This window comes from Pygocentrus nattereri, chromosome 9 (genome assembly GCF_015220715.1).
Source record: "Pygocentrus nattereri isolate fPygNat1 chromosome 9, fPygNat1.pri, whole genome shotgun sequence".
NCBI lineage: Eukaryota > Metazoa > Chordata > Actinopteri > Characiformes > Serrasalmidae > Pygocentrus > Pygocentrus nattereri.
This window is the reverse complement of record NC_051219.1, coordinates 39682458-39753902: the sequence shown is the minus strand read 5'-3', so window position 1 is coordinate 39753902 and position 71445 is coordinate 39682458. Positions and strand designations below refer to the sequence as shown.

General features: G+C 39.9%; 4 protein-coding genes across 7 annotated transcripts; 1 reads left to right on the top strand and 3 right to left on the bottom strand.

The window, feature by feature from the left end:
• Window positions 1–15478: 15478 nt before the first annotated feature.
• On the bottom strand, window positions 15479–23953 carry mfsd4ab (major facilitator superfamily domain containing 4Ab). The gene is made up of 10 exons (XM_037541626.1): window positions 23616–23953; window positions 21763–21961; window positions 21196–21438; window positions 19769–19922; window positions 19571–19686; window positions 18647–18820; window positions 18152–18299; window positions 16566–16636; window positions 16029–16149; window positions 15479–15912 (listed from the first exon to the last, which is right to left on the bottom strand). Exons 1-10 carry the CDS (start codon window positions 23843–23845, stop codon window positions 15701–15703), a joined length of 1668 nt encoding a protein of 555 aa, XP_037397523.1. The 5' UTR covers window positions 23846–23953; the 3' UTR covers window positions 15479–15700.
• A 10828-nt stretch (window positions 23954–34781) lies between these two features.
• On the bottom strand, window positions 34782–40720 carry nucks1b (nuclear casein kinase and cyclin-dependent kinase substrate 1b). Its single transcript, XM_017710952.2, has 8 exons — window positions 40362–40720; window positions 38737–38786; window positions 38572–38623; window positions 38323–38351; window positions 38095–38223; window positions 37667–37834; window positions 37397–37540; window positions 34782–36788 (listed from the first exon to the last, which is right to left on the bottom strand). Exons 1-8 carry the CDS (start codon window positions 40376–40378, stop codon window positions 36487–36489), a joined length of 891 nt encoding a protein of 296 aa, XP_017566441.1. The 5' UTR covers window positions 40379–40720; the 3' UTR covers window positions 34782–36486.
• Window positions 40721–40848: 128 nt separating this feature from the next.
• LOC108435248 (NEDD8-activating enzyme E1 catalytic subunit) lies at window positions 40849–69552 on the top strand. Of its 4 annotated transcripts, none has more exons than XM_017710953.2 (18): window positions 54044–54116; window positions 54229–54267; window positions 56564–56678; window positions 56777–56857; window positions 60931–61013; window positions 61144–61224; window positions 61311–61354; window positions 61847–61911; window positions 62230–62385; window positions 62560–62662; window positions 64194–64307; window positions 64423–64476; window positions 64745–64781; window positions 64970–65051; window positions 65173–65273; window positions 65386–65449; window positions 65535–65589; window positions 68690–69552. In XM_017710953.2, exons 1-18 carry the CDS (start codon window positions 54097–54099, stop codon window positions 68776–68778), a joined length of 1383 nt encoding a protein of 460 aa, XP_017566442.1. In that variant the 5' UTR covers window positions 54044–54096; the 3' UTR covers window positions 68779–69552. The 4 variants fall into 4 exon arrangements, with proteins under 4 accessions (XP_037396916.1, XP_017566442.1, XP_017566444.1 ...); XM_017710954.2 differs by having other exon boundaries at window positions 54064–54116; window positions 54229–54299; XM_037541019.1 differs by lacking the exons at window positions 54044–54116; window positions 54229–54267 and adding an exon at window positions 40849–41176.
• Window positions 41054–46187, bottom strand: LOC108435216 (acidic mammalian chitinase-like). The gene is made up of 11 exons (XM_017710886.2): window positions 46163–46187; window positions 45980–46009; window positions 45675–45879; window positions 45134–45190; window positions 44866–45031; window positions 43637–43761; window positions 43334–43457; window positions 42973–43158; window positions 42418–42537; window positions 41731–41872; window positions 41054–41606 (listed from the first exon to the last, which is right to left on the bottom strand). The coding sequence occupies exons 1-11, from the start codon at window positions 46185–46187 to the stop codon at window positions 41308–41310; spliced, it is 1479 nt and encodes a 492-aa protein (XP_017566375.1). The 3' UTR covers window positions 41054–41307.
• Window positions 69553–71445: the final 1893 nt, after the last annotated feature.

The window sequence follows — 71445 nt, the reverse complement described above, 5'->3', positions numbered from 1 at the left end:
GGCAGGAAACACCATGGACGGGTCACCAGTCCATCGCAGGGCAGATACATTCACACACACACACACACACGCCTAGGGGCAATTTAGCATGTCCAATTGGCCTGACTGCATGTCTTTGGACTATGGGAGGAAACCCATGCAGACACGGAGGGAACGTAATCTGATCTCGGAAGGTACATAAATGCCAAACAAAATATTTGTAGTCTATTCCTTTTGTATTTTTATTTATTTTTATAAATACATTTAGATTTTATTTGATCAATTTACTTTATTTTTATAAATGGTATAATATGGTTGTTATACTATTTGAAATAAAGCTACACAAGCCTACTAATCACTAGCTAGCAAACTGATGAATAGATGTTTATTTTGAACCACCTCCATGGAGTGCATGAGAAATCATTAACATCATGTACAAATTTGACAGATATTGCATATTATGTTGCTATTGGTTATTGCTTTCCTACTAGCTTGCGAGATATCCTGCTCATCACACATTAGCTAGCCAATTATCTCCAAATATCTATCCCAAACAACGTTAACCTTAGAGAAAATCATAATTCCTGGATGAGGTCCATCCAAATAATGAAGTAAATCTAATAAAGCTTGCTATGATCAGGTGATTAGTAGGACAGCGCTGGTCCCTCTTTACTGTAGCATTTAATTTATTGCTGTATTTAATTCTAGTCCTGTTTTTTCTTTGTGAATTTGCCTGTTTGTTATTCAGTGTTAATATCTAAGCCCTATGTTTCAGCAAGGCTTGAGCTACCGTGTGCCTGGCCAGTCATTGTCAGGTCTTGAATGAAATAAATGAATGGTGAAGTCTGGCTTTTGCACAGTACTGTATCACCTAAAGGGGATTCTGTATGATTTAAGATCTAAATAAGTCAATCAGAGTGGTGTGATGTAAAATAAGCCATTCTGGATAACGAATGAATTCAGAAATGTTCATTGTGGTAGTGATAGGAACCAGACGTCTGAAGGGTTTAAATGCCACTAAAAGCTCCATCACACAAAGCTATTATATGAAAAGATTAAAAATACATTGTCTGATGCCTGAGACATTGTTTTCCAATAGCATTGAGGTACAATTGTGGCATAAATGGTATTTTGGTAAATGGTAAGTCATTTAATGGTAGAGGGTTACATATAATGTCAAAACAGTCCCCCTCAATAAACAGTCTTTTTCCTTTAATCACTATTTGATCTTAATTACATATAAAAACTGGGAAGACATGTGTAGACTCACTGTCCATTGTGGATAACAGTGGCTGTACATACACTTATCCTGGCTTCCTCTTACTATACCAGTAAAGAAAATAACGTTCATCTACAATGCTTAATATGTAACTACAATATTGCTGTTGTCGCATCTCTCGCATCTCCAAAATGGTAACTTTACAGGAGAAGGAAAAAACATGATTTACTTTTCATGTAAGTCAATGGAACCAGATTTTTTTCCCAAACCAGATTTTTTTTGGGTCATTTCTTTTAGTCCATTCATCATGATATTTACACACAATGTAAAGACCAATAGGTCACTTCAAATTATGCCAAAAACTGAAAAATGACAAAAATGGAGATGGGAGGTTTTCTTCCGACAGCTGCGATATTTTAAATGCTGCAGTAAATAAGCAGGAGCATATTATTTACTACAAATGTAAATGTGTGTAGTATGGAATACTGGATTTTGCTGGAATGGAATGGAACTTGGGCAATGGCAGCTGAGACAAGAGGGTCCACAAGAGTATTGACCAGGGCTGCACAATTAGGATGGCATTTGGTGCAGAAGCATAATGACTTAAGTGGAACTTGAAAAGCCCAAGTCAAGATCTGGCTCTAAATAAAGAGCAGATGTCAGAGTATGCTTTTGCTTCATTAAACATAAAAGCTTCCTGGCCAGTTTTCTACTCAAATTTCTTGTAGATAGAATTAGCCATAAAGGCAGTGGTCAGCAAGAGCAACAATTTTCAAATGAATAAATCCACCTGATCTCAAAACCTTCCAGAAGAGGCCTTAGAAGCAAATTATTATTATTATTATTATCATTGGGATAATTGCTAATGGCTTTAGGGCTCAAGCAGAGCCTTTGTTGGTGTGACTTGATAGTCTGAAATGGAGAGCCTGCTATGCTGTAAAATGCCACAGATAGTAAAGAACCTCTTCAGACACCCGATCAAAACAGCAGCCCTCCAAAGCTCTGTCACTGGGGGCTCATTCAAGCACTGGTGCATTGGTCACAATAAATCAAAAGAATAGGAATATTACTTCGGTTGTCCATGCATTCCTACATTAATCACATATATGTAGTGCCCTCACCAAAAAGCATTTCTCTGGAGTGAGATTGAGCAGAAGTAGCTTTGTTTTCCTCCTCAAAACAGCACTGATCTCATGTTTGTGTGAGTAATTTGGTCCCCAGGGACGGATTAAAGGGGTTGGCTTGCGCACAGCCTCAGTGACAAGTTGTTTTTGAACACTGGCCTTGACAATTTTATGGGAATGTGGAATCATTTGTAGGTTATATAGGCTCAGATCCAGAATCCAGTTTTGCTCAGGATCAGTTCTGACCCTTTATTATGCTTTAACTTTATTACATAGCTTTTTCTGGACATTATAATTAGAAAGACCAGATGGTGTTATGACGGTGTGTTAAATCTGTGAGTGTAAGGCATACATCCTTGACAATAAAGGTGCCAGAAAGAATTTCGGAAGAGTGATACAATAGAAAAATCACATTCAGTTCCCATAAGAACCTTTCAGTGCATGGCTCTTTAAAGAAATGTTTGTACATGAGTGTGAAGAATCTTGTCAAAGTTTAAAAGATCTCCATATAATAAGTTAAAATCCTTTGCTACACTTTTAAAAATGGGCTCTTTGGAAGGTCTACCGTAAAGGCAATGGTTGTATGTAGAACGATGACAACTCAAAGAACCATTTGAAATCGCAATGGTTCTTTGTATAGTTAAATGAATCTTCATTATAACAGGAAACCTGTTCTATATGGTTCCAAAAAGGGTTCTGCTATTGCTGCAGGTCAAAAAGAACTATTTTTGGCACAATAAATGACCCCTTTTTTCTTTTATTTGAAGAATATAGAACCATATATTAAATCCAAGAGTCATTCAGGAGCATTTAAATGTAAATGCAGTCCATCTATCATGTGGTATGAAATGCATTTCGTACACCACTGTGCAAAAGTCAGAGACCACCCATTTAATTGAATGACAAACAGCCATTAAGTACAAATTACTAATGTTTTATGTCCACATCTCCAAAGTTCAGTATGAGATGTTGGTTGGTTGCTTGCTTGCATTCTCTGCCTCTCACAATCCATGAAATCCAAATTAGAAATTTAGGCTCATCTGTCTATAAAACCTTACTCTACATCTCAGATGTCCTTTTTCAATGCTCTAGTGTAATTCATACTTTTTCGGGGGGTTTTGTCTATTTTCTCGGCAACAGCCTGCTGACAGCTACATGTCCTTTCAGATCTCCAAAGTTCAGTCTTAGAGGTTGGTTGCATTTTCTGCTGCTCATTATATGCAATCCCAATTGCACATTTAGACTCATCAGTCCATAAAATTTTACTTTACATCTCAGATGCCCAGTGTTGGTGTTCTACATTCTCAAAAAATGGTTCTTTAGTAAAGGGAATGGTTCTAGGAATCATTACACTTCATACAAATATTTCTTTGCATGGTGAAATGGTTCTTCAGATTGATGGACAAAAATCTTCTATATAGCTCCAAGAAGGGCTCTTCAATTGTTTCAATGGTGCTATATAGAACCATTTTTGTGAAACCATATACAACTCATTCTCCATCAATCTCAAGAACCATTTCACCCTCTAAAAAGAGCCTTTGAAGGATGAGATGGTTCAATAGAACTCATTCTAAAGTTTTTATGTTATATCTAATCTCATCAGAAATGAATAACTTGTACTTAGTGGCAGTTTTGACTGGAAAGTATTTTTTAAAGGTGCTCTCTGGCTTTTGCACAGTGAAATAGAGGCTAGTAGAACACAATGAAACTCTAACACACTTTCCTGTCCAACCCTTTATGAATTTTACTGCTATGATCATCATATGCCTGAACATGCTGAGAACCATGGCATGAAACACACATACCTGCAGTCCCACATCTTCTGTGTATGAACTTGTGTGTGAGAGAGAGACAGAGAGAGTGGTGGTCCCATCTTAGCCTGGTGGGTAGAAACAGGAATTCAGCTGAAGAGATCTGGTCAGATTCAACAATTGTAAAAATTCTTAATGCACATATAATTCACCTGCATGCGATCATGCACTTGCCAGCCCGTTCTCCTGGAAGAGTTCCAGTTTCCATTGACTTACCTTGTTGTGTCGAAGTTCTCCTCAATTTCTTTCTTTTCCTTTTTGCTGAAGCTAGCCAGCTAATGCTAAATTGATCAATAGGTGTTACTAATTATGTTCATCGTCAGAGTCAGTCCACTAGATTGATGTGTCTATTCAGATGAGAGCTGTTGCTCTGAACACCCTAAGCATGAAGTTACAGATCATTTTTAGTGATAAATAAGTGCTAAACATAAAATGCATTTTGCTTTTGGCTTGTTTTTTTGAGATTTTTTGGCTGTAGAAAAAGTCATCAGAATGCAAGAATGCAAGAAGTCTCTGAGCTCCTGGGCAAGGACCCTCAGGCCCCTCTTGAGTTGGCAAAGTGTCCCTATTTCTGAGTTCTCAAGGTTGGCAAGTATGTGCAGCGTGGCTTAGTGAGTGGCAAGTTAAAAAAAAAGGAAGAAAAAAAGAGAAAAGTTTAAGCCTTCCTTAAGAGTGAAGAGTGGAAGAAAGGAAGAGAGAGAACGAGATTGGGTCCCAGCGTTGACCAAGCCTCTTTCTTACTTTCTTCAATGAGTCCTTGTTCTTTACCTTGGCTGTATGCCCCTGCTTCTTGGATGAAAAGAATACAGAGTGTAGGGGGGGGTCCTTTTGTATACACAGCCCCCCTCCCCGCGCCTTCTTCTCAAGAATGGAACTCCAACTGATATTCGAGCTGCACGGCCATCAGAAGCTCAGCATTTATAGTCCATTTCTGCTTATTTTCCTCATTCATATTGAACTCTTTTGGTATCCTTGGAAAGGAAGATGTACCGCAATCATTCTCATTATCCTTGTAGGAAACAACCAGGTTTAAATTTCATCTGGCACCACAGCAGAAGATTTCAGTTCATTTGTACAACACGTACACACTTTCAGGGTTGGAAATCGCCCTCACCTGATGTTCTCCTAGGGTCAAAGTTCTCCATTATAGGGCTCACTTGAGGTTCCTTGCTTTGGTGAAGCCAGTGATTTGATTAGTGGAGGAAAAAACTCTATGTTCAGTGCTGAAGAATGTGTCCATGCATCCTTTCCCGTGTCTTCAGTGGTCTTTTCCTCTGTACCAGTGCTACAGGGGCAGCAGGTGCTTTTCCCTCCATAGAGACACATTCCTTTTCCCTCCTGCATACTTCTCTCCTTTCAGTCCCTTTCTTCAGGCCTTCGTTTCTCCATGGAAATCCAGTCGGGCCCCTCGAGGAGAGCCAGCATCGGTGCTGGAGCAAAAAATTAGTAAAGAGATGGTGAAGAATTAAAGTTGGAGACGCTTCCATTGTATGTCATCTTCAGAACTATGTGCCTTGGATGAGGAGCGAGGAGGAGGGAGACAAGGAATGAAATGGGGAACGTAAAGGAATGTAAAGACAGAGGGATTATTTTGCTGCCTCCATTCTCCTCTGCATCCCTCCACTGCTCTGTGCTTTATCCTCACAGCTCTCTCCGCAACAGTACACACACACACACACAGAAACACACACACACACACACACACACACAGAGCCTCCTCTCCTCCCCCCTTCTCTCTTCCTCTGTCAAACAGACACAGCAGCTTAGTTCATTACTATTCACCGGCTCTCCCCGAGACACGCATCGCTACTCTACAGAGAGAGAGAGAGAGAGAGAGAGAGAGAGAGAGAGAGAGAGAGAGGGTAGGTGAATACACCGGGAGACATTTAGCGTTATTTCAGTAATCCCTTGTTTACAGGCATGTTCAAGAAATAATGCAGGTTTGTTGCCGGTTTTACATTAATACCCATATCAGTACCAGATAAAAGTAATGCTCTCTTCAAATATGTACATCATTTCCACTTGAATACAACAGATCTCTTTCAGTTGACTTATTTTGCCAGTAATTGGCAATAATATATTTTATTCATGAGGAAATGACATATACATTTGAATCACATCAGTTGTAGTGCTGGGCTATATGTCCACCCACAACGTAAACACAAACAGAAGGTTTGTGATGCAACATGCTGCAATGTTGTATTATGGTATTGCGAGCATTGCGTGGAATGTTGGTCCACCACCATCCAGGGATTGAGTTGAAGTTTGATTTGAATCTCTATGCCTTACACTACTTATTAAAAGTTCCCCTTCCACCTTCCACTGAAAACTGTCACAACCCATTGGCTAAAGCCGAGGAGGGGGCGACTAAGCCTCTAGTGCCGCGTCCCTCTCCCACCGTAGGCTGCAGAATGATCAGTTTTGCATGGCTGAGCAGTTGGCAGCAGAGTGGGAGTTAAGGAGGGGGAGCTAGAGAGACAGAGCGCTGGAGTCACCCATGTGAGTCCACCTTCAGACTGCTAACAGCCAGCCGTGCTCTCCAGCGGCCGCTTCTGGAGGGCCTGCCTGCTGCGTCCACTTCCTTCAGAGGAACACTTGGCAGGCCAGCAGATCTTTTTCTGACAGTTTTCTGATACACTGTTGGCATTATTCATCGGCTTATCTCGGTGAAGTTTCTTCTGTATGATCCAGAGTGCTTGTGAGCTGATAAATCCAACAAGTGTGAAAGGATGAGAACATTCTAGAACAGTGTGGATGGAAGAGGACAATCTAGAACACTGTGAATGGAGGAGGACATTCTAAAGTAGCATGAATAGGGGAGCCTTCTAGAACCATATGAATAAGGAGAGAACATTCTGGGGAGAGCATTCTAGAATGGTGTAGGGATAAGGATAGAATAAGGATAGAACACTCTGTGAGTGGGGGCAGCACAGTCTAGAACAGGTTGAATGGAGCAGAAGATTCTTAAACAGTGTGAAAGGGAAATAAGAAAAATCATTATGGAACACTTTGAATGTGGAGAGTGTTCTAGAACAATGTGAATGACAGAACATTCTAGCTTAAGTGGAGAACCTTATAGAACCGCATGAAAGGATGAGAATGTTGTAGAACAGTGTGAATGTGGAGAGCATTCTAGGGTAGTGTGAATAAGGGGAATCCTTGTAGAACACTTTGAAAGGAGGAGACCGCTTTGCAACTGTGTGAATGGGAAGGACGTTTTAGAACAGTTTGAAATGTTAGGAACATTCTAGAACAACGAATGGTAAGAACATTCTAGAACAGTGAATGAGGAAAACAATCTAGAACTGAATAGAGGAGAACAGTCTAGGACTGTGTGAAAATTTGAGCATTGTCGAACAGCACAAACTTTCTAGAACAGCATGAAAGAAGAACATTCTAGAGCAGGGTGAATGGGAAGGGAAACCATTCTGTAGCGTGGATGGGGAAGGAGAACATTCTATAGCAGTATGAACAGGAAGGGACACAATTCTGTAGTACGAACCAGGAAGGAGAACACTCTAGAGCAGTATGAATGGGGATGGAGAACATCCTAGAGTAGTGTGAACGGGGAAGGAGAACATCCTAGAGTAGTGTGAACGGGGAAGGAGAACATCCTAGAGTAGTGTGAATGGGAATGGAGAACATCCTAGAGTAGTGTGAATGGGAATGGAGAACATTTTAGAGCAGTATGAATGGGTTAGGAAGATATTCTAGAAAACTATGAATGGGGAGGGAGAACACTGTAGAGGAGTATAAATGGGTAGGGACACAATTCTGTTGTGCAAATGGAGAAAGAGAACATTCTAGTGCCATATAAATTGGGAAGAAGAACATTCTAGTATGAGTGGGGGTGCAGAGTTTTTAAAATCTGAAAAATAAAATCTGCTGAAAAACAAATGGAAGCAGTAATTAAGGCAAAAGGTGGACATAGTAAACAATATTACATATATATTACATAACAATATTATATAATTAATGGCTGTTTTGACTGGAAATTAAATATATGAAAGGGTGGCCTTTGACTTTTGCTCAGTACTGTGAGCAGAGATTCGTGCTATGTTAGCAAGTGGATACTCTCTCTCTCTCTCTCTCTCTCTCTCTCTCTCTCTCTCTCTCTCTCTCTCTCTCTCAGCTGTCAGTCTACTCTGGTCCAGCCTGGTTGGACTCTATTTTAGGCAGGAGCTTGCTGGGGGCATGGAGACTCCTGGGGTGAAACGGTGTTGTAATGAACGACTCGTCCACACAGTACCACTCTCATTCTTCATACCCCAACATCTCTCTCCTCAAATACTCAGACCATTTTAACCACCAGACCATTAGAAGCCTGATTCATCACTGGTAATAACATAGTCATGTCGTAGCTTGGTTTATATTATGTCTCACTCATTGTTCCTCAAATCAATCAGAAAAATGATGTCAAAAGGAACTTTCAGTCAATACCAGATTTGTGTTTGTAAACAGACGAGGAGATATTTATTCTCATTTTAATGTGAAAAAAAATTACTGTTGTGTGTGCAGCCTTGTTTCGTAGAATGAAAAAGTTTCATTTTTTTACATTGTTTATATTGTTTGTTGACATTGAAACAAATGAAAAAAGTGTGAAGGGCAGGCATGAATCTGTCCATACACAATGTAAATATGATGTAAATGCAATTGTTATGAAACTCACAATCTAATGCTTTTAAGTACAGTTCGAAAGAAAATAAGGAAAAAATGACCATAAACATTGAATCCAATGTGCATTAATAATGGCAGTTTTTTCCACCATAAAAAGTAAAAGTAAACCTGTCTCAATATCAGGTTCAGCTCAGCTTTTTCAGTATTTGCCACACTGTAAAAAAAAAATCTGTAAAAACTGTAAAAAGTAAAAGTATGTTTTCTCAATGATGGTAAAAGTCATTAAATTCACAGTCACTGGTTTCTTATAAATGCTGCCTTTTATCATAATTCAGCAGTTTCACTAGTTCAGGTACTTATTCTGACTACAGTATTTTACTGTTATAATAATAACAGTAACAATCACTGAAATAAGCAGAATTGAAATAAAATAAAACTATTTTTTTGTGAATTCTACTTCTATAAATTAACAACAGAAGTGTTAAAGTACAGTAGATATGGCATATTTACATACCTTTTTTTTCCAGAAAATAAAATGGGAATTGACCATTACATTTTACATTTTACATTTTACATTTGACAGTAAAATATTACAGTGGAGATAAACATGAATTTTGTCTGCTCCAGCCAGTCTGTAAAGCATTTCACAGCTCATTTTGTTTCGTTCTAGCTAATTCCTGTTTAGAACTTGCCAATTGGTAAATTCAGAATATGATGTTGTCCAGCTGTTGCACTTCCTGACCAAACAGGCTACGGGTCACATATTATTTTTTTATATGTCCGTTTTGTGCTTTTGTACGCGCTAAAGGATGAATTTAGTAATGGTTAACCGCAGCATAAAATGAGTTGTTACTTAGCAACCAGCGCTTAGCACTTCTCAACCAATCAGACTGTACCATCAGAAAGAGCTGTTGTGTATTGTGCAATAAAGAGGATTTAAGAGACTGTTGAATAGCATATTGATTCTGATGCATCCTACACCCCTGTGCCTCATAAGGTTGCGTATGTGATGTCCTCAGTCATTCTGCTTTGTTTTCTCATTATCTTCACACGTCTTAGTAAACTGACTGTGTGCAAAGCTTCTGAAGCTGATTATGAAGGCCTTGTCTTTCATGTAGCGTTGAAAGGCAAAAAAATACCTCATCACCGCAGACAGTCTGGGCAGAGCTGCAGCCATCTTATCTCCCCTCAGCCAGCCGGCCGCATCTGACCACCATCTGGAACGTCCTAGAACCATCAGAGCGTCCCGCCTAAATCTGGACGTTCGAACGGAGGCCAGTGCGACAGGCAAGGCTGATCAACACGCAGGCTCGCTCTTGTGTTAAAGGGCAGCACGCAGACTTGCTCTTGTGTTAAAGGGCAGCTGTCAGTGCCTTACATCTCCATGGACTGTTTCTCAGGCATTTCAACCGCCACTGAAATTCTGGCAGTAGAAGAAAGGATGACGGCTCTCTCCTCTCTCTTTCCCTTCTGTTCCCGCAACATCAAACACAAATACATTTCAGCAAGCAGCAGAAAATTCAGATCTGGTGTAGCTGGCAGGCCGGGGTCTGGATGAACACCCAGCAAAGTATTTCAGAGTAAGATTCTCCATCAAAGCTGATTAACATATTTAAAAAAGGGTCATATGTTAATGACATATGTGAACATGAACCAAGGCAGCTCATCAGAACAGAGACCACAGGCTCAGAAAGCAAATCAGTTCACACACTTTCTTTGGTAGATTTCTACATTTTATTCACTATTTCTGGTCTGCAGAGTGAAGCGACAACATGGCTTGGGAAGCATGAGTGTGTAAAAGCAAATGAGCAGAGAACTCTGAGTTTTCCCAAACTCAAGATTGATCTGTTTCAGCTGCTTGGGTCACGATAAGCTTTATTGAGAAACAAATCACTTCAAATGATCCTACATATTTGTTTCTTTTTATTCTAACTAGTAGAATAGCCTAGACTATTTTATAGGCTTAGAAGCACATTTACTGCCAAAGTCTTTTTCACAGCACTGTAATTATAAAGAAATAGAGAATCTTTTATTGTTTGTTTTACTGTTAAGTGAACACTGACCGTACACCACACATACAGCAGAGAAAGATTGGGTTGTAAAACACTGAAGTATTCCTTTAAACAGCAAGCATCTCCTTGCTGGTTAAAGGAATGCTTGCTGTTTAAAGGAATACCTCAGTGCTTTACAACCCAGACTCTCTCTGCTGTATGTGTGGTGTACGGTCAGTGTACAGGCAGAATTCTTTGAGAAAGTAGTGATGGCTGAAGACTGAATCACTGTCCTAAATGGAATCAATAATGTATTCCACCACAATAGGTAAAAAGGTAATGTATTCAGAATATAATTATCATGCATATTGATAAGACACAGGGGGAAACTCTGCTGTTGTAATTTTTATTTAATTCACATCGTTTCTCACAGTTACTGGTTGGCAGTGTTCCTCACATAAGTCTTCTGTTAATATGTTTAATGAAAAAAATTCTTGAATGAAGCTACAAAATGTTCAGCATTATTTTGTCTCTCTGCAGTTGCTTCAGTCCACTGCTGCTCCCATAATCCTTCTGCCTTCTCATGAGCTAAGCAAACAATTCACCTCAATAACAACATTTTTTTAATGTGACTATAAAGTGGGCAGGTATGATTTCCAGTCAGTGGCATATATGTAACTTCCCACGAAACACATGCATGAGTCCAGATGATCTGAAACACAGATGCTAAGCTCATGACTCATGAACATGTCCAGTACTGAGATTCAGTTCCATCATGCCTCAAAAGAGATAAGTAATTGGCTGTGTTGATTTATCCGTCTACTCAGGCTTTAGCAGGAACTGCAGTGTTTGTAAAGAAGCTTGTTTTGAGTTTTTCTTTAGAGTCTGTGTTATTCTCCAGGGCATATTCAGTTTTTTCCATCCAAATTTACATGCCCAAATCAGCAACTGCATGAAATAAATGCAAATTTTATATTTTATTTCTTTATTTATTTTGTAAAAGCTCCCCTTAAATATACAGAAAATGTGTTTTATGATCACACATATTGCCATATGCTTATAATTGACTGTTGAAAGCCAAAAATCAAAGATGCTCTTTGTATTTTTTTTTATAAAAATAATTTATACAGTGCAGATCACTGAGGAGATGCCACCTGAGGTCCAGTTTATAGCTCAGATTTGTGGAAAAATGGGTCGACTTTCAGTAGAAAAAAAAAATTGTGACTTCAACTTCTTCTGTTATAAGGGTTTAAATTGATATCACCCATCTATTTGACTGGAAAGAAGAGTTACAGCCTTCAAATGACACCCACCTTCTGAATGAAGCTTATGAAATATGGAAGTTATAAAGAATATAACCAAGTGAGTTTTGGAACCACCGGTGGTCCCAAGGAGTTGAAAAGGTTAAGATGTAGAACGCAGGTATTATGAATTCTACCTCTCCAAAATGTGACTTGGACTGAATCCAGATACTTCATTTATATACTTATATATACTTATAATATTCCCAGTACTTGTATTCTGTAACATCCCAATCCTGTTGGCTCAAAACACAATTATAATAGAAGCCAATAAGCAGATTTAGAAGCAACATCTGAATATTATTATCACTACAAATGTAGCTGACAGAGATTAGATTAAAACACGCAGTTTTCCTTTAAAGCACTCATCACTACATCAGTGGTATTTGAGAAAGAAGAGCTGCATTCCTGGTCTCCTGACTGCAGTAGAGCTCAGATGGCCAAGACAGCAGCGGGGGACAGACAGAGGAGTCCAGAATGCTCGCTGCCTGCGCACGGCCCACTGAAGCCCATTCTCACGCCTGTCAGGGCCTGATTTATCTTGTTTAGATGGGTGAGATTGGCTTTCGGATAAAGCAGAGGATATAGTCCTGCGTTTGCCTTGAGGCAGTGAGATAGATAGGCTGCCTTGGTGTGTCACGGTGCAAAGGATTGATTTGTGGTTGGTCGTGGTCTGAGGGTTATAGGATTGTGGAAACACTGACACTGAGCTTTTATTCTTATTAAACCATTAGTTCTTTTTGACCACCATTGTGTGGACACTGGAATGAACTAGATAGAGGCTCACTTGACATGAAAAACTGAATTTCCTTTCTCTGTAATTTTGGCCTTTTTTAAGATTAGTAAGCATTTAGACTGTTGCAGTTCGTTGTATGAGAGAATCACAACTAGACCAATGTCTAGCTGAAGCATACATTTTAAATAAAACGATATATTAAAATTAAGCAATAAACCCTGACAGGCCTTGCATTACCGTGATTTTAGCAGAGGTAAGGACTGTTATTAGGCATGACACATAAAGCAGATGCCCTTACTCAATACAATTCCTATAATGCACAATCTCCACTGGCTTGTTGCTTTTATGAAATGGGAGTATAAATTATATAAAATGCACACTTGTTGAATAATACATTTGATTTATAAATAATAATAATAATAATAGTAATAATAATGATAATGTCAAAAACAGCTCACTCACCAAGAAATGTAGTTTGTTTAGAGTATGCATGGACTGCTGATAGTGGACAAACAGTTTCACATCATTCTATATTGAAAATTTCTCATATAATTTTGAAAATATTATATCCTAGAAGTATTCAATGCAGAATCATTTGCCTTATAAGAAGCTTTGGTTCTCCAATTAACAGCACAACGATGATGCTCATTTACATTAAAAATGCCACACATTTGTTTTCTCATGCTGAGTTAAATACTACTCAATAAGGAGCCCCTAATAAAAAAGGTTTTGCATTTCCTTGCAAATTCTATTGCATTCGCAAAACATGTGCAAGAATTCCTTGCAAAATTTTTGCATGAATTTTACGGGAACTTCTAACATCATTACCTTTTACCTATTTTGAGAACCACAGCCCATTAGGGGTTTCATAGCTTAAGGCAGATCCAGCAAACATGCATTAAGAGTGCAAGACAGTCAAGTAACATACTCTTTACTTTTTATATCACAGTTTTACAGTGAAAAACAAAGGCACAACACTGACTATTAGCAGATGTTCTTACTTCATCCATCAATGTGCCGGAAGGCCCATGTGAGCAGCATAACAGTCCATTCACAGCACAATATTTTAAGTGACATTGATATTGAATTCAACTGGTGTGCTTCCAGTCAGATTTAAGGACCAGAATGATCTTTTATAATAAGACATTTCATGCTTTTTTTCAATCTTACCGGTTTTACTTGTCACAGTGTAATTTTTAATGTGTTTCATGATATAAATTCATAATACATATCACTGTTGTCAAAAGAAAACCTCATAAAACCTTATACCAATAAAGAAAAAGCCAGTAAGTTCATCTACAATGCTTAATATGTCAGTACAATATCGCTGTTGTCAGAACAAAATCTCAAATCTCCAAAATGGCAACTTTACAGGAAAAGAAAAAAACATGCGCTACTTTCAATGTAAGTCAATGGAACAAGAATTTTTTCCAAGTCGTTTTGGGCCATTTCTTATGGTCCATTCATCATGAAATTTACACACGACGGAAAGATCAACAGACATTTTCAAATGATGTCAAAAACTGAAAAATGGAGATGTGGGGTTTTCCTCCGGCAGCTGTAGCTGCAATACAGTGTCGAATGAATTCAACCGTTTTTACTAAATGTTTTACAACACAGTGTCAAAGGGTTTTCTGCAACATATGGTTGCAAATCTGACTCAAGCATTGAAATTACAATGCTAGAATGACTACATTTCGCTTTCACTGTAAGTGCTCCAGTTCCATCATGGACTGGTCTGTTAGAAAAGTGAGTCTGACATCTAGTGTGGGAAATGCTGAACAACCACTAACCTTATCACTCCCAGAAAAAAGATCAAACGAAATGGATAAAACAATCAACAATGTCACTATATAACCAGCATGATATGTTAGGAACTCCTAAGAGGTCATCAATAAATTGCTCATGAATAATAGGCAACACTCACTCAAAATACACCTACAAGAGAACTTTGCTCTCATAAATTATACAGTGTCTATAAAAAGCTGTACATCTGCAAATACTGTTCTCATTTGAAAAAGATAATTATTTTACACTTCATTCAGGCATGAATTGAGAGATTCTGCATGCTGCTGACACATATTAAATTGGAAAATGTTCAACTTTTCTTGCATTACTCTATGAAGACCTGCTGGATTACATTCGAGAAGCGAGAAACTTGTTCTCTGAACGAAATATGAGTCATAAGTGATCCGAAATTTTGAAAGGTTAGGTTACTTACAAATGAATTCTGTCAAATACAGAAGGAAAAGCCTCTGTGATCCTGTTCAGTGATTTCACATGTGAGTCAAGTACTGACATTTCCAAAGAGTTTATTATGGTACACCTGTAGCCTGTAGCAATGTGTCCACTGAAGAGGAAACAAAGTTACGCAACGGCTTCCAGAGTGGCCTCAACGGAGTGGAAGCATGTTCAGATCGTCTAGGACATCAGTAATAGATTGCTGGGTCACTGTTTTGTCAGTGTCTAGTCCACTGTTCAAGCAGGAGGAATATCACGGTTCACGCTTCAAGACATACCTGCTGCTTGAGCGTGATGTGAAATTTTGATATTTTGGAATAAAGACAAATACTTGTGCTTGAAAACGCAATGAGCAAAATGTTCTGTTACTTTTGTGCAATTCGCTGTTGTCGGAACAAAACCTTGCATCTCCAAAATGGTAACTTTACAGGAGAAGGAAACAACATACCTATGTTTGAATGTAAGTCAATGGAACCAGAATTTTTTCCAAGTCATTTTGGGCTGTTTCTTTTGATCCATTCATCATGAAATTTACACACAATGTAAACAACAACAGGCGTTTTCAAACTGAGTCAAAAACAACGAAAATTGAGATATGAGGTTTTGACCAGAATCTAATGTACGATACCACAGAGGAATGTGTGTAGATATCAATGTTGATGTGGTTATATGAATTATAAATCAAAAATGTTCTGTTTTCTCTGGTTCTGGTGATGACATTGGACCTGGTGCTGGTACTGAAGCCAATTCTGGATCTGACACTGGTACTGGTGATGAAGATGATGCTTGTACTGGAGCTGGTGCTAGTGCTGGTACAGGAGCTGGTTCTAGAGATGGTACTGGAGGTGGTTCTGGAGCTGGCTCCTCCACCATAGCTGTCTTTTTAGATGTTCCTTTTCAGGGGAAAAAAAACAACCCATATGTAGTGACAGTGTAATATTGCTGGTAAGCTCTACATTGGTAAGCATGTGTTTTGGTACCAGTACGAATAATAAAGCTGCATATTTACCTCTCAGGTAGTTTCTGTGGTAGCGGTGACACAGCACCAGGCCAAAGAAGAAGGCGAAGCCAATGCAGCCAGTGATCATCCCACACAAGAGGAAACTATAGCTGCCTGCTGTCTGCATTATCTACAGTCAATATGGTCACATGGTTAGTCCTAATAAACTCAAATGAGTTTTAGAAATGCGTACATTAGAGCAATGCTTCTAAAAAGGGTCTTCAGGGCCCCCAAAACATGTTTTTCTCCAGCCCATCTTGCAACACATATAGATACATAAAAATGTGAAACATCTGTTGGGCTCACTGAGGGCTAGTTTGAGAACGTCTGTGTTAGAACAATGCTGCTCAATCCTGGCGATGTACAGTCCTACACAGTTTCAAGTTTTGTTTGACTCAGCATGCCTGATTCAGCTAATGAAGGGCTCAATAAGCAGTCGATGCACTGGATCAAGTGTGCTGCGTCAATAAATACTTTAAACTGTGCACAGCTGTGTGTCACCAGGCGCAGGGCTGAGAAACACTGTGTAAAGAAAATGATTCTCACCGATCCGACCAGCACCTGCAGGACCATTTCACCCATCCCAGCACTGGTCACCAGGACTGTAGTGGCACATCCTGAAAAAAGGAGAGTGATGAGTTGTGTATGTGTGTGTGTGTGTTTGTTTGTGTGCATTTGTGTCCCCAAATTGAAAACACAATGGCACAAATCTCAGTTTTTTGGTTACTAAGGTTAAAAAGGAATACTACTAGTTTTCCACAGTTTCTGCATATTTTAATCATTGAGGTCATTCAGAGTGTTTTGTGTGGCAAAGAATAATGATACAAAGTATTCAGTAATAAATATTCAGTATTCAGTTATTTTAGCCACGCCCTTGCATTTTAGAGCAGGAAGTGAGACTGCATCCCTGTCCCTCTTGGCCACTTAGTGAGTTGTTAGATCCCATTCTTCTGAAGTATCCCAAAATGTGTCCCAAAATCTGAAACTCTTTGTGTAACATCAAGAATTGTCACCACCAAAAAATCTGCTCAAAATGAGCTAAAATTGTCACTACCAAAACATTTGGTAAAGGTTCAGTAGTGTTTTTGTTGTTTTGGTAGCAACAAAATGGAATGTTAAATCACACGTTTCATTAAAATAAAGAGGATTTTAGTCAAAAGTCCAACTCAGTTAAAAATCCGTTGTGTTTTCAACTTTGAACCAATCCTTAGAACCATCTAAATAAACTGTATTTATAATCCAAAACCACCAATGGATCTACACATATCTGTTACGTGTCTCTGCCATGAGTTAAAATCCCTTAAAATCCCAGTCTTATTACATACTAAGGCTTTTATTCAGTAACTATACGGCATTCGGTGCAAACTGGTTGAGCTTTTCTTAAGTTATAGAAGTGTGCAGTAAGATCTTGGGCCTGGCAGAGTTAAAGTTAATAATGGTAAAACAGAGGTAAATTACAGCGGCCGGCATGTACCTCTCCTGGATTATAAAAATACGTTTTAGGCCAAAAACTTATTTCAGACCTATCTAAAAAAACACTGTCTCAAGCATCAGGCTTCATATTCTCAACATTTACCTTACATTTCACGTTATACTTTTCTGTGAAGTAAAGTTTAGTGGCATTTAATTCTTCAGACATCTGGTTCCTATCATTACTGCTGTGAACACATCTGACTCGGTAAGTTTCTCTACAATGGAGCATTTCATATCAGACAACTTTACATGTTAGATGTAAGCTTTGGATTAAAGTGGGTTTAAGTAAGGGTTTAGAATTTGCCAAAAGTAAAGCATCATAAATCCTTGTGTTGGAGCCTTGCACTTACAGGCATCCCACTGCTTTTAGGATATTGTTTTCCCTTACAAACCCTTACTGGCTGAGCGATACACTGAGGCACACTCCCACTAATCATTCCCTCAATGAATCAATATGATTTGATCAGTTCTATTAAAGCATTAGAAGTGAATGTTACACGCTGCAAGAAGCTGACACATGTTAATGTAGCCTCGCTCTACCACGCGTTCTAACACAGCGTCCAGGAATTTCATGTTTTTCACAACATTATTTACTAATACATCAGTGAAAATACTCCAGAAAGGCAGGAATACAAAAGTGACTGTGTGTGTCTGTTTACCCTGGTAGTCCAGAATGTCCTCAGTATAGGCAAGCATGCATGGGAAGATGCTGCTGAGAAACATGCCCAGTAAACACGTTCCTACAAACAGGAATATGCTACTGGTGTAGAGAATCAGCAGCAGGAGGACGGTGATTATCACACCAGCCTGAGGAACACAGAAGAAGAGATCTCTATAGACACACTGTTCACTCTATATAGAATACAACACATAACTGCTTACTCCAACAGCACGTAATGCACCTTATGTATTGTACTTATATTATTGTCTGTATATATACATGTGGAGATCATTCATAGATATACATATATCTATAGTGTATATATTGTTCATATTGTTCTATCTATCTATCTATCTATCTATCTATCTATCTATCTATCTATCTATCTATCTATCTATCTATCTATCTATCTATCTATCTATCTATCTATCTATCTATCTATCTATCCATCTATCTATCTATCTATCTATCTATCTACAGAGACAGTCATTACCAGGCTGATCATGAGCAGGTACACTGGTTTGAAGCGATAGGCGAGCGGGATGGACATTAGCCGTCCTCCAGTGATGGCAGCCCAAAAGATGCAGGGTAAGTAGCCGGCTGTTTTGTGATGCAGTGACATCGGAGCTGATACAGCATATGTGTACGCAAAACCAGCATAGGCCCCCTAGATTAAATAGTTTCAATATGTGTTACAAATTCATCACAAACAATGACACAATTACTTGATTTTAAAAATCGAATTGTTAAAATGATCTGCAACGACTTGTTGGCAATTTGCACAACAATAATGTATATCTGAAATTCTCCTGCTGGCCCCTCTTACAGTAAGAAACACAGCCTGATCTGATTTATATGCTTTTTTGCCATGTCCTAGTTTATCAATTGCCAAGTCCTTCCTTCCTAGTTTATCAATTTACAATAGTCTGGAATTTTAAAGGCACTGTGTAGTTTTTTTATTATTCAGTTAAGTCCATCTTTACTGTTTGGCCTTTTGTTTATTTGTTTATTACATTTGCTCATGTTTAGGATCCCTATCAGCTGCTATAATAATAGCTGCTATTCTTCCTGGGGTCCAGACATAGCATACATTATAAAATAGTTCAATAATAATCAACAAAACATGTGTAAAAAAGAAAAACAGAAACTGAAGGAGAACAAAACACATGAAAAATGGAAAATAATATAGTAGGACACTTTAAAATATTAAATAACTGTAGAAAGATGGTTAAAAATGTTAAAAACATTCTGAAAGGAAAGGTCATTTGGTATATTTGCTGGCCTTAGTTACTCTAATTACTTCATTTATTGTCAAAATAATCTGTAGATTATTCAATCACTAATATAATCCATAGTGAAAGCTTTAAAATGTCCATAAGAATCTGGATTATCTACATTACTGCCCTAGCAAACTCACCACAATGCCATCAGTCATGAAGAGGACGATCCCACCTAGAATATGGACTCCAAAGAATGAGGCAGGAAGCTCGCGGAGGTTAGTGTTCACGCAGCAGCTGAAGAGGTCCCCGTGGCCTGGAGAAAATACAGCCAGGATAAATTAGGTTAAACCAATACGGAGAATATAGAGATATACTTTTCTGTTCTTCATCTGTACCTCCTGCATCTTGTTCAGGAGCCTCTGTTGTCTCTGGTGTTTGGGTTTCCATAGCCAGCTCATCTTTTTCCAGCAAACGTGGAGAGCCATTCGGGCAAAACGGGATCAGCTTCTCTCGGTACATCAACACAAACACCGCAATGGGCACTGGCAGCTAGAACAGGACAGACAGTGCATGCCTTAATGCCAGAAATACAAGCAAAACAGCATATCGCACATTGTTATAATCTCTGTTGCAATAGAATTTTTTAAAAATTTTAAAGCAATTAAAAAGAAAGGATCACATACTAAACGAGGCTCGATTGGATTTAGGAAAAAACACACAATCCAAACAATTTATCTTTCTGGATCATGGAGGGGGTTCGGGTGGGGGGGGGGGGGGGGGCGGGGGGGGGGGGGGGTCTGGAGCCTATCTCAGCAGTTGTTGGGCAGAAACACCCTGAACAAGTCACTAGACCATCACATGGCCGACACACAGACATATACATTTACTCCTAGAGCCAATTTAGGGTCTCCCATTGGTCTGACTGCATATCTCTGGACTGTGGAGCACCTGTAGGAAACCTACACAGACATGGGGAGAACATCCTGGTCACCTGGCTGGCAAATGAGCCTAGGCCCTTCTTGCTGTGAGGCAACAGCACTAGCCACTTAACCACTATGCTGCCCTACAATGCCATCTTGATTGATTACCACTACATTAATTAAATTTCACTATATGATATCAATAGCGGGCGGCACGGTGGCGTGGTGGGTAGCGCTGTCGCCTCACAGCGAGGAGGGCCTGGGTTCGATTCCCTGGCCGGGCGACCGGGGTCCTCTCTGTGTGGAGTTTGCATGTTCTCCCCGTGTCTGTGTGGGTTTCCTCCGGGTTCTCCGGTTTCCTCCCACAGTCCAAAGACATGCAGTCAGGCCAATTGGACATGCTAAATTGCCCCTAGGTGTGAGTGTGTGAGTGACTGTCTGTGTCTGTCTGTCTGCCCTGCGATGGACTGGCGACCCATCCAGGGTGTATCCTGCCTTCCGCCCGAAGACTGCTGGGATAGGCTCCAGCACCCCCCCGCGACCCTGACGGAGAAGCGGCTTAGAAAATGGATGGATGGATGGATATCAATAGCAAAGAGGATATCAATCTATAACACTGCGAGAGAACAGCACACATCAGGGAGGTGCTTATGTAAAAATGTTTACTTTTAATTGGAAAAAGTATGGCTGTAGAATTGTTTTTGCTTTATTCTATATAAATCAATGACTATGGCAATCATTTACAGTGTCTGGCATTCAATCCTATCCATTATAACATACATTTTTTATGTTTTAATCATGTTACTGAAGTAGGTAAGCATAGCATTAGGAGCCTTGCCCAGGCGGAGAAACAATCTCTCTAAAAAGAGTAAAACCCCCGTTGAGAGAGGTTAGTATCCTACGTTAATCAGAGCCATGATCCAGAAGGCGTAGGACACGCTGGACTGCTCTGTGATCAGCGCAGAGTGTTCAGAGTAGTTGAGAGGTGCGGGGCTCCTGAAACCGGCAGCCAGGCTGTGTCTGAAGTGGTGAATCAATCCTGCGTCATCCTCTGTGCTGTTGATACCGGAACAGTGCTCCGACAGGAAAGGGTCTGCAATCAGGGGGCTCACCAGAGCCCCGAAGCCAATGAAGAAGTGCAGTGCCTGGGAAAGGACAAAAACATAGAGGGGCATAACACACCCTACATATAATTGTATTCAGTTTTTTTCTTTCTTTTCTTTATTTGAAATGTTTTGAATTTTGCATAATGAAACAGATTTTTTTGCATACCATATTTTCATTATATTTATAGTTTGAAATGATCAACATATTATTAGCAGTGGATTTCATTTGACCTACTTTATCTTCAAAATGACTGATTAGTAATTCAAACTGAAACAACTTTTTGCTTTAATTATGCAAATGTATGCAGTCTCTCTTGTGCGAGAATACAGTTATAAATATGTACAGTACATGTACTCACACACCTGCAGGAAGATCGCAGAGTCTTTCTGGTAAAGAGCCACCAGTTGAATATTTGCAATAGTGTCGATGATGCCCATTGCCAGCCCTGACACCGCCATGGCTACAGCTAATAACAGCACATTGTAGCAGAAAGGAATGATGGCAAAAACTAGAGAAATTACTAGGGAGGACAGGAGGAGAGCAGCAAGGGCACTGAACAACCTGAAAGAGAGAGAGAGAGGGGGGCGTAGATAGATAGATAGATAGATAGATAGATAGATAGAGAGAGAGAGAGAGAGACAGAGAGATAGATAGATAGATAGATAGATAGATAGATAGATAGATAGATAGATAGATAGAGAGAGAGAGAGATAGATAGATAGATAGAGAGAGAGAGAGAGAGACAGAGAGAGAGATAAATAGAGAAATAGATAGAGATAGATAGATAGAGATAGATAGATAGATAGATAGATAGATAGATAGATAGATAGATAGATAGATAGATAGAGAGAGAGAGAGAGAGACAGAGAGAGAGAGAGACAGAGAGATAGCGAGAGAGAGATAGATAGATAGATAGATAGATAGATAGATAGATAGATAGAGAGAGAGAGAGAGAGATAGATAGATAGATAGATAGATAGAGAGAGAGAGAGAGAGAGAGAGAGACAGAGAGAGAGATAAATAGAGAAATAGATAGAGATAGATAGATAGAGAGAGATAGAGAGAGATAGATAGCGAGAGAGAGAGAGATAGATAGATGGATAGATAGATAGATAGATAGATAGATAGATAGATAGATAGAGAGGGTGAGAGACAGAGAGACAGAGAGAGATGGATAGATAGATAGATAGATAGATAGATAGATAGATAGATAGATAGATAGATAGATAGATAGATAGATAGCGAGAGAGAGAGAGAGAGAGAGAGAGAGAGAGAGAGAGAGAGCATTAGATATAGCTCAGATATTATGGTTATTGTTCATGTTACAGGTGGGGAGCTACATTTACTCAGTGCTGTGTACGATTCTGAATGACTTTCTGAATATTTTCCATCCATAATAGTTTTACGTCTACTCAAGTAAATAGGTGTATCATTTTAATTTTAGACCAAGAGTGCATCAAAAAGAGAGGAATGTAGACTAAAAAACTTTATTTCAACAAAATAATCATTTCATTGTCCATTTTATCAGCTCCACTTACCATATAGGGGCCCTTTAGAGCACAATTGCACAATTGGTCACAGGACACTGCCCAGAGGACGCTGTTGGCTGGATATTTTTAGTTGCTGGACTACTCTCAGTCCAGCGGTGACAATGAGGGGAAAAAAGCTTCAGGAGCACTGCTGTGTCTGATCCACTCAGACCAGTGCAACACACACTAACACACCAGCACTATGTCAATGTTACTGCAGTGCTAACAGTTATTTTATTGTCTCAAAAGGTTTACAAATGGAGAAAGTGACAAACCACTGGCAGCCTGTCAAGGCCAAGCAAACCCATCAGACTCAGCTTTTAGAACCCTAAATTAACGTGGAAGGATCTACAGGAAAGTTTTTCTTTAGTCAGTTTCAAAATGCACGAGGCAGACATCTGAAAGAAGCTGTGCAGTTGTGAAAGGCAATATAGATGCACTCAAGTGACTGTCAACATTTACATGAAGTTCAAGGCAGATGAAAGTTTTTCTGGCTTCTTTTATTTTATTACGTTTTTTTATTTGTAGCCATGCAAATATCTATGCATACAAATGAACCCTTTCATAAGGAGCGCTTCCTTTTCTACAGCACTGCAATTTTAGCTCAAAATCTAATCAGACCTGCATGAAATCTTTACAGACGTCTTCAAGAGAGAGCAGCTTAAAATCACCAGTGGAAAACTCACGTCTTCTTGAAGGCGCCGCCAATTGAACTGCCGACGAGCAGACAAAACTGTTGTGAGAAGAATACCCAGGTGATCTCCTGTAGCGTAGAGTTGGTCTGACATTTCAGATCTAGAATAGTGGGCCCCAGGAAGGCTATACAGAGTCCAAAGCTGAAGAATACGCTCCAGTACGTGAGAGTATGCTGACAGTTTCGTTTAAACAGCGTTATTAGACGCTCCTCGATGAACATATTGTCCTCAGAAAATGTCTCAGAATCTGCTGATGGACTGATGGATCTCAGTGTTTTGAAGGCTCTGAGGGTCTCCTGCTCATATGTGTGCTGACTCAGCACCTGTCTGACTCTGCTCAAGTCAAGAATGTTACAACTAGTGATACTGCATATTTATAGAACCGGTCACTCCCTCCCCTCTGATGGTAAATGCGACAATACATTTCAAGTTAATACTTGAAAACAAAGACTCATCTAGAGCTGTCAATGATTTTCAGGTGTTGAAATCAGATTTCAGCAGAAGCAATTACGGTTCCGTCTTCCTATCCTGTCTGTTGTGGAGTTAATTTGTGTGTGTGTTAGGGAGCGGGACTGAGGACTGAGGTGACTTTTTCCAACCTGTATACCTTTACAGACCATTCTTCTTATCATTAATTTGAGCAAATACAATTCAGTGACTGCAAATTGTGTAATATTTGTATTTAGAGTTGTTGTAAACATATGTTACTGAAACATTCATTTTACTAATGTATTCTTTTACTAATGTCAGTCTTGTGAACAATATGTGTGTCAGGGATACCCACATTTTTTGTCTTAAAAGAAGCAAAGCTTTTGTGGTGGACTGAGGACCAATTTTTAAAATATCGCTGCTGTCAGATCAAAACCTCATATCTCCAAAATAGTAACTTTACAGGAGAAATAAAAAACATACTTTACTTTTAATGTAAGTCAATGGAACCAGACATCTTTACACACAATGTAAAAGGCAATAGGCACTTTCAGATTGTCAAAAACTGAAAAATGATAAAAATGATACCAGGTTTTGTCCCAACAGCAGCGATATATGCGTTATAATATTACACTGTATTTTGTTGCTGGAAAATTACAAAAAAGGTAAATATAGTAATCAAATATGTCTGTTCTCTCATTCGGGGAGGACTTGTGGATGAGTAACATTTTTTGGCAGGCCAGTCAAACAGTTTGAGCAGCCCTGGTAGAGTATTTTTATCAGATATACTAATTGTTACATTAATTATCCTATTCTCTAATCAGACAGTATATCTGTCTATGCTGTGTTGACCCTTCTGTTTCTTGCTTGAAATCCAGTAGATGTTTTGTAGGGCACTGTGCATGAAATGAAGGTTGAAATGCTATTCAAACTTATAATACTTGCTTTTCTCAGTGTGGGTCCTCAGAAAAGGCCACGCTCTTCATTTCAGTTGATCCTGGGAAAAAGACTAGAGACAGGGGAATCATTAGCTTTACACATCCGCAAAATGTTACTTATGTTCTCTAGTGCTGGTTAAGAAGTAAGTTCTTCCCGTGTTCTAAGAATTAACTGGTCTGTCAACACTAGACCAGTGTATTACATTCTCAACATTCACTTACATCAGAACAAAGCACTTCCTGCCTTAGTTGGTCTTGTCTAGACAGCAGCATTAAAACACATATTTAACACAATCTCCTTTGATATGCTAATAGACATTATGCTCCTGCTTTAATGCCGGTTTTAACAGGCCCTGGTAAACTTGGACTTATCATTTCCCCTCTGGGGAATCCTTAAAGCTGTCTTTAAGGGCTGTGGCATTGCTTTATTAGCTGAAGTGAAAGGTGTTACATGAGCCCTCGGATGGGCAAGGGATTAAGCGAACACGAGTGTTGACTTCAGCAGCAGAACTGGCCCAGAAATCTTTGCAACCTGACGAATTTTTCTTTCCGAAAGCCAAAATATTGGAGTTTAATCACAAAGCTGTTTATTCGCTATAGCAGCAAACTGCTATATTTCAAAACCATAACATTCAATTTACTGGGCTTTAGGTTACAAACTACTTCATGATATTCCTCTGCTAGATGGCTTGATAGCATGATAAAGGAAAAACAAAAAGAAAGGCACTACATCACAGTTCTACTCCAAATTTACAGCCAGACAAAGCAAATACCCTCGCACATTATGTACGTTATGCTCAACATGCTTAAAAAACACGTTTTGCATTGCAAAGTTTGCATGGCTGGCTGTTTAGCTCACCGAGGCTGACCCGCTGAGGGTGTGTTCTGCTCACTGTCCCCTCATCTACTTCTGTTCGAGAGGCCACTTGTGTAATGTAGACGTTTTGGACATTCAAACAGCGAGTTGAAAGGAGTTGAAGTTAAAAAGAGAACTGAAACGGGGTCTATATGTTTGTGAAAGATCAAAATAGAAGTTCTTAACATAAAGCGAAATACAGGACACTGAAACTGAAAGTGTTCTTTTATATATGATTTGACGGTTTTGAATTAACATAAAGATGCTGACGATGCTTCAAAGAGGTGAAAATTCTTTGAGAAGTTCAAATCTCAAATGATTCAAGAAATTTCAGTCAGGTTTTTGGTTTTGGTCTAACCATAGTATTGAGACAGCACTGACAGTTTGTGAATGACCTCAGGCATAGCAATAATGCGCGAAATCATTCTATTTTGGTCTTGTTTGATCAAGATTATAATATCACAAGATTATAATCCACCAAACTCGGTAGTCCTCTTAGACATTATTTTAGAATGGTTTAAATTATATTCAGTTCTTGGTTCAGCTTGGAAATCATTCTTCTGAAAAAAAATTAAGATTTCTTGTGGAGTGCCACAAGGTTCAGTTTTAGGGCCTTTGTGCATGTTACCTCTAGGTGATGTCATTAGGAAACATAATATCAGCTGTACTGATGACACACAATTATAACTGTTGATAGGCTTACTTGTCAGCGGATTTCTTCGTAGATGTCACAAATATTTGACCTAAATCAAGAAAAACTGAATTACTGATTCTTGGTATTAAATCTGAGAGATAGCTGCTTTGTGAGTTGCTAGAGTGTTTTGTTACATATTTCAAGCCTGGAGTATGAAACCTGGGTGTTATCATAGATTCTGAGCTGTGTTATACCATGTGCAAATGCAGTCACTAAAGTAGCTTTTTATTGTTTGAGAAATAAACAAAAGCATGTGGCTTTGAAAGTCCTGCATAGCAGTCTGAAGTTTCTTCAGTAGAGGGTGCTATTAGCATGAGAGGAACTTTAGTGTTCATCATTTAGAGAAGAAATATAAATAAACATAAACAGCATTTTTCATCACTATTCCTCATTTTCATTACCAATACTTTACTTGTTAGGTGCTAGATTTTGACGCCTCTTTGTACTCATATATAATCTTTTGCATCTTTTGCTGGAATTGCGGTGCATCTCTACTTGATGCACCCCTTCATAATTTGATGTGGAAATCAAGATTTAATCATACTTTTAGGATCAATGTTGTAGTATACTTAAACAGCTCTGACACTGCAGTAGATCTTCACATTCAAGCTTTTTAAAATGTGCAGTTCTCAGTTTAGTTTTCTCTTACATCTCCACCAAATGGAGCAGAAAAAGAGCTTCATACAGAACAGCTCCAGGGCTTCCCCTGATTGGTTTAACACTGAACACTAGCAACGACTGCATGAGTTGAGCACCTCAGTGTCACTCTCACTGACGTCAGGATTTCGTCCCTGAGCATGGTTACTCCAAGAACGTAGGAGACTCTGAAGTTCCCTTCTTTCTAATTGGCTTGGTTGAAATAGTGCATTTCCTTTCAACATAGTCCGAGATGATCTCAGGAAGTGCTAAGCATCTCCAGCCTGAGAACAGAGGCAGCCCTCTGCAGAAGTGTTTTTATTATTGATACTCATTAACAACCTTAGCTCTACTCCTACTTCCTCTACACGAGTTACACTGACGCAGAGTAACTTATTGCAAAGCTGTTTTAACTGAGAACCAGTGGAACAGCGCTCAGGGTGCTTTCCTTGCATGCTGGCAACAGTGGCGATGCATTAGAGCTTCACCAGAATTCATATTAATATTGTGATCTTGATTTTTCACTTTAATTAAACAGTGTTGATTCTGCAGGCTGTTTTAGGGCCACAACGATCATTGGAACTCCTGAACCTCCACACTCCTGCTTGCAAAGTTCACCCCTGTTTTATGCAAAGTGCATTTCCTATTAGAAAAATGTACAAAATACTCTAAATATTACTGCCTTTGCTGCCATCTAATACAAGCCCAATTATATCATAAAGCCTAAGCCTTTAGCCTACTTAATCCGTGGTGATTGGACACAGTGCTGGCCTGCCTCAACTGGCTAACAACATGAATCAGAAGTAATTAATAACCAAATATTAGAGAAAGTTCTTAACGTGTTCATAGTGAATATTAAAGCTGTCTGGATTAATTCTGAAAACAAATACATGGTATTTTATCATTTTCCTATGCCACAGTCTCACCTAAGTAGGCCTATGCATGTTTCATTGTTTTATCAGGGTTTGCCATTGTATTGACTGAATGAACAGAATGTTGAGCATTCTGTGACCTGAAAGCTCATTTATGTCTTATGTCACTTCACTAAATATTTGGTGGGTCGCAGTGCAGACACAACATCTATATGTGGGTCCTGGCATGAAAACGTTTGGGGACCCCAGATTTAGTATATTCACACTGTAGCTGTGTGTTTGAGTGTGTTGGGGGCTCAGAAGGGAGCAAACACCTTATAGGTAATGTTTAATGTTGGACTGTGATTGGTTTAAAAATGAATTTTTAAAATGTCATGTTTAACAAGTGCATTTTCATGTATGTTTTGATGTATTCCTAATATTTTAATATTGAAAGCACATTTGAGCAGTCATGTTGGAGGGTGGGGAGTAGGGGTAATGATCAGATGGTTCAGCCAGTCACTGGGCTTCTGTGGTGGTTTAAGTGGTTTTAAGTGAAAGATTACTCCTATGAATATTGTTTTCAAGCTTATTGGTCATTCTGCAGCAAAGTAGACAATAAATCTTTCATTCTGAACCAATGATTGAGGGATCAGAACGGAAACGTTTCTTTAAAGCGGAAATGGAAATACTTGAGGGCTGAAATGAGACTATGCCAGTTCTAATAACACTGACAGTTAGTGGTATGAAAACTGGCATACAGTCGCGTAATTTCCACTTTAGATCAAATTGAACAGCTACCACTTTCAGTCAGTTAGCTGGTTAGATCAGTCTGACGGAGAGACACTTTAGCAGAATCATCACAGTGATGACACATGATGGCTTGTAGGAAGAAGCTCCTTTGTAGCCTGGATGTCCTGATCCTCATCTGGCTGAAGCGCCGGCCTGAGGGAAGGAGCTGGAACAGGTGGTGTCTGGGGTGAGAGGAGTCTATGGAGATCTTCTCTGTACGCTTCCTGGTTCTAGAGGCATGTATTTCCAGCAGTGCAGGCAACTTAACCCCAATTGTCCTCTCTGCAGATCTGATGATGCGCTGCAGTCTGTGGAGGTCATGCTAGGTAGCTGAGCTGCCCCACACTGTGATGGACATGGTAATGACAGACTCTATGATGGCTGTGTAGAACCACACCATCAGCTCCTGGGGTAGGTTGAACTTTCTCAACTGATGCAGGAAGTACATCCTCTGCTGGGCTCTCTTAATGATGGTGCTGATGTTGCTGTCCCACTTCAGGTCCCTGGTAATTGTTGTGCCCAGGAACTTGCAGGACTCCACTGCCATCACAGTTCTGTCCAGGATGGTGAGTGCTGGCAGGGCTGGAGGGCTCTTCCTGAAGTCCACTGTCATCTACACTGTTTTCGCTGTGTTCAGCACCAGGTTATTGTGGCTGCTCCAAAGGACCACCTGATCAACCACCCATCTATAAGCAGATTCATTACCATCTCAGATGAGACCAATGACAGTTGTGTCATCTGCATACTTCAAGATTTTAACTGAGGGGTCCATGGAGGTACAGTCGTTTGTGTACAGAGAGAAGAGCAATGGTGAGAGGACACAGCCCTGTGGAGCACCTGTACTGATAGTCTGGGTGTTTGAGGTGAACTTTCCCAACCTCACTTGCTGCTCTCTGCCAGTGAGGAAGTTGGTGATCCATTGGCAGGTGGGTCTTGGCATGCTGAGTTACAGCAGTTTGTTGTGTAGCTGTCCTGGGATGATTGTAGAGCTAGAGGTAGAGCTGAAGTCCAAGAACAATATTCTTGCATACGTTCCTGAATGTTCAAGCTATTGAAGAATAAGCTGGAGTCCCATGTTCACTGCATTGTCCACCGACCTGTTTTCCCAGTATGCAAATTGCAGAGGGTCTAGCAGAAGATCTGTGATGTTCTTTAGACGGGAGAGCACCAGTCTCTCAAAGGATTTCATGACTAAAGGGGTCAGGGCAACAGGTCTATAGTCATTCAATCCTGTGATGGTTGCTTTCTTGGGAACTGGTACTATGGTGGAACATTTGAATCATGAAGGTACGACACACAGCTCGAGTAATTCATTAAAGAGTGCTGTAAAGACTGGTGCGAGCTGGTCAGCACAGACCCTCAGACAGGAGGGTGAAACACCATCTGGTCCTGATTCTTTCCTCACTTTTTGTCTCCTGAAGAGTCGTTGCACGTCCTTTTTGCAGATCTTTATGGCAGGCTGAATAGATGGCTGAATGACAGGAAGGTGTGAATCTGTGCTGAATGGATGTGTGAAGCTGGGCTTTTCAAACCTGTAGTAAAAGGTGTTAAGCTCATCAGCCAGCTGACTGCCCATTGTCTGGGAGGGTGTCCTTTTGTAGCTGGAGTGTTCTATAGGCACTTCCAGATGGTTGATGACTCATTTGTGGACACCATACTACTCAGCTTGTTTGAGTAGCTCTTTTTCGCAGCTCTGATTTCTTTATTGAGTGTGTTCCTAGCCTGATTGTACAGAGCCCGATCTCCACTCCTATACAATGCTTCTTTAGACTGGCGCAACTGTTTCAGCCTGGCATAAAAACCCAGGGCTTATTGTTGTTATGTTTTATGCGAGTCCTGGTGTCTTTACAAAAGCTGATGTAGGATGTCACAGTATCCGTGTATTCATCCAGGCTGCCTGTAGCGTCCTCAAACACACTCCAATCTGTTAATTCCATGCAGTCCTTTCTGTGTATGTGGTGTTTCACTTCACGGATGGATTAAATGTGGCGAGATTTCCCCATGTGTGGGATTAAAAAGTGTCACTTAAACACATTTTTTTGTCTAATTAAGCAGTTAGTTTTGGATAAGAAATACCTACATGCATGAGATCGGGCTATGTTGAGAATTTTATTCTGAAAATAATATATGGTGAAATAACCATTCATTACTTGTGCCACGCCTTGCACAAACTATGAAAATATTTGAACCTCCACAGTTCGTCAACTCCACAGCCATCCTTCCTTTGAAAAGCTGTAAAAAGAGTCTGCTTTGTACAGCTTATATTCAAGGTGTGTTATTTTTCATTCAGAGCATTTGCAAACAAATTATGTTTCCGCATGGCTCAGAGGTCACCAACTTTCTGCAGGGTCAGTCACTACAGACCTCCAAACTTCATGTGGACCAAGAGATTTTGGACAATTTCATGCTCCCAACTTTGTGGGAACAGCTTGGGGACGGCCCCTTCCTGTTCCAACATGACTGCACACCAGAGCACAAAGCAAGGACCATAAAGACCTAGAGGAGCGAGTTTGGTGGGGAAGAACTTGACTAGCCTGCACAAAGTCATGTCATCAACCTGATAGAACACCTTTGGGTTGAATTAGAGCGGAGACTGTAAGCAAGACCTTCTGGTCCAACATCAGTGTTTGACCTCACAAATGCGCTTCTGGAAGAACGGTCAAATATTCCCATAAACACACTCCTAAACCTTGTGGAAAGCTTTCCCAGAAGAGTGGAAGCTGTTATAGCTGCAAAGGGTGGGCCGATATCATATTAAACCCTATGGATTAAGAATGCGGCACGGTGGCGTGGTGGGTAGCGCTGTCGCCTCACAGCGAGGAGGGCCTGGGTTCGATTCCCCGGCCGGGCGGCCAGGGTCCTCTCTGTGTGGAGTTTGCATGTTCTCCCCGTGTCTGCGTGGGTTTCCTCCGGGTTCTCCGGTTTCCTCCCACAGTCCAAAGACATGCAGTCAGGCCAATTGGACTTGCTAAATTGCCCCTAGGTGTGAGTGTGTGAGTGACTGTCTGTGTCTGTCTGTCTGCCCTGCGATGGACTGGCGACCTGTCCAGGGTGTATCCTGCCTTTCGCCCGAAGACTGCTGGGATAGGCTCCAGCATCCCCCCGCGACCCTGACGGAGAAGCGGCTTAGAAAATGGATGGATGGATGGATGGATTAAGAATGGGAGCGAATACTTTTGGAAATATAATGTAGCTTGATGATTTTGGAGTGGAGGAACTCAGGAAATCCAGTGGTATGCACGGAACCATGACCTCAACCTAACTGGACACTTTTGAGATGAATTGGACCTTGCAAATCGCTGCTGTTGGAAGAAAACCTTGTATCTCCATTTTTTATGTTTTTCAGTTTTTGATATAATTTGAAGATACCTGTTGCCCTTTGCAATGTGTGCAAATATCACGAAGAATGGACCAAAACAAATGGACCAAAATTACCTGGAAAAAAGTCTGGTTCCATTGACTTACATTAAAAGTGAAGTAGGTTTTTTCCTTTTCCTATAAAGTTAGCATTTTGGAGATATAAAATTTTCTTCCAACAACAGCAAAATGCTTTTTTTTCACTGAACAGGCACAAATTCCCCACAGATACACTCCACAATCTTTTGGAACACCATCCCAGAGGAGTGGGGGCTATTATAACTGCAGGGGGGGGGTAGCAACTCTGTATTAATGCATTTTGAAGTGAGATATCCAACAAGCTAATGTAGTTTGATAGTCTGTTGTCCACATACAGTACTGTGTATTTATTTATTTATTTGTGTGTGTATATATATATATATATATATATATATATATATATGTATATAACCATATAAATAATAAATAGTGATTTTCTGGATGTTAGTGTGTTTACCAATCTCCAAGCCTCTCCTCGAGGAAGCCCAGTATTATATGTAGTTAAAAAGCAGCTCCTGGTTTGACCAATCAGTGCTTCAGTAAATTGAGCTCATGATGTAATTGATGATATTAACGAGTCTCTGCAGTGGCTGTGAAGGTGTCAAGGAAAACAATTTTGGACCCAAGAAATTCTTGTTACTTTTTATTGTTTTTATGTTTACTTGAATTATGAATGTGACTTTATTCTAATGTATATTGTGATAAACTCACTGCTGAGGTCAATTGTTTAAAACTTTCGCACAGTGCTGTACTTTTGGCCATATAGTGTAGTTCTGTGACAAATAGTTTAAGTAAGACGGTAAGACAACAGCTTGTCTCTGCCTTGTGCTGGATCTTTTATTAGAGGACACAATAAAGGCAATAGCAAGGCGTCCTGCCTAGAGCAGCGGTCAGATGACCTACGATGGTACACTGTCAGAAAAGGTACTGTACAGGTATATTTTTCATTCATCAAGATACAATGTAAATATACACCCAAAGGTACAGCAATAGCTATAATGTCCAGTTGTGTACCTTGAATTAGTTTTCCCAGGTGAAAGGTACATGTTTACCTTTTCATAACCTCAGTTTTAAAGACAGAACAATAAAAAAAACTGGAGACGAGACAGGGTGTGTGGAGCCAATACAGCTTAAAAATAAACCCTTGAGCATACCACCCCAGTGACAGCAGGGGTACCTACCACTCAGTGACAGTTTAGACTTTTCTTCTGAGAGTGTGTTTCGTTTTAGTCTCAAACTTAATCACTGACATGTCCGTTTATGTTAATGTAGTGTAGCACAACCAGTAATTGACACAGACTAATTAAGCTAATAGTATTTTTTCCAAAGGTATCTGTGTGTAACTTATTACAGACGACCTGCATGCTCAGGATGAACCTGTAAGATCTGGCACCCATTGAAAGGCCTACACTATTTCAGTTAAAATTATAGTTGAGAGTCATTATGTACTTTAAAGTCCAGATTATCAAAGCAAGTTTAGTAGATGGCTGAGTTTGATCTTCCTGCCCAGTTAGAAAATTAGCTGCAAAATCAAATTAGAAAAGTTTCAACAGTTTCAAAATATTTGGGCAAGAAAATGTTTTGTTTGACAATTGCACCACCTTCTGGTGACATCTGCTTATAGCTTGATGTCTGCTTGTAGCATGATATGGGCTGCTTTCTCCAAACTTTTGCAGACTCTTAGCAAGTACCAAAAACTAGTTCTATGTGTGGATTCATTTTAGTGTTTTATTGATCCTTTTCTCGAAGTTCTGAAGAACTTTCAACAGGTTTTCCATCATTTTGGCTCTCATGGTTGGTGGTAGTGTAGACTCGATCTGTTTGATCAAACTCATATGTTCTGTTTGTTTTAGACAGCTTCGAAAATCTGCCATGTTCCCTCAAGTTTCCTTTTGTGTGTGCCAGAAAGGACAGAGACCCAGGCTTTAGCTTGGGACCTCCAGATATTGGATAGTGAACTGTTTTTGTGATCGATTTTTATGTTTGCTTAAAAAAAAAAAGAAGTATCCAACTACTTTGCAACACTGAAATATGTGCGTGTAATGGGCTGTTCTTGATATGAAATAAAAATCATCAGTGCTTAAATCATAGTTTCTTGACTGAAAGGCCACATCTATATCACTACTGTCCAAAAAAGATCTCTGAAATAGTAACTTTACCGGAAAAGACAAAAGATTTACTTTCAAAGTAAGTTAATGTAAAGAGATTTTATTCCAGGCACATTCTGAGCATTTCTATTGGTTCATGTAATTTTCAATGTAAAAGGCAGGTACTGATGTGGAAAAATAAAAACTGGACACATTAGTCTACTTATGCATAAAAAGAGCCCTCTAGATACCATTTTTCCAGGATGCAGGCAGTACAGTTGCAACATTCCAACTATATTGTGTCTATGTAGTGTAGTTTTTTCTTTTTTGGGGTCTGAAACATAAGCCTGAGCCATAGTAGTTAAATTCATACAACGTGTAATAACGATCTAATATCCCTCCCTTGTTCATCATTATACTTCGGCTCATGTGTGAAGCACTAAAAAAACGTTCAAAAAAGCTACGACAAACTCGCACGATTCTTTAAAGGCAAGATACATTTTATTTTTTTCCTTGTAAAACAAATATTCCAAAAATCAGAATAGCTTAATTAAAACAAAATTGTTTTAGATAAATTATGATATAGATCGAAAGGCTACATAATAGGACAAAGATAGGAGCCATGAGAACAGACAAAAGATGCTGAGAAAGCTCTGGATGGTGTGCACTGAATTACAGTCTGTCGGACCGCTCAGCTGGCTCAGCAGACAGGTCATCTGAAAGGCATCTATAAGCATCAAAATACTTAAAAAATACACATACGGAGCATCACAAAGTCAATAATAAGTTTGTCACTAGCTCTCTTCTCACATCAGTCTTTCTGAGAAAGGCTTACATCCTTCTTCAGGACACCCACATCGTCTCACACGCTACCTGTTCGGTCACACTGTCTGAACATATGGTGCGACACACGAGTAAGAATATACCATCCCATGACAAAGAGGTTTATCACAGCCATAACAAAATGCAATCATAGGCTATGTTTAAGCTGCAGAAATTCTCAAATCAAAAAAAAAAAAAAAAAAAAAAAAGCACTGTAATGTTAACACCACCCAAACGGTTAGCGAACGTTCATGGTGACACGTGGTTCTCTACTCGTTTCCAGCACCTTTTTTACTACGATCAATTTGGAAAGTAGGTCTCCGACTGATTTCAAGCCAAAACTCGACTAGCTTTTGATTGTGTTCTGAAAAGCATCTACATATGGACCAATTCAGAACTGAACAGGTCCTGTGTTTAAAATTTTAAGTAAAAGATCAGAAACATTGGACGGGTGGGGAGAAAAAATATAAATCCAACTTATCTACACGACAAAACCCTGTCAGATAAAGTGGCAACCTATGGCTAAAGGCTATGAAACATTACATATTCATGTAGCACTGGGACTGGTCAGATGGAACTGCACTGGCTGTGTTGGAGCCATACAAATCCACAGAGCAGCTCAAAGACACAAATCGTAAGCACACATTCACTGAATCATAAAACTGAGTCACAAACCTGTTCACTGTCCTTACAGCACAGCTATGCTCGATCAAAGCGCTTAACAGTTAGATCAGAGGTTTTATTACACAGGGGCGAACTACAACACTCTTCGCTCTCCAACACCAGATACCTGTCGGCGGTAATTCACCATGTCTTACTAGACGAGTGGAAACAGCAGCGTTGTTCCACAAGTCTACATTCCCAACAAGACAGTAAATCACCATCCTAATATTCATAGGATGACAAATTTGCATCTGAAAATCTTCATGGGGTTGTGATGCTGGATCTTCAGTGAAATCATCACAAATGTAAATTTCAGCTTTGTACATAAGTCTTGAAGGGGTTTCAGAATTGTTCCCCTTTGCTTTGTAGCTAGTAGCAGAAATCCAATAAAGATGAACTTAGCAAAAAAGAACAACAACGCTAGATTTGAGGCAATGACCAATATTAATATAGGTAACCAGTCATGTTGAGAAAGCGAAATGGGTTTTTAAACGATACCTTTTTAGAATAGTGTGAATGATACTTCACAGAAAGTTTTTCTTTTCTGAAATATTGTATTTACAAGATGAAAGAAATAAACAAAACATCCAAAACACCCGGAGCACTGTGGAAAATAAATTCCGCTGTTCCACATCAAGAAAAGACAAAAAAAAAAAAAAAACAGGTAAAACATCCCCCCCCAATCAGGGAAAAGACGCTCAGTCTTCACCTGATGGAGCGTCCTCCTCGGATACATCGTCCTTTTCTTCTTTCTCTTTCTCGCTCTCTTTCTCCTCCTTCTCCTCGCCGTCGTTGTTGTCCTCCCCTTCTGCGGCACTCTCTTGCGCTTTCTTGGCTGGGGGTGAATCTTTCTTATCTCCGTCTTGCCCTTCCTCCTCTCCTTCTTCCTCCCTGGGACTCTCGACGTCTTCATCCTCTCCTTTACGCACAACCTTCTTCGACACAACTCTCTTCACCTTTGTCTGCCGTTTCCCTCGCTTCTTCCTCGGCCCTCTGCTCACTGACAAGAGAGCATCATGGATATTACATATTAAAAGGATTTACGGCGTATATTAAGCATTTATACTGGCCCATTCATCAGGAAATTTTTACACCATGGAAAAGGAACGTGTTGTATTCAAATGATTCTAATGAAATGGAGATGCATGGTTTTTGGGCAGTGGAAATGTATCATGAAACTTGCAAAGGCATTTCTGCTTGAAGATGAATTTTAAATCAGTGGTGCCCAATCATGGTCCTGGAGAATCACCACCCAGGAGAGTGCTGATGGGCCTAGTATTCCGATGTCTCTGAAGGCCATCATTACCTGGATCAAGCGTGTTAGATAAGGGTTAAAATTAAACTCTGCATGGTGGTAGATCTCCAGGACCAGGACTGGCTACTGCTGTAGTAGATGCAACAGATTATCACTGTTGTCGGAACAAAACCTTGTATCTCCAAAACTTTACAGGGGAAGGAAAAAACTTTGCTTTCAATGCAAAAGTTTTTTTCTAAGTCATTTTGGGCCATGTCTATTAGTCCATTCACCATGTAAAGGACAACATATGCTTTTAAAAAACTGAAAAACATCAAAAATGCAAATACAGTCCTGTCTCCGTCTGGCTGTACCTGAAGTTCTTATTTTTGATTTTGTTATCTTCTTGTCCTTGCTCCTCCTCCTGCTGACTTTCGAATTCTTCCTTTTGGGTCGCCCATAATCACTGTCGTCGTCATCGTCTTCAACCATGAAGTCTTCATCGCTGCCCGAATCCTCTACGAAAAAAATACAATGGGTGATCATATTGCATCACCTAATCACAGGGTTCTAATTTATCACTTTTCAGTATATAATAAGAGATGTTTTCTGACTGTACTGATAATAAGGAAATATGTCTGCACCTCCTGTATAGACATCACTGTCCTCTTCCTCTTCTTCTTCCTCTGCCTCTTCTTCCTCACTACCACCATCCCCAAGAAGAATCTCTCTCTGTTTAGAGACTGCTTTACTGGCAGCCTGCCGCACCTGCCGACCCTTCTTCTTCACCACTTTATCATCATCGCTGTCAACTGAGGATCCAAGAAAACAAGATATTACACAAACTGCACAGCTATATGCTACAAATACAGGCACATGGAAACTACTGGTCTTTGAATGTTATGGGTGTAACAACTGTCATAACGTTAATGATAAAACATTTTCGCTGCTCATTAGTTTTCTCCATCTTCACTGCCTGCAGAGAGAACAAAATCTGCTTGCTTGATCAAAACTGGCAGTCCTATAGATTGATTATAGCAGCTCTACACAAACAAAAGTCAATAAATAATACCTTCAGCTCTTTTCCTCTTAGCCGTCGCCTGCCTTCCCTTGCTAATCTTTTTAGCCTCATAGTCACTGTCACCGCCGTCGTCATCCTCCTCCTCTTCGCCATAGTCATTATCGTCATCACTCAAGTCCTCTGTAACACAAGGTTAGAAAAACAACAGGGCCTCTGATGAACGGGCAGCGGCTTTTTATTCAATATGCTGGAAAAAGCAGCAACGTGAACTCGACTTACTCTTGCGGTCTGTGCACCGGGACTCATCACTGTGCAGGAGAGAACACTGGTTACACTTAATCACATTATTCACCACCATATTATTTTGATTTAATACTTCATGCGCACAAGATTATTGCTACTGATATCCCTACAGTAATGGTAATAATATAGCTCAAACTGAATTAACCACGCAGCATCCTAGAGTTTATGTTTACATTATTATAAAAGTACTATATAAACATGGCTCTCTTTTCTAGGAACACCGACCTGTGTTTCACTGCCTTCTTCGGTCGGTCAGAATCCCCTTCGTATTCTTCATCTACGTTCAAGCATTCAGAATAAGACATGCTATAACACGATACTTGCAATTGATCTTTGAACATGCTGTTAAACATGGCTTGTACATGAAGCACAAACTAATCTGCAACTTACCAGCATCATCAGACTCCTGAAACTGAGCGTAGTCAACCACTCGCTTATTCCTGTACGGACATACAGAGATCTCTGTATCATAATCCACACACACACACACACGCGCGCACACACACACACACACACACACACACACACACACACACACACACACACACATCTAAGCCGCTTATCCTTCCAGGTGACAGAGTGCTGGAGCCTATCCCAGCAGTCAATGGGTGGAAGGCAGGATACACCCAGGACAGGGTCTCCAATCCATCACAGGGCAGACAGACACACATATACATTCACACACACTCACTCACACCTAGGAGCAATTTTATCATAATCCATGATCATATAAAATGATGTAGGTTTTAAGCATTAGTTCTTTAAGAAATGGCTTGCTAAATCATGAATAATACTAATGAGATACTGATGCTCAGTAAATCCAAATAAAAGTGCTTCAAAAGTAAAAATAACCTAGAAGGATAAATGGGTGCAGAACTGCAGCGGGTGCCTGCATAACTGCACGAAACAACGAATGAGTGAGTGAATAAATGAATGCTGGCCAGTAGAATACACTGGCGCCAATATCGACCCAACACGGAGGCCAGTGCACTCAATTTTGTCTTTTTTTAAATATCATATCATATCATATCAAATCATATCAAAAGTGCTTTCCCCTCCCCGCAAACACAGCTTTAGGCGTTTGGTCTACAAAGATTCAAAGTCTACACGTTTAAAACAGACCCAAACGGGGGGGCGGGGCAGCAGAGAAACCACGCTTGGCGGAACTGCCCATAAATTTAACCGTTTTGGTGAACAGTTTGAAAATATGAAGGGACTTTACGCTGTCCAGACTAGATAAAACGGTTCGGTTACGTTACTTGTTAAATACTACTAGAACCAACAGCCGGTCGACTAACAGACAACTGTCCGTACGATAATAAAGCCATAATAGCACGGCTGTAACAGCTGAATAAAGTTAGTCGTAAACAATATGGCCAGATGTTCACACACCACCTTACAGTTACACGTTTAGCCTCATCTTATGAACACGAAGACGCGAAAAGTGCACCGACGCTCTGGCCATCGGAGGAGGCGGAGAGGGAGGTACGCGTATCCATGAAAGTAGTTAACTAACGTTAGGGGGCAAATTATGCCCAACACGTGAACGCTGGACCAGGCCACCAAAGTCTCCGGACTAGCGTTACTAAACGTGTCCAACAGCTGACCACGTTAAGGCACTGCCTCGTCTGAGAAAGTTAAACCGAGCACAGTTTTAACGTCTCGTTCACGAGCTAATTAGCTCCTCAGGGAGGGAGCGAGCGTTTACAGCGTTCACCCTGCTGTCCGTTTTATTCACACGAGCACTTTTTTACAATAATAACACACCGCTTGTCACATTTCCATTGTTATTATTTTTATTTTAAACAGCCGTTGCCTTGATAAACAAGCCAGCCAGCTAGCAGCGGGTCTGCTGGGTTTCACTGCTAGCCATTAGCATCCGTGGGTAGGCGCGAGACGTACGTTAGCAACAGCCAGCTAACGCGAGCGGTGGGACATTATCAAACATTTACTGGCGGGATGCCTGTTGTTTATTTGGCACGCAGCGGCGCAAGTAGCATAAAATATCAACGCACCTCGAAGGTCTTGCCATTGTGCCGATGAGAATCCGTGACTTTTACTTTCCTGCAGTGCCCAATAGTGTTCGCAGAATATTGGCGGCAGCTTTGGTTAGACGAGACGGCTCCTGGCTGGGTGGCTGGGTAGCTCCGTAGCTCCGTACAAGCAGCGTGCGCTTTGCCCTTCGCAGCTCAACCAGGCGCCTTTCTCGGCAATGATGTACTGTTATCGTAGCAGGAGGCTACGCTAATTTACTTAGCTAACGGCCGTTGGCTTAGTTAGACAGAGAAATGTGAAACGTGGGCTTTTCTCGCCGTCCTAGCTGCATTTAAACAGGGGACGGGGGAGGGGGGGGGACAACTGGCTCGACTAAGTAGAGACGGAATTGACCCGCCTGCGCCTATCGACGAATGGCAGCTAACTAGCTAGCTAGCTGCTACTGACAGCATAGCGCCTGGCCTGTAGCAGCCAGGAGGAGCTGAGTGTGTGTAAAGTGGGATGGGACTGAGAGGCTGAAGACTGCAAGATGCCCGCAAATCAGGAATGCATGGCAAAAGTGGGAAGTATTGGGAAATACTCAGCCCTTAGCGTCCTGGCGCTAACTGGCCCTCAGGCTGGGATTATGAGATCTTCCCATCTAATTTTTTAGCAAACACTGCTCTGCCTAGAATGCAAGGATCAGAGAAGAGGCACGAAGAATCAACAGATCTGTTTTATGAGCTTTATTATGGGAGCTTAAACAAGCCTGAGCACCAAGAATGTGAAGTGTTCCTTGAGAAACGCAAGGGCTCTGTAATCTGCCTTTGGGTGGCCGACTGGAGTTTCTTTGCTGGTAAGAACTAATGAACACTTTACTGATAATCAAGAGGACTTCATTTTCCTTTTAATAGGATCTGATTTTAAGAAAGAAGATGAAACAAAAATAACAGGCAGTAAGTGGTTTAATATGGAAAGACTGAGGCTTTAACTCCAGTTGCAGCATGAGCAGCTTGTGTCAAACACCAGGCTGGTTGCACACTCCTGGAAATAGGTTTTCCCTCCATTGCACTCATAGAACTTGTTGCGGTTGGTAGAGTCTGGGTACAGACCATTGGCTTTGCCAACACAGAATGAGCTGTTCATGCCACTGGTGCCGCTGGAGCTTCCACCACTGGAGCTTCCTCCACTGGAGCTTCCACCACTGGAGCTTCCTCCACTGGCACTGGGGGTGGTGCTGGTCACACCTGCTATTGGGGGCAGTGGGGTTGCAGGAGGTGTGCAGGCTTTAAAGAAAACCACACTTGTTAGCACATAGGAAGCATGTCAGAGTTCATAACTTCGTGCAGCTTTAAGTGAAAGAAAAGACCGTCTGTCACAGTCAGCTATCATTGCTGGTGTCATACTTACCTTGCTGGTCCAGATTAAAGGCCTTGTGAAGCACATTAATCAGGGGATATTTGCCCTGGTTGCAGAAAGTGCCCAAAAAGTCATCCATGTCAATGGTCCACACCATAGCTCCAGCAAAGTTATTCTTCATCAGCCACTGGGCCTGTAGAAACACGTTAACATGCTTTGTTCTTTTCTGCACTCTTTTATTATTGATCTGTTTGCCAATGTTTTTGCATGTGCAGTTGAGTTTGAACATCACTACTTAACTACAGGGGTGTAAGGATCTGATTTTCCAATTCTATTTAATTTTGACTGCTTTGTGTACATAAAAAATCCATTGCTTTAGAGTTATAATTATCTACTACACAGATTGATTTGCATCATATAAACCCTGCATGTTCTCCAGTAGAATGTTCTTCAATGCCTATTAACTTCCAACATAATAAACCCCTCTACCCCCTAGAGTTTAGAAGCATCTACAAAAATTATCCAATTATTTTGGTCATGGGGCAAAGACAGCATACGCCTTCCCCTTCCCATCCACTTTATTTTGATAGGATGCACCTAGATATTTAGTTTTGATCATTGGCTGTGTTTCCCACAAAAGACAGCAAATGAAAGACCCTCTGGAAAACCCAAGGGGTTTAACAGCATTGGAGTTCTGTACTCTGTTTTGAACACCTTTATTACCCAAGACATGTTTACCTTGATTCCAAAGCTCTTCACATTGTCATAGCCAACCCACTGGTTTCCATTATAGGCGTATGGCACATCTTGCTGGGAGTTCCACACCTCTGTCGCACCCTCTTTCAGGAAGGTACAGATCTACCGTGCATCGGCAAAAAGTTTAGAAAATCTAATATTATGCAATATATAGTTGTCTGTTGTTGTAACAAAACCTCATATCTCCAAATTGGTAAATTTACAGGAGAAGGAAAAAACCTACTTTACTTTTAATGTATTTTAATGTATAAGAATTTTTTAGAAGTCATTTTGGGTTGTATGTTTGGTCCATTCATCGTGAAAACTGTACACAATGTAAAGAACAACAGGCACTTTCAAATTATGATAAAAACTGAAAAATGACCAAAATGGACATTCCGGCATGTTGTGGATGTTCCGACAACAGTGATATATATAAAATATACATACACACACACATGTGTGTGTATATATATATATATATATATATATATATATATAAAACAGACAGACATAATACAGATTATAGTAATAAAAGTGCAGCAGTAATTAGGCTACCTCAAAATAAGCAAGCTCCCCTGCTTCTTGAGTGTATTTTCCTGCTGTTCCAGCTCCAGAGATGGGTGCTCCAATTCCATGGTCTGCAGGGTTTCTAAGGGTGAAGGTGTTTCCATATGTGGGGAACCCAACAAGTAGCTTCTCTGCAGGAGCCCCATTGTTTTTCCAGTAGTTCATGGCATAATCCTAAAGAAAATCACTACATCAGCTCTCAGATCTCACACCAACCTTTAACACTACAAAACTAGGACTTGAAAACGTAGGCAAAGAGTATTGATTGACCTACTTAGTCTGAAAGTTTTACATACATTTATTTAATTATTTATGTAACACATATTTATGGAGACACCTGCAGACTCACCACATTGAAGTAGATGTAGCTTCCACTGTCAAAAGAATCCCTGTACAGGGGGCTGCACTCCCCTGTGAAAGGGTCCCAAGAGCCATGCATGTCATAGCTCATCACATTAATCATATCCAGTGATCTGGTTGAGGAGGGAATCAGAAATAATATCAGTTGTGTCACCTACTTGCAGCTACTATAGTTTGTAAACTCCATGGATCCAATTTAAAACCACATAGATTTTTTTAATGCAATTTAGTGCATTAGGCTTAGTCCATTGCCCAAGATCTTTAAAGGGAAAAGGGACTGAGGTTGACTCACTGTCCCAGCTGAGGAATCTGATAGGCGGTCTCGATGGTGCCTCTGCCTGACGAGACGGCGGCAGACATCAGGAGTCGAGCTCTGTTGGTCTGCTTAGCCTCTGCCTCGAATGCGGCCCTCATCTCCTGTTCATCACCACAATAAATACAACGTTGTTGCAGTGGTGTTTTAACTCCTTGAAGGGGGAATTTCAATGAGATGCATAATTTTCTGACAGTGGTAATAATAGGAACCAGAGGTTACAGTGTCTATGTTGCTAATATAGCCATTTTATTTACTACCCAAAATAATCAGTGAAATTACATGTGTCTTATTTCATAAGTAATGTTGGTGGTAAAATAGTGGTTAATCTGAAAGAATTTGGCATATTTGGGACTATTCTGCCTTCAGCACCCTGCATGTATCTCCACACCACTAAAATGACATTTTAGACTAAAATGTCATATAAAACTATCATGAATCAATGTCTCAGCCATCAGGTAATGCATTCATAACCATTTGATGTAATAGCTTTCTGTGAGATAGCTTTTAAAGGCATTGAACACTTTCCTATCCCCACCTCTGTAAACTTTGGATTGTCCAGTTTTTAGTGCTGTGGTTGACTTTCAATAATTAATCTTGATGAAAGGAGAAGTATGTCACTGTCACTAAAAGACATTTTTATTTATGTTTTCTCCTGTAAAGTTCCAGCAGATATAAATTGTATATGTACATTTATGTATGTATATGTACACTCACACTGTTCAATTGCTTGTTAATACAAATAGCTAATCAGCCAATCACGTGGCCACAACTCAGTGCATTTAGGCATGTAGAGGTGGTCAAGACAACTTTCTGAAGTGCAGACCGAGCATCAGAACAGGGAAGAAAGGGGATTTAAGTGCCTTTGAACGTGGCGTGGTTGTTGGTGCCAGACGGGCTGGTCTGAGTATTTCAGAAACTGCTGATCTACTGGGATTTTCACGCACAACCATCTCTAGGTTTACAGAGAATGGTCCAAAAAAGAGCAAATATCCAGTGAGCGGCAGTTGTGTGGACGAAAATGCCTGATTCGAGATGATAGAAAGGCAACAGTAACTCAAATAACCAACCAAAATCTCTGAGGAATGTTTCCAACACCTTGGCAAAAGGGGGTCCAACATTTACTAGCAAGGTGTATGTATATAAAAAGTTAATGGAAGGTTACAGTAATATTTATGTACTTCAATGTACAAAGCTGGCACACCCACCTCCAGCAGAACGGAGAAAAGCTGCTGATCTTGAGGTGGGCTTCCTCTGTTTGCTGGATACTCCCAGTCAATGTCCAACCCATCAAACTCATACTTCCTCAGAAATGCAATGACAGAAGTGATGAAGGTCTGGCGGTTGGTGGCAGAGGCCACCATGGCAGAGAATCTAGCAGGAGTGATGGGGAGAAAATGTAGCTGATCTTCATATTTCAAGTGCTTTAAACATCAGAAAACGTTTGGAGCTAAAATGATTTTTAGAAGTTCTTACCCTGACGAACCAAAGTTCCACCCACCAACTGACAACAGAGTTTTCAGGTTGCCATTCCTGCAAAGATGAGAGAGAAAAAATTGGTCAAAATGTTTTTTAAAGGAAGTTAGTTTTGAAAAGCCATTCATAGTGGGATGTTACATACAGGAAAATAGTATGCAAAGAAAACGTAATTTTTCTGATTTACCTCTAATTTACCATTATAACCATCACATATAAAACAGGTTCACTAGTCATTCTGGATGGTAAATAAAATGTAAGCATTGCAAGGCCTGGTTCCTATCACCACCACTGTAAGGAAGTCTGTAAGTTTCTCTACAATGAACCATTTCACATCAAACCACTCTGAATGAGTTCATTCACATCTTGATCACTGAATTATATGGAAAATGTGAAAAATTGGAAATTGAATTTATGCAAAAAGGCAGAAATGAAGTTTGTTGAGTATTATTTTCTTAGACGTCTTAACATCTGTAAACACTTGTATAATGTTGCATCAAATCCGTGCAACATCATCAGCTCACTTGTTCAACACACTTACTTGTCCTTCAGAGCATTGAACTGGCTGTAGAGCTCCACATCATTCCATTCATAAGTGGCAATTTGGTAGCTGCTGGTCATGGTGGCGAAAGCGTAGAGGAGATGGGTACAAAGGCAGGGGTCGATGTCATTGGGCATGTAGATGGTGGGAGGTGGACGGTACTGTGCCCAGTTGGTGAAGTAGCATGATAAAATGTAGGCTGAGCCTGTTCAAAGCAACGGTGTGTTTAAACCTGTCAGCACTGTGATCAGGCATTAGTTCCTAAGTAAAAAAAGTCAGTTGTTGAACCACACTAACATACTCACCAAGCTGCATGTGGAGCAGCAGGGCCAAAGCTGGATCAAAAACAAGAGAAAGAAAGAGAATTGAGACTTTGTGATCTTCTACAAATCGTCTTATGATGGCTTCAAAAGCATATTCTTTAAGGCCTAAAGACAAAGACGCGCCCTCCCTTCATCAAAACTATCATTAGTATCAAAGCCACTTACCCGAGACCAAGACTACCTTGCCCATTATTGCCTTGCACAAAGAGCAAAGCATGAGTCCTGCTCTTTTATACACCCATTAGTTGGCTCTTGACCTCTCAAATCATGTTCCTGGCAGAGGGGAGGTGTTTACAGTAGATTGTGATTCTGCACTAAAGATTATCACACATGGTAAAGCTCACAGATTAGAACATGATTTCCTGTTTATCGGTATTTCTGCTGTATGTGCTTTCCATTGAGTAGCACTAGTACTGTTAGATCTTTTTGCTGTTCATATTAAGAACAATTCATCATGTTGTGCTATTCAGAACAAAATGCATGCATTTTCTTGTAATCTTTGATTGAAATGTAGCGCCAGCCTCTAAAACATCTTCTAAGATTTGATTACATCACCATGCACGATTGGGTGGGTGGGGGGGGGGGTACGTGTGTGTATCGATTAATTATAATCATACCCAGATTACAGTTTCTGATAAATGTTGACAATGAAGCTGCACTATGTAAGATTTTTTTGTTTATATTGAAATTGACGAGTCACCTGTAAAGCCCAGGTGTCAAACACAAGGCCTGCGGCCAAGGTAGGACGGCGACGCAGTCCTTTTCAGCCTGAAATTATTTTAACTTTCTATTCTTAGGTGCACTACAGTCCCCAGCATGCATTGCAACATAGTGTGCAATCTGACCCCCAACAACAATCTCTGGGCCAGTGGTTAAAGAAAAAGAACAGATGCCTGGTGTCTAATTCAAGTAAATGGGCAGTTTAAAAAAACTACCTAAAACAATTTATTTTTATTTCAAATAATTTTTTAGTATTAAATGCCAATTTTGCTGTTGCAGTTTTGATATATTTCAAATAAACAATGGCCCATTCGGGTCATGGTAAAAATGTAAGTAAAAATGAAATAAAAACAGCTGGCCCCCAGAATTGCAGAGATTTTTTCATTATAGCCCTTTTAGTGGTTGAGTTTGACACCCCTGCTGTAAAGCCTGAAATAGTCATTTAAAAGGCATCGAGCGGAGTGGGAGTTTTTCAGACCACATCATACTTTTTTTCTGTATTAATGTCACAAGCACAGACTCAGATGAAGGTCCGACTTGATGTTTAGACGACAAATGCAGTGTATGTATACTCTTATTTGCATGACATTCTGAAATATTGTGTGTGTGTGTTTTACATTGGCTGTTTATTATTCTGTCTTATTTTTAATTCTATTTGTCTTTTTATGTTATTTGTCCTTTAGTTAAATATTTCAAAATCAACATTATTCTAATGAAGATATGATGATGATAATAATAGTTCATTCACTTACATCCTCAGAAGACCCGTCCTTCACCGAGTGCTGACTGGCACGTTGCATGCAATGACACATTTCCACCAGAGGTGTCTCCAAATCCCCAAAATGTGCATAGTGGAGCTTTAACATATGTAAAAAGTGTTCATGATTATTTTTTTTTATATAATTTGTTGAAGATGTTTTTTTAATTTTTACCCAATTTTCTCCCCAATTAGTCATTTCCAATTCCATCTGCTAGTGAGGACTCCCCCAATCACATGATGCAGCTTCTGTAGTTTTACATGATGCTTATGTTTAAAATGATGCACAAAGTTCCATAATTGCGTATGTCTGTCTGTGTGTGTGTGTGTTTCCTTTTATATCTTTTCAGAGGAATCACAGGGCTAATCAACCAAGTAACCCTGACTTTGTTTCATCTTTGTAAAACGGAAAGGATAAGTTTGGGGTTAACTTTACTGGTTAGCCAAAGAAACTAAATTCTTGCATACAGATAATGAAAAACAGCATCCAGTTTTGCATAAAGCAGCTCATTCAGCTATACACAGCTTCCAGAAAAGTAGCCTAGGAAAATGCATAAAGAGCCAAGTGTGGAATTATTTATCTGTTATCAGAGAGTTGGAATTAGGGCACTAGTTCTACAATTACTAAACAGCACTGATATGATGATACTGTTATCTCAGGTAAACAGAACCAGTAGGACGTGGCTGACTCATAATTAACACATTCACATGAGTCAGCACAAATGCATACCACCTTTTACCGAGGCAGTTGTTTGCGTTAACAGTAGATTTGTAGTTAAATCCATGTATGTCGTCTAATCTCACCTGAACTCCATGCATAGTGCAGCTACTTCTTTACCTTAAGGACATAATTTCTGTAAGGTTACATGGTGTATTTCTAGGGAACACTTATAAAGTAAAAAGGACATCAGTTTATCCATGCTCAATGCAAAATGTGTATACTATCAGTACAGAAAGGCTGTTGAAGAGGTAGAGGGGACATACAGTGATGTTGACATTGGAAACATTTCTTGGGGCTGCAAAGGAATTTATTTTTACACAGTTGGGACAGTGTGCGAATGCTAGTAAAACAGAAAGCAGTGATTATTGAATTGTTTGACTTTTATTAGATAATGTACAAAAATTCACACAATATAATACTTTTTTTTTGTAAATAAATGCACATTCAAAATTTGATGCTTGAACCACATTCTAAAAAGCTGGGACAGGAGCATGTTTAGCACCATGATACATCACATTTCCTTTTCCTGGAGTAGTTGATTTAGTAGAAACCAGGAAATGTAACCAAATTTCTGAAAAAATCCACCCAGAGCTGGTTTATGAGGAGCCTGGTCACTTCCTATTTCCCCCTGTTATATCAAAAACAGGACTGCTAATCGGCAGAGTGCGCCCACAAGTGAGTCCTCAATGTATGGGAGTAAATGGAGCTCAACGGCTAATCCACTATGTTTCCAAAAGTATTTGCTCGTCTGTCTTCACACACATATGAACTTGAGTGACATCCCATTCTTAATCCATAGGGTTTCATATGATCTCGGCCCACTCTTTGCAGCTATAACAGCTTCAACTCTTCTTGGAAGGCTTTCCACAAGGGTTAGGAGTGTGTTTATAGGAATTTTTGAAAATTCTTCCAGAAGCGCATTTGTGAGGTCAGACACTGTTGTTGGACGAGAAGGCCTGGCTCGCAGTCTCCGCTCTAATTCATCCCAAAGGTGTTCTATCGGGTTGAGGTCAGGACTCAGTTCTTCCACACCAAACTTGCTCATCCATGTCTTTATGGACCTGCTTTGTGCACTTGTATACAGTCATGTTGGAACAGGAAGGGGCCGTCCCTGAACTGTTCCCACAAAGTTGGGAGCATGAAATTGTCCAAAATCTCTTGGTGCTGAAGCATTAAGAGTTCCTTTCACTGGAACTAAGGGGCTGAGCCCAACTCCTGAAAAACAGCCCCACACCATAATCTCCCCTCCACCAAACTTTACACTCGGCATCATGCAGTCAGATAAGTACCGTTCTCCTGGCAACCGCCAAACCCAGACCCATCTATCAGATTGCCAGATGGAGAAGCATGATTCATCACTCCAGAGACCACGTCTCCGCTGCTCTAGAGTCCAGTGCATTCAACGCTTTGTATTGTGCTTGGTGATGTAAGGCTTGGATGCAACTGCTTGGCCATGGAATCCCATGCCATGAAGCTCTCTACGCTGTTGTTGAGCTAATCGGAAGGCCACATGAAGTTTGTAGGTCTGTAGCGATTGATTCTGCAGAAAGTTTGCGACCTCTGCGCATTATGCATCTCAGCATCCACTGACCCTGCTCTGTCATTTTACTTGGCCAACCACTTCATAGCTGAGTTGCTATCATTCCTAATCACTTCCACTTTGTTATAATACCACTGACAGTTGACTGTGGAATATTTAGTAGTGAGGAAATTTGCATGTTTCTGCTTTGCTTAGTATAAATTGCAATTGTGATGCAGTGACAAACGGTGTTTACTGACATTGGCCACATAGTGATATCCAGTACAGGGAAGTGCTATCCAATGGGCATTCAGATGGGTTTTTGGCCTTGCCCTTTACTCACACACATTTCTTCAGATCTTTTTGTGAAATTGTCCACTGTAGAAGGCAAAATACATAAAATCCTTTCTATCACTTGTTGAGTAATGCTGTTCTTAAGCTAATTCGTTGATACACATTTTGGCACAGTGGTGAGCTTTGACCTACCCTTGGTCATAATAGTCTTGGCCTTTCCTAGATGCTCTTTTTACCCAAGCATGATTGCATCCCCTGTTTAAAATTTTTTTTTGATAATGTAGTTGATTAGATTAAGTGGTTATTAATGGTTATTAATGATTAAGTGACCATTATTAGCAGTGAACACACTTGCCCGGAGTGGTGGGCAGCCCAATCTGCAGCGCCCAAGGAGCAGCTGGGGCTTATGTGTCTTGATCGAGGACATCTCAGTTATATACTGTCTGCTCTGGGGCTCGAACCAGCGACCTTCCAGTCACAGGGCTGGTTCCCTAACCTCCAGATAGATAGATAGATAGACAGACAGACACATAGACACACACACACACATGCTTGATTGATTGAAATTGCCAGCCCGTGGCTGCCCCATAATAGTAAAACCTTACATACCTTGTCTTTGTGAAGTTTGTGTTTAACTGCAGGGCAGTGTGGACTTAATAATCACTGTTTTCTCTGTTTATAGTTGTCCCAACTTTTTCGTAATAGAGGTTAATATACAGCACAATATCTCAATTCAAAACTCAGTAGAGAACAACTGATTTCAACAACAAATTTCCTTAGATGAAGGTTTGTTGAATTATTCATGTTGTTTTTGAAGTTGTTAGCACCAAAGACATTAGGAGGAAGGTGACCTCTGGTTTAAATGGCTCTGTAAAGTCTGTGTGAGCAATCTCGGTTATTTTAAACAAAAGCAGAGATAAGATGTGAGTTGATAGACCACGCTGTGATATGTTTTGCCTTCTTTCCTTGGTAGTATTTCATTTTTATCTTAATTTCACAAATAAATGTTTGAAATACACTGTTCTCTGAAAAGTAAGCTAATATAATACAAACATAAACATAAAATAAATGCAGAAACAAATGAAGGGTGTTCTTCCAAAGTGTTTTGATCTCTTTCATAGCGCACATTGTTAGGAGGGGCCTTTACATATATAAAGAATATCAGTGCTATACTATGATTAATACCACTTTTGTTAGACAAGTAAAATGTTTTCATTTGTATGTGAGCTGTTAGTTTTTAGGTCTGTTTATGTTATTATGCGTGTTTCTCCCCGTGTTTGCGTGGGTTTCTTGCAGGAACTCCAGTTTCCTCCCATATTCCAAAGACATTCAGTCAGGCCAGTTGGACATGCTAAATTGCCCCCTGTGTGTGTGTGTGTGAGAAAGAGAGAGAGAGAGAGAGAGAGAGAGAGAGAGAGAGAGAGAGAGAGTGAGTGAGTGTGTGAATGAATGAATGAATGTGTCTGTCTGTCTGTCTTGCGATGGACTGGTGACCCATCCAGGGTATATCCTTCCTTCCACCCAATGACTGCTAGGATAGGCTCCAGCTCCCCCCACAACACAGGACAAGCGGCTTAGAAAGTGTGTGTGTGTGTGTGTGTGTGTGTGTGTGCTTTATGGTGTATGCACTGCTAATGGACATTGTAGTTGGTCCACAGGATACTCTGTAATGTTTTTTTTTAATCCATGTTGAAACAGTTTGGCCCCTTCACACGTCTTAATTGTGAAACAAGTGAGAAGGGAGAAAATTAAGAGATATTTACCAAATAAACTGTAAACTTTGAATCTTTCCCATCAGTTTTTTATTGTGTTGTCATTGATTTGCCTTCTTTTCCTTTTTTGTCAAAGACACTTTACCGGTATTTATTGGAAACATGCTAGATTCAAGTGAGGGGTGTCTTGGCAGTCCAGACTTTTTTCAAAGAGGGACAAATCAGACCATGTCTTGCTAGTAAAAGGTTGGACCCCCTTTCACCTTCAGAACTGCCTTAATTCTTCATGCCACACTTTCAACAAGGTGTTGGAAACGTTCCTCAGAGATTTTGGTTGGTTATTTGAGTTATTGCTGCCTTTCTATCATCTGGAACCAGTCTGCCCATTCTCCTCTGACCTCTCACATCAACAAGGCATTTGCGTCCACACAACTGACCCCTCACTGGATATTTCCTCTTTTTCGGACCGTTCTCTGTAAACCCTAGAGATGGTTGTGTGTGAAAATCCCAGTAGATCAGCAGTTTCTGAACCACGTTCAAAGTCCCTTAAATCCCCTTTCTTCCCCGTTCTGATGCTCGGTCTGCACTTCAGCAGGTTGTCTTGACCACCTCTACAAGCCTAAGTGCACTGAGTTGCAGCCATGTGATTGGCTGATTAGCTGATTGAACCTAATAAAATGGCCGGTGAGTGTACTTTAGTACTTTTACTCAAGTGGAGTTCTAAAGGAACTTCTGCTTTTACTGGAGTAATATTTTATCTTGGGTATCTCTACTTTAACTCAAGTCAAGGTTTGTGTACTTCGTCCACCACTTTCAGTTTTTTCATCGTAGGCATGAACACCAGTGAAGTGTCACTGAACAGACAATTTCTTTCCAGGCAAGACTGCACTTTATGCAAAGGTGCACAGATTTGCTTTGAATTCAAATCTCTCTCATTCGTAGCAGTCACAGTTTTCATGTAGATTTTGTGGCCTTTCTGTTTTGCGCACATCATCTTTTGGGCCCTATTATAGCGTTAAAAAGTCTAATGCTGATATGCTGGAATGCGGAGAGTTCAAGGCTTCATACAGCTCCCTCCCAACTGCTCATCTGATTTGTGAACAATAAAGACAAGGGGTTGATTTGATAGTGTAATTCTGCTGGTTAGTCAACTGCTTTAATAATAAGGACTTGTTGCTTTGATATGCCGAGTTCATTAATACCTAAACTTTGATGCGATAACCAAAGGACTGTGATATGCCTTCTATACAGCCTCTACACTGTACATTGGTGTTGACTGCCCCCTAGTAAACCTGAAATCTACAAAATAATACATGTTCAAGACACTGTAACCACTCCCCCTGCTGTTTATATGTGGAATAACCTGTTTTCTAAAATTCAGTGGAAAGCCATTTGGCCACTTCCAAAAAAATCCTTCTAACCAACAAAGTTGATGCTGCCCTGTGAAATTCATTTTGAAAAGTTAAACAATATTATGAATTTGAAGTACAGATTCTGTAAGTTCTACAATTTCAGACTGTAGTCCATCTGTTTCTCTGCATACTTTGTCAGCCCCCTCTTACCCTGTTTTTCAATGATCCGGACCCCCACGGACCCTCCCAGAGCAGGTACTATTTGGGAGGTGGATCATTCTCAGCACTGCAGTAGCACTGACGTGATAGTGGTGGTGTTTTAGCCTGTGTTGTGCTGGTCTGAGTGGATCAGACACAGCAGTGCTGCTGGAGTTTTTAATCAGCTCAGTGTCACTGCTGGACTGAGAATAGTCCACCAACCAAAAATATCCAGCCAACAGCGTCCTGTGACCACTGATGAAGGACAAGAGGATGACCAACACAAACTGTGCAGCAGATGAGCTATCGATCGGTCTCTGACTTTACATCTACAAGGTGGACCGACAAGGTAGGAGTGTGTAATAGAGTGGACAGTGAGTGAACACAGTGTTCAAAAACTCCAGCAGCGCTGCTGTGTCTGATCCACTCGTGCCAGCACAACACACTAACGCACCACCACCACCATGTAAATGTTACTGCAGTGCTGAGAATGATCCACATGCTCTGTGAGGGTCCATGAGGGTCCTGACCACTGAAGAAAAGGTATGGAGAGAAACAGATGGACTACAGTCTGTACTTATAGAACTACAAAGGGCACCTATAGAGTAAGTGGGGCTGTAAATTAAAATCCAGGTTAAAGAGTTAAAGCCAGTCATCGGCTAAAGCTGGAAGACTGACCGATCAAACAGTATCAGGGAGAATAAAATGACATTGTCCGAGTCGAGGACGGTGAATGGGGGACGCGCTAAACTTCACAGGCTACGCTTAAAGTCGGGGCCGGCGGCAGTGCATTGTGGGAAGGTATGGCAGGGTGAAAGCATAAAGTATGGCGGATGGGGACGAGCCGTAAGTAGCGTTGAATGAACCAAATATTTAGGGAACAGGTTATGCTAATGTGTGGATAACTACCTGGTGCTATACGAGTGTGCTTGAACCTTCTTTTATTCTCTCTTTTTAGGGAGAAGAAAAGAAGGAGAATAGAGGAGCTGACTGAGAAGTTAGTGATGAAATGCTAAGCGCTGGCTGCAGGTTTGAGTATTGCACAGCATAGGGAGTGTGAAAATTCATCCTTTCTCATCTAAACCGAGTATAGGCGCTCGATAAAAAAGTACAGAACACAGACCGGAGCAGCCAGAAACGGCGAGGAGGAAAGAAACCTTTCTGTTTGGAGTTCATGGCAAGATATTAGCTAAGTTAGCTGGGCTGGCTAGCGGCTAACTAGCCTCCGTGCTTGTCAGCACAAGTAAACAAGGCCCTCGCGGAGACGAGAGACGAGGAACGTTCGCTAGACGATATGAAGTGGTGATGAATTTTCACATGTGGTACTGTAGCCAACGTTACGTAGCATATTTGCGCCAAATCCTTTTATTTTGTTTTGGAAGTTTCTCTTTATTAAATCAGTGTCGGTTCCTGATTTTGTCGCCTGGTTCCATAACAGACAGGCTGCCAGGGAGAGCTGGCGCTGCTGTACAGTGACACCCCAGTTTGACAGCAGGGTGTAACGAATAAGTCTCAGCTGTTTTCAGGTTCCGTGTCATTTTTCGATTTAGTTCTGTATTTAATAGTTCGATCAACGTTAGTTCCATCCGTCTTCATGGTGTGAAGCTCTAATTATCCAAGTTTTGTTTGTAAGACATTTGTAGAGGAGCATTTCTTTGAGCAAAACAGTGAATTTTAAAGCAACGGCCCTGTGAACAATACAATACCCTAAACTGCCTCGTATAAAATTGAATATGTTGTTGGGGTGGGTGATATGGCACATATAATATAATGTTATAATACTTAGTCACTTTGACACACGGTCATCACACTATTTAGTTTTTCTGAGCCTTAAAAAGTGTGTGTGTGTGTGTGTGTGTGTGTGTGTGTGTGTGTGTGTGTGTGTGTGTAAAATATGGTCACATTTATATAAAAATATTCATTTATTCAAGAACTTGCTATCATAATAAGTATGAATTTAATTATTTTTATTCCATATAATCAAGGACCACCTGAATGTCTCAAAATCAAAATACGGAGTAACCCCTCAATCATATGACGTATATGACGTTATGCTGTCCGTTAGTGGAAAACAGTGCAAATTCAGGGAAAGGAGAAGCCTGCTTCGTTCAGGAGCGTAGCAACTCATGACGCAGCACACAGCTGTCTCAGGGTTGTGCTGTTGCAGATCGTTCACCCAGTTGGTACTTTATAGCTTAGCAACTGTAACTACGCCCAGGATACTACTAAAAAGCTTTACAATATGCTGTAGAATATTTTCAAAGCTGAAAACAAGCCCAATTTCCCAAAAGACTGGTAGAAAGAGTGCACTGTTACTCATTTCTAAAGCCGAAGATTAAAACAACATGTAAGATCTTAATGAATGTCGGGGGAGAAACACTTGTTTTATTGCCATTGAAGTTAGTAGCCAGCGAACATGTCCCAACCCCCCCAAATACCAGGGAATGTTTCCCACACAAGACATAAGCACTAAATAATGTGCTAAATTTAGCTGTTTTTATGATGGAATGTGGTTCGTCAGTGGTCTCTTGTCAGTACTGAGGATATCCATGATGCGCTCAGAAATACATACTGTGATATTACGTGAAATAATAGATCGCAACAGCAATAAACATCATGTTGGCCATCCCTAGTATAGCATGTCAACATTTTACACCCCTCAGAACTGAAACATCACAAAAGCACAATTACATATCAATTACAAGTCTGGGTCAAGTCATTGACTATAACCAAGTTACCATTTTTATATATATATTTTAAATATATATTTTGATGTTTCCATGAAAAAACATTAGAGATGCTCGAAAGAAAGCAATGGGCATGTCTGTGATACAGATTCAAATTTTGACTATTATTAGTGATAATATATTGAAATTGAAATTCTTCTAAAAGGCGAATTAATTATTTCCACTAATTTAGAATGGTTCAAATCATTAGATAAGAATCTGAGTATAAATAAAGTTCATTCGTTTCAGAAAGAAAGAAGAGTCAGAGCCTGTTGTAAAGGCTATATTACGACTTATGTTTTGATTATGATCCTGTTTCAGCTCCCCTGCAAAATAAAATTCGATATGAATAAATTCCAGATTTGTTGTGTGGTTAATCTACTAACCTTGTGCACATTGTGTGAGATGTGTGTGTATATTTTTCTTGTTGTCTGGTGTTTGGACTGTTATTGGACATTATGACTGGTCCACGGGCCAGGCTGTAGTGTTTGTTTAAGCTGTTCATGATTTTATTGGTCTGTTTATTGAGCGTAATTCGATATGCAGTGATTAGGTTTTTCTCTCCAGAATGGCAGTGGATGTCGGCAGCAGTGGTGATTGGGATGGGCGATGGAGTCACGTTCAGAAGTTTCTGGAGAGATCTGGCCCTTTTACGCATCCTGATTTCGAAGCGAGTGATGAGGTGAGCCACTAAAAAGTTTTGAACAAATATCTATTTTACCAAATGTTTATCTGTAGCGTTTCAGTTGATGAATTACTTTCATTTCCCTTTTTTGTTAGACACTCCAGTTTTTATTGGAAACATGCAAGATTCTAGTGATCGGAGCAGGGGGTCTTGGCTGTGAGCTGCTAAAGAACCTGGTAAAGTTCTAATGTTGTCTGATGGAACTGAAAACATGCTCTTATGTTATTGGAACTTTCTGTGCAATGTAAAATCCTGCTACTTGAGTTTGGAGATTCAGAATGAGGCTGTCACTTTTACTTTATTAAAATCCCCCTAAAATTGACTTTCTCAAGTATTGAAGTGAGTTAGCCATATGCAAGATGCGTATTTTAATTGTTGGGTTGGGTAGTATAATGGTAATAAGGAATAATATGGTGTTCTAAAAGTAACTCCAAGATTTAAAAATAATAGTAATATTTCAAAATGATAATTCGTCAGTTTTATTTTACATCTGAACGGCAAAATAAACACATTCCACTCGTTTATATTTTTAAAGAAGCATATTAATTGGCAGCACCGGTAGAAAGAAGAGAAAAATTAAGCTACATTCTTATTACAAGCCTCATTGCTCAAATCCAGTCTCCCTGACAGAATGGTTCACACTCGTTTAGGTAAGTGAATCAAATCTGTCATTAATGTGAACAAGCCGGTGTACTAAAATGATCCACATGCGCACATCCTACTCAGTAATGTCACATGAATGAATCACGTGGATCACGTACGTCATCAGCAAATGAACTACCCCGCAGACCAGGGGTAGATAGATGTGTAGATAATTGTGAAGATAATTTACTCTGAACGGCTCTCAGCTTCATTATTAGAGCAAGACACAGGCGAAAAAGTTGAGAGGTGCTGCTTCTTTACCGGTTACAGGATTTAACTTCTGGTCGACACTGCTGCCATGATAACACTGAATGATGATGCATGTACAGCGGAAAGAAAGCACATGAATTCCAATTTGAGCATCACATTAAGGCTCATGGCCACAAATCTGAAAAGATCAGATTTGCGTATGAACACAGCCCTGAAAGCATCAGATCTGAGACAGATTAGAGCAAAAAATTAGATTTGGGCCAGTTTAACCTGCGTATGGTCACTCCAACACCAATCATCCACTTTGTGCCCTCTGATACACTAGATTTCCAAAAGTATTCAGTCGTCTGCCTTCACATGCAGTTGAACTTGAGTGACATCCCATTCTTAATCCATGGAGTTTAATATGATGTCGGCCCACCCTTTACAGCTGTAACAGCTTCAACTCTTCTGGGAAGGCTTTCCACAAGGTTTAGGAGTGTGTTTATGGGAATATTTGACCGTTCTTCCAGAAGCGCATTTGTGAGGTCAGACACTGATGTTGGACGAGAAGGCCTGGCTCACAGTCTCCTCTCTAATTCATCCCAAAGGTGTTCTGTCGGGTTGAGGTCAGGACTCTGTGCAGGCCAGTCAAATTCTTCCACAACAAACTTGCTCATCCATGTCTTTATGGACCTTGCTTTGTGCACTGGTGTGCAGTCATGTTGGAACAGGAAGGGGCCGTCCCCAAACTGTTCCACAAAGTTGGGAGCATGAAACTGACCCAAATCTTTTGGTCTGCTGAAGCATTAAGGGTTCCTTTCACTGGAACTAAGGGGCCGAGCCCAACTCCTGAAAAACAACCCCACACCATAATCTCCCCTCCACCAAACTTTACACTCAGCACAATGCAGTCAGACAAGAACCGTTCTCCTGGCAACCGCCAAACCCAGACTCATCCATCAGATTGCCGGACAGATACGCGTGATTCATCACTCCAGAGAACACGTCTCCGCTGCTCTAGAGTCCAGTGGCGGCGCTTTACACCACTGCATTGGACGCTTTACATTGCGCTTGGTGATGTAAGGCTTGGATGCAGCTGCTCGGCCGTGGAAACCCATTCCATGAAGCTCTCTACGCTGTTCTTGAGCTGATCTGAAGGCCACATGAAGCTTGGAGGTCTGTAGCAGTTGGATCTGCAGAAAGTTGGTGACCTCTGCACACTATGCACCTCAGCATCCGCTGATCCTGCTCTGTCATTTTACGTGGCCGACCACTTCATGGAGTTGCTGTCGTACCCAATCGCTCCACTTTATTATAATACCACTGACAGTTGACTGTGGAATATTTAATAATGAGGAAATTTCACTTGTTGCAAAGGTTGCATCCTATCATGGTACCGAGCTGGAATTCACTGAGCTGCTGAGAGAGACCCATTCTTTCACTAATGTCTGTAGAAGCAGTCTGCAGGCCTAGGCGCTTGGTTTTATACGCCTGTGGCCGTGCAAGTGATTGGAACGCCTGAATTATATTATTTGGATTGGTGACTGAATACTTTTGGAAATATAGTGTGTACTCAAAACCGATGTCATTTAAGCTTTAGTTAGCTGGAACCAAGCCTGTGCTGTGATATGTGGCACCTTTGGCCTGCTAAATAAACCTTTGTTTGTGTAGCCAAAATGCTGCATTCCCAAACACCACAGAACAGGTTTGATTTCAGCTTTCTGTCACACCATCACTAATCACTCGACTTTTGCTGTCTTTTAGACGTTACTTTTGAATCATTTACACTTGTTTTGTCATTTGCCCATTGGTCCAACTTGGGCTATGATGTTTGGCACTGTTTGCGTCTGTAGCCTGGTTGCTAAGTTAACGTTAAGTTAGCTTATCGAGCTACGGAGCCAAACGCCACAGAACAGGTTTTATTTCGCCATACTTCTCGACTTCACTCACTCAGGTTTTAATCATCATCTAAACTTGATTTGTGTTGTTTGATTCTGGCTAATTAAATGACCATGTTCTGTGTTGAGCAGATCTGTTTTCATGCTAGCTGAGTTAAAGCTAAAAAGTTCCTCTCTCTTATTTAACAGCACCATTTATGATTGATCAGTTTTTAGATACATGACTTGATATGTATTGAATGATGGCTTCGGAATTCACTTAGTTCACCTATTTGGTGACCGAGTAAGCAAACTAAACGTAGATTTTTTTTTTTGTATTATTTTTTAAATGATGCAGGGTAAGACAACACAAAAGTATAAATAAAAAGATATCAAAATTCTTTTCTTTCACTTGGAACACATTTACACGTTTACGTTTCCTCCCAATACCATATACCACGTGGAGATGCTTTAAAAGTGTGAATACTGCCCAACTCTGCTCCTACTGGTTTAGTTTTTGACCACATTTTTCTTCAAGGAACAGTATGTAATACTGACAACAGGGGTTTAAAATAGCGGTACTGCATTCTGAATTTAAAATATTGGGGAGAATTGTGTGCCCGTCTCCTCCTCACCAGACTCCAAGCTCTGTAGATGTGACTGAGAGCAGTTTTGCATTAGTGTGTGTTAGCATGACGTCATTAGCCAGCACTAGTCAGGATCACTTCATCGTCTGAGTCTCAAATACTCGCTGCTTTGATAACCCAATTGTTCACATACCACAGCGTATGAATGTGACCTCTCCATTGTTGAAATTACTTAAAATGCCCATCCCTATTAGTAGCTGTGATGAGTTTTGCTTACCTGAGAAAATTTGCCAACTCAGTATTTGTCTCAGTCCTTCTGGGCTCTAAGTTATCACCATCTTTCCTTAAGTTTTACTTTGTCTGTGGTCATAGAGCTCAAGGATGCCTAGGTGTTTTTTCAAGGTGTTATCTTGCTAACATTTTTGCTAACATTATCTCTGCTGATCCAGTTTGTTTGCTTGCTACCATGGCTGCAGCACGCCGTGTTTGCATGCCAATTTGATTTATATCTGGCAGTCTGGGGTGTCAGAATGGTACTTGGAAATCGGCAGCAGGTGGGATCACAGGCCAAAACACAAATTGGCTATAGCATTGTTGTCAGAGAAGCCAGTATTTCAACATGGCATGTTTCCTTAATGTCCGATGACATCATAATTTTATGATTTTAGTGCAGTAAATATTCTTAATATTGTTCCTTCACTGAAGTTATTTTTTAAAGGCAGTTGATTTATTCTTTTCTAGTAAAGCATTTTTGAGTCTTTGAAAGGCAGGCAGTGTTTTTTACAGTCTCTGACTAATTGTCCGAATAATCAGTAAATTGCTCAATTACTTATATATAACCAGTGGTGAGCGCCCCATTAGTACAAGACGATGCATATATCAAATACAGGGGATACAATTGATTATTGTCACTTTATTGCAGTGAGCGTTTGACACATCCCTCTGTTTCAGGCACTGTCAGGTTTTCGCCATATCCACGTCGTAGACATGGACACCATTGATGTGTCCAATCTGAACAGACAGTTCCTTTTCAGGCAAGACTGCAGTTTATGCACCCACTCACCTCTGAACTCTGGGTTTGAGTTGAAATCTTTCTCATTTGTAGCAGTCACAGTTTTCATGTTGACCTTGTTGGCTTTCTTTTTTTGCACATCTCCTTCAAAGGTCTAAAGACGTAGGTCGGCCCAAGGCTGAGGTGGCAGCTGACTTTGTGAACAGTCGGGTTCCTGGATGTCACGTTGTACCGTATCCTTCACAGCATGCACACAAAGTGAATGTTTAGTTGTAACCCAGTGGTGGTGTGATTTCTCTTTCCTTAATAAGCACTTAAGCCACTTCAAAAAAATTCAAGATTTTGATGAATCATTTTACAGACGTAAGTTTCATATTCAGAGTAATGGGCTTTTTGGGTTGTGCAGTTGGGTTTACTTGAATGAACTAGGTTACTTGATTTTAAGAAGATAATTAAACACCTTTTGGATGAATCCGGTTGTTAATTATGCTGTGATTACTGTTGAACCTTTCTTCTAGGTGGAAATGTTTAAGCTGCATAATATTTATATATAATTTCAATTAAGAACTTTTTTTTTTTTTTTTTTTGAAGAAATGCCTTCATTAATCTTGTTCCAGTAAAATCTTTTTCCATTTTTAAAGCCTACATGCTTTGTTAGGGTGTTTTGTTTGTTTGTTTATTTATTTATGATTTCCTTACAACTTGATTTCTCAATCATCAAAATCATCAGAATAATCTATAATAACTGATTATTTGGTTACAGTTGAAATTTATTGTTTTATGTGATATTATATAGCTATAATATAATGTACAGGAACTTTTGCTTCATCTTGTTTTGCTCTGGCTCTTATACAGAATTCCACATTATCGTGTGTGGATTGGACTCTATCATCGCTCGCCGCTGGATGAATGGAATGCTGGTTAGTGCATGTTTTGGTTTTTCCATTTCAGACATTACATTGTCTAAATATCTCCATTTATTTAGAATGCGGCCGGTTGATCCACGGTGCTGTCTTAGAGCTGAATTGCTTGTATTTATTCAAAATCCAGAGCTGTGATTTCAGTAAGATCAAAGCAATCCTGCTTCAAAGGATGGTGATGTGCATTTATGCCTATCAGTGGCATATAAAGTTTCTCATGCCACAGCACCACCACAATATTCATATGGCCATTTCTCCTGTTAGAAGTATGTAATCATTGTATTCTTGCCTGACAGTGGTCGTGTGTGCTCTCCTTAGTTGTCACTGTTGGTGTATGAAGATGGGGTTTTGGATCCTAGCTCCATCATCCCCCTGATAGATGGAGGTACAGAAGGGTTTAAGGGGAACGCAAGGGTTATCCTGCCTGGAATGACGGCGTGTATAGACTGCACACTAGAGCTGTACCCTCCTCAGGTACTAATGTTTGTTTGATGTAGTTCACCCTTAATTCAGCACAGGTTGTTGTAATGCTACATTGATATGAGTATGTCATCATTGCAGTTTCTTCAGTTATCTTCTTCCAACTATTGAGACTGAGTGGATTTCTCATTCTGTTGCTGGTTTGTCTATTTCTTTCCCCCCCTAAAGATTAATTTCCCTATGTGCACTATTGCATCAATGCCACGGCTGCCTGAACACTGCATCGAGTATGTGAGGATACTGCAGTGGCCCAAAGAAAAGCCATTTGGAGGTACCTATATGCTCATTCTGGCAGTGCCTACATATTATGAGAGTTATTGTAATTGCCACTTTGCATTTAAAAGGATTAAAGGTTTTTTGCCTTGTCAGTGAAGGCATTACTTCTGGCACTCTCTGGGTTTTGATCATTCGCAGGGTTCCCGTACATTGTGGGGAACGTGTAAACTGAAGACTTTTTTCCAGCCACGGAAAACAACTGGGCATATTTTAGCATGTTCTTTCAGATATAGTTTAACACGAATAAATGTTTGAGTGTCCATTCATACCTATTATGTAGGGCTGCAAAATAAATCTATATTTTATCATTTCCATAATGTGAGTTTTCATAATAAATGCATCTTTATGATGCTGCGCCGGAGAGACATCATTACAGCACAGATCGCTACAAGCTTAATGAGTGCTTCTCTTTGCTGGGATTGAGCCCTATTCTCCCAGTTGGGGGATGAGTGACTTTGAGTTCATGTGCACAGCTCAAAAAAACTATTCCATCCTGAACTGCAAGCCTGATTTGTTCTCACACCTAGTATTGTGAGGCGGTAATAACTACTGTCAAAATAAAAATACTTAATCACTGAACAAATAAATAAATATGTTCTTTTTGTCTATATAAAAATACATTTGTTTTTGTAGCTTTTATATAAAAATGCTTGAGGTAATACGTCTCAGTGCACAAAAAAGTTCTTACAGTTTTGATGTAAATAGTTGTTAGTATTTCATTTCTTTTTATTTTGCGCAATAGTGAACGGTGCTTTTGTAATTTAGCATTTTGTAATTTCTGCTCACTTAAAGTAGAGGTTGTTAGGCTGTTGACTTTTTTTGGATGTGTAGTCAGGGGCACGTTTATTAATAAATAACTTATTGCTTTTCGTATGGTCGTTGTGTCCAACAACTTGTATATACATTATTTTTTTATATATATATATATATATATATATATATATATATATATATATATATATATATATATATATATATATATATATATATATATATATATATATATATATATATACATACACACACACACACACACACACACACACACACCTGTAACACACAGTGTAACTACTATAACACATTTAGAGGGCAGCGGTCAGCTTATTTCATCTCAAGCTGTTGGCTACTTTATGCTTATGTTAACCGTTGCAAGCAACAAATAAAACAGAATAAATAAACTGTTAATCACAGTTATATAGCAATTAATCATCAGCTGAAATTTAATGATTGACAGGCATCACTGTATTGTTGATTATAATGTTAGGGATGCTGACAGTCGCTCACCATTTTTTTAAGATGACTTTTTGTAAGCAACTGCTTTCATGTATATAAGTCATGGAAATTGTTCTGGAAGATGATTTTCTAAAAAGAGTTGGGAACCCTGTTTCAGAATCACACAGAATTTTCTTTTCTATATTAAACCAAACCTCATGTCTATTGGCAATTAATTGTGTTGATTGGAACAGCGGTAAAGAACCCAATGTTGGGAGATGTATTGTTTTAAAGCATTTGAATGCTCTGTGCAGATGGTGTGGCTCTGGATGGTGATAATCCTGAACACATTCAGTGGGTGTTTCAGAACTCTCTGGAAAGAGCAGCTGAGTTCAGCATCACTGGAGTTACCTATAGACTCACTCAAGGTGAAGCCATAAAGACCCTGCATTTCGAGTTTCTAGCTGTAAGCATATTGTCATGTGACGCTGTGTAAGTACTCTGCTTCAGCATTCTACTTTTTTTCTTGTTCTGGGTTTCTAGGAGTGGTTAAAAGAATCATCCCTGCTGTTGCGTCCACCAACGCAGTCATCGCTGGTATGGTTCAAAGCAAACACAACTCATTTCCTCTCTGATCCTCTCTACTCAGCTCATTACACTTAGTTTTATTTTCAGAACTGAAGAAAATTGGTGTACTTAACATGCTTAGGTCTTCTAAGCTCTTTTTCTATTTTGTCTTATTCTTTAAACAAGATGTTTTCTTGTATATAAACCTGAATACCTAGATAAATGCTATTTTTGATGCAAATTATAAAACCCCTTAAACTTAATGCACATATTTTACTTACTGTCTATCTTTTTGCAGCTGCTTGTGCTACAGAAGTTTTTAAGATTGCTACAAGGTGAATTTTCTGTCTTTTTTTTTTTTCTTCTGTCATGTGAACAAATTTTCTACATGTATTAAATAATTTTGAATTATTTAGCACTTTGAATTTTAAACATTAGTTACTTTTGGTGTGTTTATAGTCAATTAATACATTATTATCTAAATATCTTGTTAATTATGCCTACATAAATGTTTGTTTTTCAGTGCTTATATTCCTTTGAATAATTATCTGGTGTTCAATGATGTGGATGGGTTGTATACTTATACCTTTGAGGCAGAGCGAAAGGTAACCCTGCTGTTTTTTATGAATCGTCAATGAATTACACAATTTGTTTATTACAATTTGAACTCCTCTCAGAGTGTACTTAGCGTTTTTCTCTATTTAAAACTTTGTTTCTGTCGAACAGGAAAATTGCTCAGCATGTAGTCAAGTTCCTCAGAAACTGCAGTTTCCACCCTCTGCTAAACTACAGGAAGTACTGGAGTATTTGACAGAGAATTCCTCTCTGTGAGTACAGCTTAATAACTCAAGAGATTTCTAATGGAAAAATATTCTTTTCTTCCCTTTCGAGCTCTGAGAGGTCATGCACTGATGAGTAGGTTATGTTTCATATTTTCAGACAAATGAAATCTCCAGCCATCACTGCAACGCTTGAAGGCAAAAATAAAACGCTGTACTTACAGGTAAGACTCTGTCTATTAATTTATGAAGTTTAGAAGTGCTGTGTTTGAGATGTTAGTCAGATATGTCCGTTTTATGTTTGTCTAGACCGTCGCCTCAATTGAAGAAAGAACAAGGCCAAATCTCTGCAAAACATTGAAAGGTGAGATGAACTGTGCATTCAGTTAGACTCCATCACATTATTTCATACTGACATGAACTAAGACTGCACAGTTAATATAATAATAATCTGACAACAGTTTTATGATTCTTCAGTCGATTAAACATAATTGACCAAGGTGAACTAAAGGTTAATTACTGTGTGTGTGTGTGTGTGTGTGTGTATGTGTGTGTGTATGTGTGTGTTTTTTGTTTGTTTTGTTTTTTGGCCACTGGTGCCTTAAATTATTTGCTAATGGTCTTTCTGTCAAAAAGCGTAATGCACTTACTGTTCTATTCAGACACGTGCCGTTTCAATTTGATTACATACTGTGAGGGAAAAGATGCAAATTTTTCGAAATTTTGAATTCTTTTGACTGACAACTGACAGTCATTAGCTGGTGATTAATCGTAAACCAAAAACATTTAAAGCTATTGTAAAATACTTGATATACACACAGTTATCAGTTACATCAAAATGTAATCAGTGTTAATGCACGGAGATATTAAAATATATTCCTTATATGCAGCGTGATATGTAGTACTCATTTGTCAGGCTCAAGTAAATGGTTCAAACCATGTTTAACGTGCCTTATGAAAGAAAGCTGTACTATGTTAATTTTAAGGACGTGGAGGCCTCTTGTTATGTGGTGGAAATGTGTAATTGCACACGACATGCAGGAGAAGCGTAATTTCAGTTGCTGTCAGTGCTGTCTCTTAGTGGTGAATGTAGTGGCTTAACTGCTATTGTTGTAATATCTGCATCAATGTAATGTTGATTTGTGTAAAGACACACATTGGGGTCTGAAAAGCACTTGCAGCCCAAAAGGCGTCGTCTTCACTAGGGGTGGGCGGATTGATCCAAATATCGATAGTATCGATACCACGGTAATAGTATCTGATCAGTACTAGCTATATATGAACGATAGTTCTCTACATTCAGTGTGCTGCTCTCGCTTCATCAAAAAAAAGTAGTCTGTCTGTGCAAAGATCGCTCCTTTCACATCTTGCATGCACACTTTGCTCCTGCTCTGCCGTTTTGTTGCCATGCTGTCGCGTGACTCAGCGGTGCCGAGAGCAGACTCTTGTAGGCTGCAGTGATTGAGAGCACGGCAAAGAGAAAGACGAGCACAGTGTGGAGATATTTTATGGCTGTAAATGAAAACCTTGCACGATGTGACTAAGTACTTCTTGTAAGTCACTCTGGATAAGAGTGTCTACTAAATACTGTAAATGTGTGTAAGAAGGCTGTTCATATACAAACATAAAAAAACACGAAAAAGAGAACTCTGAGCTAAAAAGGTAACAGAGAGGAGGAGGGAAATCCCTCAGATAGACCTAGACCCCCAGTACAGAGGCAGAGATGGTCCTTCCAGAGAGGCAAAGATTATCCAGGTAGTGCTTATATTGGTGAAAGTTTTTAGCGGGGGTCTTTAAAATTCAATAAGGTCCAGTTAGAAAAAATTTCCTCAAGCAAAGGTCCAGAACACTCATCATGTCTAAGTTGCATTATTATTCTGTGCCATGTACTGTTTACTGAAGTAGCCAAGTAGGTATATCAACATCTTCTGCAGTCAACAACCGAATGTCAAATCAAAGTACAGTTCAGTAATTTTTCAACAACATTGTCAGTTTTCTCTTTTTAGAGAACGCCATGTGGAAAAAAAAAAAAACTTCCCTCTGGCTCACTTTATTCTCTGACCGCTGTCTCTCACCCAGTCCCCTCCCCTGTGTGCTCGCTCGAGTCTCAGTGCTCATCATAATGCACAGATCTGATTGACTGAGAGCATCACATGTGATATTTAACAACGCATGCAATTGGTTTGTGAGTCTCCCGGCTGGAAAAGATACGTCGATTAAAATAGGTCCATGCCGTGGAAATGAAAAAGTTTATCAGTTATAGGTCCAGTCTGCATAGGACAACACCTGGGTCCAGACTTGGACCGCGGACTGCCTGTTAGTGACCTCTGGTCTATAGCCTATATACGTGTAGCTTAAATATACAAATCCTACAGTGTCACTCTCAGGAGTCCAGTCGTGAAATTTCCTCACTACTAAATATTCCACAGTCAACGGTCAGTGGTATATATAACAACTTGGAAGCAACTGAGAACGACAGCAACTCAGCCAAGAAGTGGTCGGCCATGTAAAATGACAGAGGATGCTGAGGCGCGTTGTGCACAGAGGTCGCCAATTTTCTGCAGAGTCAATCACTACAGACCTCCAAACTTCATGTGGCCTTCAGATCAGCTCAAGAACAGCGTAGAGAGCTTGATGGAATGGGTTTCCATGGCCGAGCAGCTGCATCCAAGCCCTACATCACTGAGCGCAATGCAAAGCGTGTGGAAGAATTTGACTGGCCTGCACAGAATCCTGACCTCAACCCGATAGACCAACTTTGGGATGAATTAGAGTGGAGACTGTGAGCCAGGCCTTCTCGTCCAACATCAGTGTCTGACCTCTCAAATGCGCTTCTGGAAGAATGGTCAAATATTCCCATAAATACACTCCTAACCCTTGTGGAAAGCCTTCCCAGAAGAGTTGAAGCTGTTATAACTGGAAAGGGTGGGCCGACATCATATTAAACCCTATGGATTAAGAATGGGATCTCACTCAAGTTCATATGCGTGTGAAGACAGACGAGCGATACTTTTGGCAATATAATGTGTGTCTATTGGAATCATTTGCTTGTTGTGTCCTTGCGTATAAAATTCAAGAACATGTCTGTTCAGATGGGGCCTGTAGTTTTGGCAATAATATTCTTTAAAAAAAAAAAAAAAACTGCCAATGCTCAAACAGTTGTTTGTCAGTTAATTGCTTTATCATTTATATATAGGATAGTTATTTGTCTAATTTGTCTAATATTTAGCATTCGAAAGATAATCAGTTAAAAGTGCCTACATATCAGTCTTATTTTGACACAGCATTATAGTGTACAGTGTAACAATGTTTGAAATAATGGACAAGAAAAGTGTTTTGGTTAAATTAGCTAAACAGTTAGGATTGCAATTCCGGTGTAATATTTAAATAATTTATCCTTTTATCTATTATCACGCAGCCCTACCTGTAGCTGCTAATGTTTTTGTTTCTTTGGATTGTTGCAGAGCTGGGATTGGCTGATGGACAGGAGTTAGCTGTGGCTGATGTGACCACCCCTCAAACAGTCCTCTTCAAGCTCAACTTCACATCCTGAACACAGCCCATATATCAGACCCTTCCTGATTGAGTACTGCAGTGAAGCAGTGAAGTCTCTCCACAGTTTACTTGTGTGACTGCCTCTCCTTTACAGAACTAACCTATTAGCTGTAATTAATATTTAAGTATCTGTTTTATTCTGTAAATAAGGCTGATTCTGGGTACACCTGTAATGTTTTGTGTGCTTATTCAGTCCCTCTGAGAATCTCCTTTTGAAGTCTCGTCACTTCAAAGTGTAGTCATCATTTGAAGATAAACCTCTGTTGTCATTTTACCACCTACACAAGCCACGAGCGAGCGTCTGAAGAAGTTGCTGGCACAGACAGTATTTTGCACTGGTGGTACAGATTTCTTTGGAAGCTCACGCTGATGCTTGGCGTCTTTATCAGGAGCTTTTGTTCATCTCGTCAAATGTACATATCACCGGTCAATCATATGTGTGACGGTAAACATCATCTGTAATTAAAAACACAAACAGTATTTTGCAGAAGGTCTTGAATGCTGTCTAGTGCACTTCCACCACACTACTGCAATTTCCATGTCACTGCTATGCTTAGAATAGTCTACCACCCAAATAATGTCGGTCAGAAGTGGTCCCGGGGGGTAGAAACTGACTTAAAGAATGGGGCAGAGGGCAGCTGACACTGCTTGACAATAGATGGGCTGCAGTCTGTACAGACATACAGGACTTGTAAGGTCAGCAGAGCTCGTTAAGTTGTCAGTAAGTGGACGTGCAACGTAGGTGTTTTTAATAAAGTGGACAGTGAATCTAGACTATCATTTTTGGTCGTTTACTACAAGTTGGCATAGATATTTTCTACAACTGAATGGTTCAGAGACAGGAGGTTGGTCATATGTTACTGGTCATTTTTCCACACATTTAAAAAGGATTCTTTGCTACTGCAAGTGATATTTCTGAAGGGTATCCTTTGTGGTAAAGTCAATCCATTTTAGAAAAGCAGTGTGTCTGTGCCTGCTTTAAAAAAAATATATATTTTTTGGCTTTTATGTTCTAACAGTTCAGTAATGGAAAACATATGACTTGAAGTTTAGCAGCATATCCTCTCTGATCAGTGTAAGCAGAGGTGGATGCTTGTTAAAGTACATGAGAAAACCTGGGACGGATTTGTACTTTTCATATCAGCATTCATCTTTTCTATCTGTATTTCTGTGCTTTACTCAAGTGTATTTCTTAGGAATCAAGTTTCTAAGGTTAATGGATTTTTTTTTTTCTCGAATTCAGATCCATTGTAGCCGTCGATGATCAGTTTCTGTTGGTTCAGCACCTGGACTGTTTTGTTTTATGAGGTTCAGCGTTTTATTTTAGACTAAAAGGTTCCCAAAAGGGGAAAAACTTAACACTTCTTTTCTTATGCCGACAGACACAACGAGTGTACTAAAAAGGTTCACTGCAGTTAGTTAGTTATTTATTTATTTATTTATTTATTGTCTTATTTGAAACCTGGTTGTTCTCTCGAGGTTTCTTGCTAGGCCACCTTTCATTTGTGTCATTATTTAACCTAAAGATTGGTTTTGTTGGCATTTTCCGCCCCTTTTTGGGCTGGATTTTAGGAAAAATTACAACCATAAAAGGTTCCACAATTTTCTCCCTGTGTTTAATTTGATGTGATAATAGTGAATCTACAACACAAGAAGATGCATATATTAATTCCTGAGAAGTAAATTCCTATTTTAGACTAGCATGAATGTAGGTGTTTCCCTGCTGTTTCATGAGTTCTCCACCACAGAACACCTGATTCAGCTCATGAAGGGTTTGGTAATTTGTTGATGTGCTGGGTCAGGTGTTTTTGGATGAAAATAGTGGGGGGTGGGGGTCTGCAAGATTGCAATTTGCCCCTTATTTCCAACGGAGAACATGGGGCAGTTGTGTGAATAATGCTAAAAGGTGATAAACATTAAACCTCATGGATGCATTTTTGCAGAATTCCCAAAAATTGCCTCAAATATGTGTATGTACATCTTTTACTTGGTTGTGTTTTTTTTTATTTTTTTTATTTAATATCACAAAGTAATGCTGGTCAGCAGTGGCCCTGGGGGGCACTGGTCCTTTTAAACTGGAAAGTTAATATGTTACTGATAATTCTTCCACATGTTGTTGCTGTCCAATGAAAAACAAGTATTTTCATAATAGATACTTGTAGCTTTACAGGAGAGGGCAAAAAAACTCTTACCTTTCAATGTAAGTCAATGTAAAGAGATTTTGTTCTGAGTGCTTTTAAAGCATATCTGTCGATCCATTCATCATGAAATTCTTACCCAGTGTAAAGGGCAGCCGGTGAGTTGAAATGGTGTAGAAAACTAAAAATCGCCAAAAATGGAGATACATGGTTTCTATTGGACAGCGATGATATTTAAAAAAGGTTCATTTGCTACTGGAATTTAAAAGTAATTTTACCATGGAATGAATTAAAAACATACCACAGCTAAACTATTTACATGGAAAATTAGACTTTGTTTCAAAACACAGACCAGGGGGATCAGTTGGAGGTAGTCATGTTGTTGTACTTTAGTAAATTTAGAATATAAACACGCATCACTTGTGGTTTACGAATGCACTGTTTGATGCCAAAGACATGATTTTAATTTATTTTTAAAATCCATTCATGCCTGAGAGACCCACAGTAGTCAACACTGACCAGCCACT

Excerpts from the sequence above, each read along its gene's own strand:
- mfsd4ab (XM_037541626.1), bottom strand. The coding sequence starts at position 23,845 with ATGTTCATCGAGGAGCGTCTAATAACGCTGTTTAAACGAAACTGTCAG. Across the intron at positions 21,962-23,615 it reads GGCGGCGCCTTCAAGAAGAC|GTTGTTCAGTGCCCTTGCTG; the intron begins GTGAGTTTTCCA and ends TCTCTCTTTCAG. Across the intron at positions 18,300-18,646 it reads ACCTGCTCATGATCAGCCTG|GCTGGTGTGATAATCACCGT; the intron begins GTAATGACTGTC and ends TGTGTTCCTCAG.
- LOC108435216 (XM_017710886.2), bottom strand. The coding sequence starts at position 46,187 with ATGGGCAAGGTAGTCTTGGTCTCGG. Across the intron at positions 43,458-43,636 it reads CAGATTCCTCAGCTGGGACA|ATCACTGGATATGATTAATG; the intron begins GTGAGTCAACCT and ends CTCCTCAACCAG. Across the intron at positions 41,607-41,730 it reads CTTTAATCTGGACCAGCAAG|CCTGCACACCTCCTGCAACC; the intron begins GTAAGTATGACA and ends TTTTCTTTAAAG.
- LOC108435248 (XM_017710953.2), top strand. The coding sequence starts at position 54,097 with ATGGCGGATGGGGACGAGCC. Across the intron at positions 54,268-56,563 it reads ATAGAGGAGCTGACTGAGAA|AATGGCAGTGGATGTCGGCA; the intron begins GTTAGTGATGAA and ends TTTTCTCTCCAG. Across the intron at positions 62,386-62,559 it reads TAGAGCTGTACCCTCCTCAG|ATTAATTTCCCTATGTGCAC; the intron begins GTACTAATGTTT and ends CCCCCCCTAAAG.
- nucks1b (XM_017710952.2), bottom strand. Across the intron at positions 38,224-38,322 it reads CCGGTGCACAGACCGCAAGA|AGGACTTGAGTGATGACGAT; the intron begins GTAAGTCGAGTT and ends CTTGTGTTACAG. Across the intron at positions 37,541-37,666 it reads CAGTGATGTCTATACAGGAG|AGGATTCGGGCAGCGATGAA; the intron begins GTGCAGACATAT and ends TTTTTTTCGTAG.